The sequence below is a fragment of the Sparus aurata genome, chromosome 8, assembly GCF_900880675.1.
Source record: "Sparus aurata chromosome 8, fSpaAur1.1, whole genome shotgun sequence".
Lineage (NCBI taxonomy): Eukaryota > Metazoa > Chordata > Actinopteri > Spariformes > Sparidae > Sparus > Sparus aurata.
In genome coordinates this window covers 14,630,372-14,702,460 of record NC_044194.1, presented here as the reverse complement: position 1 = coordinate 14,702,460, position 72,089 = coordinate 14,630,372, and the positions used below count along the sequence as shown (strand labels likewise).

The following is a 72,089-nucleotide window of genomic DNA, read 5'->3' as shown; positions in this document are numbered from 1 at the left end:
GTGTGCTTTTATCTGCAGGATCTGGTGTGACTCTTAGGTGTCATTTTGTTTATTGCCAACAATCACACCATTTGACCATGTGGAGTTAAAAACAGAAGCACAAAGGGATGCTGAACTGTCAGTGATAACTGACCCATTTACAGAGCCTATTTAAGGCGGGAATGTCATTATTCCATCTCTTCAAGGTCCGAACATGGGATTAGGAGGCATTTATGTTCCACCTTTAAGCAAAGGTGGTAAGAGACTGTAAACATTTGTGTGCCCACCAGCGGAGAACTTAAAAAGCAGCAGGGATGATAAATTATTGTTATTGCTATGTTACGCCATTGTTTTAATTGTTTTGAAAGCCTAGTTGCCAGGATAAAATGTAAATATGTACATACCCAAGGCTACATGCCATGTTGACATTGCATGTTCATTACCTGACTTTCATGTCAGGAGGTAGAGGGGATGGTTTTGGAGTTAGAGGCGACAAGAAAGCCATGCCAGTGACCGCTGTTCGAGATTCCAACATTGTAAATGCAACATGGCTGGATATTTGTAAGGAGCCCTCTGGACAATTTTGTAGTCGTGTTAATGGCAACAATAATCAGATATAAACTTATCTGCAGATTTGCAGAAACATACATTGCCAACATTTATTCTTGTGATTGGGTCGCAATTACATCATGACGTCTAAAATCACACACTGATGCAGCATTATGTTGCTTGGTTCAGAGGTAAAATGCAAAGCTAGTGAAATGAATGGTCTTCATTGCAGCAGTATGGAGGGTTCTCGCTACAAACAGGGCTACTGTAGCTTTAAAGCCACTTCAGGTCATTGAAGTGACCCGGAGCGGTATGCATGAAGACGCAGTGATGGTTCTTGGACGACTTCCCTTCGTGCTCCTTACGGTGATGAATTTCCTTGTCTGAAACAGCCTCCACATGTCTGACTGAAAAATAGCCTTCGCCTTTTAACAGCAGATCAAATGTACATGTTGTAGACATTTATTTTTACTCCTCAGAGGGGAGAACAATTAGACAGCAAAGACTGAGCGCCTCGCTGCTTCATGATTTTTTGATGGTGCTTTATGAAATTTTTAGCCCACCGCCACTTTAAAAGCGCGCTACTCGAGACAGCATTCATGGGTCACTGAACTAAAACACGGCCTCTGTCCTTTGGGCAAACAGCCGGTCAATGCCAGCCAATGTGTTACGGCCACAAGCGAACCACACTGCCATTACTATGGAGGGGAATGTGCTGCATTTTATAATCTCAGTGGATCGACTTCAGTGCTTAAGAAGCCATGGTTTTCTAAGAAGAAAGGAGCAAAAATAGATATGAGGTGGTATTTTCTTTGCTGTAAAATTTCTTTGCTAATAGTTATTAGGGTAAACACATGCACACCATGAAGCATAATTCCCCTTTTCCTTAATCCTTACCTCGCTGCGTCTTCTTTTCTTTGAAGCTTTGGGGGAAAAAAGGAGAATCCACTGCAGAGGAAAGCTCGCCACTGTTTAGCCATTTGAAGTGTATTAAAGGAGTTTGATATTTTCATGAAAATGTATTTCTGTCCCACCATTTCTGAATCCAAGGATCACCTTCACATGTGTTTGTCAGAGATAGCACAGGCACGGCAGGTGTCTCCAGTATGTGAAATTAAATTGGCTGCAGTGTTCATTGATTTAAGCATTCAAAAGAAAAAAAAAAAAAAAGGAGTACAGATGCTCTTTTCTTTCAGTCGAACATCAGATGATCTTGGACGGCTTCCTGCTGATTTTTCACCTGTCCCACGTCTGGATGACAGGCCAGCACTAAAGTCATCCAAGCTGATCTTGACCACCTGGGTGTGACGCTCAACACTGTGGAGTGTTTTGAGGAGAAAAAGTAGACAGCTCAGGCGTTTGTCCAAGAGCTTGTGCCCTGGAGAAACTTGCACAGATCATGTTTCACGATAACACTTGGCAAGAGTCGGATCCCATGTGAAATGCCTTAGCACCAAATGTTGAAGCCAAAGTAATTTTGTGGGTGTCTCTGAAAAACCCCTGGAAGTGTAGAAATTATTCTGGCTTTATCTGTCGAGCCATACAGTGAAAAAAAAGAAATCTGTCCACTTAACTGGTGGCTCAGCAGCTGGTGGCTGCAAACTGCCGCTTTAATTGGACAGATGACAAAACAGGATTGTGCACAGACGATAAAATGGATTTATGACTACTTTCTTTAATACTTAAATAAAATTTAGTCTCAGTCAATAACCGGATATGATCTCATATTAACTCACCACATTAAAATGATGCACAAAAGAAACAATGAAGGAGGAGGAAGCCAATGTTGTGAGCAATTACCAAAACCACTTTCGTTTATCTCTGCAGGCAGTTTGGAAATGGACAAGCTGCTTTTTTTTATGTAATAAGGAACAGATGGCCAACCTTTTCTTATTCTCAAAACATCTCTGGATGAGCTTTCCATACATTTGCCACATCTAGAGCAAGTCCCCCACCTCCCCCCTTTATAATCCACCCTGCTCTCAAAACACCCTCATCAAATACTTGGCCGGCTCTTCTTGTGTATATATTTATTCTGTTGTGTTTGGCCCGTACCTAAGGTCTGTTGATTTTCCAAGAAGCTGGAGACTTTGTAGACAGTTTTTTTTTCTTTCTGCAAACTTAAAAGAAACAAAACAATTTCTTATCTCCTACTGTAACGCCACAGTTCATTATAATGGATATCATCTATAATCTCCCCCTGCTTTGTTCACATCACCATCATTTGGCGGCTGGTATCAACGCGAGCCTCATGTCGTGAGAGTTAATGAGTTGCAGTTTTTCTTTTGTTGTCGGCTCATACGTTGTTTCTGCACTATATGACATTTGCACAAGATTTTATTTTTTAACAACATTCATCATGTTCATCTGCAGCAATTTGACGAATGCAGCTTTCTCCACAGGTGACTGTCACTGTAGTCACGCCGTCGTTTGTCTTCAGCCCACCTGCTGTGCATGATAAACGGAAGAGAAGAGCAGGTTTTTGCTTTTTTTTAAAAAATCAAGTCACATGCAAATGTTTGAGTAAGCAGAAGAGCAGTAATGTGTTTCACCCGAAACATCCCAGCTGTGGTCACTCCCGTGGTCTTGTTACAGTAGCAGAGAGCTCTAAACGGGCTGTTTATTTAAAACTGTTAGGTTGCAGTGGGCTGATGGAAGTTATGCTTCCCCGCGTTAACACTGCAGTGCATGCTCGGGCACATTACTCAAAATTTCATCACTACACCCCAATTAATACCCAGCACAGCATCAGCAGCATCTGCTCGAGCAAGACTGTGTTATCAGCTCCCCAGAGTTGAGAGAATTTAAAATGTTTTTACTATTCTGAACTTGTTTGTGCTCCATGAGCAGGTTCATCAAGAAGCTTCTGTGCTACCATTATGGCTGTTTTCTGAGTTTTGTGTTGCCATCATTTCTTGATAGGTTTGACCTCACCGTTCTCTGACCACATTCATCCCTACACAATTGTCTCAGATCCATCATGTTTTGTGGTGTAAACCTATTGACTTGTGTTTCTTCAGGGACCTAATCTTGGACTGCCTCCAAGCAGCTCAGTTTCCATCCTCTCCCCATCTTTCCTCTGTCTCCCATAAATCAATGTGATGTAATTGCATAAACTCCCTTTCCCACAGCTCGGGCCTGCAGGCAGAGTGTTCTCAGAGTGAAAGAGTTTCACTGTGGCCAGTTAACCTTAACCCACTGATTCCCACAACTGCCATTTTGCTTGCTTGTGAAAGTTTTATTTTGGCCCTTAAATATCTCTGTTTGCCGAGTTTCTTTCATTGCTGATGTTTGATGTTTCTTGCATTGTTTTTTCAAGCTGCTGGGTCGTGGAAGTTATCTCTCTCACAGCTGGTACTGACTGTTTACATCTGGCTTATACACTCTAAGCTCAGCAGATTAAATCTCATTTCTCTGAGTGCTTTTTGTGTTGAGCCAAGCATGATTTCTCCTGACGTCTCGCCCCGCTTGTGGCTCCCTCAGCCTCAGCGAAGGAATGTCTCTTAAAGCACTCCTGCTTTTTCACAAGATTGCACCATGGAAAATGTCCAACCTGCTTTTTCCACATCGCAGTCCCTCCTGGCTTTCTCTTGGGGCTCAATGGCAGGATATCTCCTCAAAGGATATCTTTCAACCCCTTGAAGTATCAAGCTTAAAGTGAACCTATGTGGAAAGGAGTGGATCTTAAGGTTCTGGAAGTAGGCAAACGTCTCGCTCACACGGTTCAGAGTTCTTCTTTATCCTAGTTTCATCTTCGGCTGCTCCAGTAATCCTGCTGCCATCAGTCTCACCCTGCTCTACCGAAGAACTCGAGTGATAAAACCATTTTTTGCCTCCCAGTGCAGAAACACATTTTCAGGCTATGTGGCCGTTAGTGTGAGCACATCTGACAGTGTGATAGACAAAAAGCATGAGTCATTTTCGCTGCTCCCTCTCTGTGATGTTGTGAGTTTGTCACAGCTTGTTACCTGCTATCAGCACAGCCACCACATACAGGCTGACATGGATGGAGGATTCAGAGGGATTCAGGGTTCTTTGGCACATGTGCAGCTTTATGGGGAGGTCGCAGTGTGGAGCCCCTCTGGGCCGAGGAAATGATCCAGATGCAAAGCTTCTGGCTCTCGTAACCCAGTGGGACACCTGCCCTGCTGCTCCCGTACAGCCCCCTGCAAAATCCACTGACACGCAGACTGCCGTCTCTCTGTTTGCAGTAACTTTGTTATTGAGCGCTGTTGCATACTGATTTTCTGTGCAGCCTTTATGATACGTGTGTATTGGCTTTCAATCTTGTAATGGAGCGCTGCTTTGTGCGTTTTAAATGGAGAACAATTATTGCTGAGTTGGAGTCAAACAGTGTTTGCACTCCAACAGTCTGTTGCCTGAGTTACTCCTAAGTACGCCTGAAAATAAACTCTTAAGTCTAATGGTGGGCATCACTGAAGTTTGAAAAGTTTCACCCAAGTTAATTTTTCTTAAATTGGCATAATTTACAACACAGGGCCTTAACCTTTCTCTGGGAAAAACCTGCTGGAAAGACTGAAACAAATGAATACAATATAAAGGCCCCAACAAACCAGGCTGTCTGTCAGCTGCTGGGCATTGTCAGGGCCATTAGTGAGTGTCCGACTCTAGTCGATGCAGTGTGTCCCGACGCTTATTTGATATACAGCATTTGTTGTGAAAATCAAGCTGAATTCTAGATATTTTTTACCTGTGAATTGTTGTAGTTTTGTCGGCCAGCCTCTGCTATAAAATATTGTAGGAACTAAAAGTAGTGCATCTTCAAATTCAAATTCTCTGGTGTTTTGTCCAAACAAAGCAACAGGTTGCTTCCTGTCTCCTTCTGCGCTTACCTCAGCTTGGTTTTTGAGAGAGATTTTGGCTGTATTCCTGCAACAAATAATTTTGCCAGCACAGAGTTGTGAAATCCAAAATACCACCAAGACTTGGATATAAACAGAGTAGCTGTGCTGCCATTTTCCTCCATGTTTGTTTACACATTTGTTTAGTAATGTGACCCACATGTTTGTGCTCATAAACAAAGGAAGTTGTTTAGGTTTTTCTCTTTACGGTGTTGTTTTATCTCCTCCAAACATGGTTGAAAACAACAATTCCATGCCTCAAATATGCCACCGGAAAATATTTGTTCTGGAATCAATCAATCAATAACACATACTTACCACTATTATCTGATCTTTAGAATTGTGTGTGAATGCAGTAGTGCTGCTTTCGCTTTGGTGGGTGTGCTCATTGAGGTCTGTAGTGAAAACCACCAGCAATGGGAACCAGACCCACTGGGCCTCCGATTTTGGGCTGAACTGATGTTGTAATACCAGGCAGCAATCCAAGTGTCCCACGGCCTATTTCATGGGCTGTCCGTACTGTGATTGATATTTTACACTAATCCTAGTTTTGTCAAAGTTTTTGGTCATGGGGAAAAATTCGGAATAACAAAACCAAAACATCACTGCTTTGGCCTAGCTTTTTATGCACATGAGCAATAAAGCTGTTTCAGAGAAGGAGTTGTGCTCGTGAAGGAGGCCAAACTCAAATGCCCTCCACTGGTTTTGATTATGAAAATACGCTGCATCTGGTCCCATTGAGCAAAGAATCTGTTTCTACATCTTGTGTATCTTCTGCATTGCGATGTTTACCGCATTGTTTGTCAGCACACTAAATAGCTTTATGAGTCTTAGGCAGGCAGAAGGATCGTGGCGGGGGCATATGAAGGACAAATGTTCAGAATTACAGGTAATATTACAGGTATGGGACAGTTCCCTGACAAAGTGATCTTCTCTACAGAATCCAGTTGGAACAGATAAGCAGAATCATTTTCTCTATAGTATTTTTGGTGAATATACACGAGGCCTAGAAATGGTTACCAGATGTGTCCATAACATGTGTACTGTACGTGGCTGGCTTGACTTATAGGACAACAGTGGCCACATATTTCTGCATAAGATGTCTGGTGGAAAATATAGCACCATATGTTTTAGTGCAAAATACCATCAATTTCCACTGGAAGTCTTTCAAGTGTCAGAATACTGTTGAATATACCAATATGCCTGAAAATCTCTGGTTCCATCTTGAGATTTCAGGATTTGCTGCTTTTATTTTATGTGAAACTAAATTTAAAGTTTTGCAATTGAAGGTCAGGTAAAAAAAAACACTTCACCACCTTTGGCTTTGTGACATTTTATAGACTGAATGAAATATCTAGTAATTGACCAAATAATCGATACGATTAGTAATAATAACAATTATTTATTGGACCTCTAGTCACTTCTTTACAAAAAACATTTCCTTGCCCCGTCCTTTCTGATATGACTCGACAAAAGATCTGTTGTGTTGTCTTTTGTTCACTCGTAATTTTTTAGCTGAGGAAAACATCCTAAGGGATGACTAACTTCCTCTTTGTGCAGGCAGCCTGGATCTTCATCTCAATTCCTCTCTAGGTTGGCAGCTCTATGAGTTGTAAGCTGCGTGATTCTCAAGCTTTACCGGATTTAACTGGGATGGAAATGGTTATCATGCGGCTGTTTCGTCAGCTTGTGGGTGGGGAGAGTCGGTGCACAAACTGGCGAGATTTTAACAGCCCCAGCCCCTTCAATGTATGTAGTAATGAACTCTTACCTTGGCTCGGAAGGCTGCACTGCTGGTATCCTTGCTGTGTTTTTGTAACCCTCTCTAAAAAAGCCTTGCTCTTAATTGTATCCCACGGGGCCCCATGCTTTCAGTATTCACAGCCTTTCCTGTCCCTCGAACTGATCCTCCCCCTCTTCCAACCTTAGCCCCATCATCCCAATTCGACAGGTCTTTCCTCTTTAATCGTTCGACTTCAAAGCGCCGTTGTGATGCCCCCCAGGCCCCTGGCTCCTCAGAGACAGGGGGGCTAGCCATTGGGGCCTGGGAAGTAGAGTGAAAGTGTGGTGGTGTACGAGGTGGATAGTTAAGTTAGACACGCACGGGTTAAAGAAAATAACAACAAGTAGTTCAGCTGCCGCTCTTTACCATCATGGAGTTGGTGATGTGTAATTATAGAAGCAGGTTGCAGATGTTGAATAGGGTTTGTGTGCGCCACTTCACGCTGTTCATTGATGATCTTTGTAGAGGTGAAAGATACGGGCTTCTGCCTGAGGAACCTGCTATGCAAGAGAACAGGCCTGGTTAATGTTTGCTGTTGACTTGCAGAAGAGGTGGACACAGTGTCAGCTTTCATCAGCATCAAAATAGCACCCAGCAAACACATTTCCAGGAGCTGCATTCTTATCTGGTTTTCATTTAGCTCGAAACAATTAAAAGCGCAAAAATAGATGACTGTGTAATGAGCTCAATCTGCATCTTTAGCCGCAATAATTGTGTACTCCAAATGAGTGAAAACATTCTTACCTTGAGTGTAAAACACGAGAGCACCTACTGTAGTGCGGAGAACAAAGAAAACAGTGGGTTAGCTGTGGTCAGAGAGGAGAGTGATTAATGGAGCGATGGCCTCTGATCAGAGTGGGGATTGTTTCTCCATCTTGGTGGTTTATCTTTATCTCTGGTGGTTGACTCACACTGTTTGATCAATAAATCCCGATGGGGTAAGGCGATAATTCTGCCCCAGTATTACCCTCATTAAAGCAGCCATTCAGGAGATATATGACCGCCAGCGATTGCCCTCTTTCTCATTGCTATAATATTATAGGATGATGTATATGTCGTCTATCAGAGTTTGCTCGGTGATCACCAGGGAGAGTCGACATCCACAGCTGTAGATTTTTCCTTTATTAACTGTGTTTATACAGGTTGATTCAGAGCGTAAAAGGCCCCATAGGTCGTTATCTCTAAATTTGGAGTTGCCGCTACAGCCCAGAGGTTTGCTTTTGTCAACACTGGTGAGAAATTGAGGTCAAACCCAGCTGTGAGTTGTAGATGGAAGAATTGTCACTTCCTCTCTTGTTTTCCTGCCGACTTCCTGTCCCCAGAGGAAGTGTCGCTGATCACACTCCCCTGCTGTTCTCTGACCTCTGACATCTCAGTCAAGGTTTCCCGCCTTATTTGCAGGATGAGGTGACTTATGGGGAAACAGAAAACACATATGATGAGTCCCTTGCCAATGGCGCATATACTGTGTTTGCTAAGTTTGTGCAACTAGTCAGTGTGTTTAGGGCTCTGGTCAACCATAAAGACAGTCAGAAGAATCATAGTGCACACTTGTTGATGGTCTCTCTTCATCGTGTTGCACTTGGATGTCGCACAGAAAGTGTAACTGAAGTAGTTGTGTGAAAAAAGACAAATGCTAGCAGACAGAGAAAACCTGCCTACTTCTTCTTGACCACTGCTCTGGAGATTTTAACTTGCGAGGCAGCTGGATCTTCTGAATCCATCTTGGGTTTTAAGCTATGCTTTTAAGGCCGGACAACAGTGGTTCAGACAAATCAGTTTCCTATGAGGGGCTACTAACAGCTACGTGCATGGTTAAGGTGTGATGATGACGACAATGGCTGCTTCTAAAGAGGTTACTGTAGACACTGCTGTAGTTGTATACCTGCCCTTTTCCATCCATTTTCTAAGGACAGCTGCCCAGATGGTTCTGTGTAACGAACCAGCTGGCATGTGTGGTTGCAAGAGGTCTTCAGGGGTCCAAAATATTGGACTCAATCCAAAATGGACCAGTTAAACCTAGCCAATCTCTACAGGAATAAATCAATTTCTAGAAAGAAATATCCTATCCTGAGGGGACCCAAACAAACTAAGACCTGGAGGATGATTAGAAAAAAAATCCAAAATGCGAATGAACTGAGCAGAGCTTTATATATGGAGAAACACCACCACTGCAGTAGCATGAAGTCCTGTGCTGTCCTACACTGCAACCGGAGCCCCATGGCAGTGAAGTAAGACACAACCAAACCTGATTAGACTATCACAGTTTGTATAATTTACACCTGGTCCAACTTGGACTTCTGGTCGTGTTTCTGATCCCCCAGAAACGAGTATACACATGAGAGCCTCTACTCTGCACATCCACTGCTGTGTTAAGTGGATGTCAGATTGTCTGTTATGGAGCAGTGGTCTGCAGCCCCCTGACACTGAGGTCGGACTCTGTTTGATGATCTGAGGAGCCTTTAATTCCTCTTATTCCTTCATGGCCCCAACTGTTTCCTCTGATATCTCTATATTGGACCGTTGAGGCTAAAAACAGTACATACTGTATTTAGAAATGCATGCTTTATAATGGGATACTGTCTTGCATGCAGCATAGATGTTGGTGATGCAACAATATTGTCAGAGCCTGAAATATCAGCAGAGGCTAATCAATTAGTGGCTGCCTTGATGTTTAAATTGCCCACAGTGCTCGTGAGCTTAAATGTCAATGACTGGTTGGCGAGGCAGATTTATTTAAAAGGAGAGCCATTGAGAGGATGTAGATGAAACCTTTTCTCTAGTGTCGAGTCGTTCCCCGCTTTGTTGGACCCTCAGTGGCCTGGCCTTTATAGTCTCCCTCGAGGGTTCGTCCTATTGTTGTGCTTTCTCAGCCGTCTGCGCTGATCTCTCTTCTCACCCCCATAACTGATTCAATGAGGCTCTGCGATCCTATTGGTGCTCCACTTTCCCGTGAAAGGGTTTCCATGGAAACCAAAAAATAATGCATACCCTCACCACTGTTGCTCTCCACCGGCTAATAGCTCTCTAAACAGGGGTTTGGGAGAGACTACCTCTGCAACAGGCTTCAGGACAAATTTTGACCACTCTGCTGCTCAGTACCAGATAACAGACAGGAGGATGGTGATTATGAACCTATCTGCTGCAGTTGTAATAGACTGAAACAAAATGGAAAGGGATTACAGGGTTGTATTGCTTGGGGATACATTCGCTAAGCCATATGGTGAATAATTTGTAGATGACTCCTTGAAATGAGCCCCATCCTTTTGGCTCTGCGTGCATGTGTAGCCGCTGTGGAGATGTTATTGATTCCCCGAGCATGTGCTTTGTAGTGTCTGAATTTAAAGCGGTGTGATAAGGGAGTGTGTCATTCCAGTGCATTTCCCCACTTCTTAGATTTGTCCGTTTCCTAACTCAGGCTTTGATTGCCTTTTTTCTAGATGTAATCAGAGCCCAGTATTCTGTATGGGGGAGGGTGTGTGTTGCTGTCACTGTCAGTTGGGTTTTGCGTCCTGGTGAATCTGATGTCTGCTGGCAATATGGTGTGTCGGCGGGATGATGTGGCTGGCTCTATCAGCAAGAATACTCTTGGGATATTCTCCATCCCCAGTCCTGTCAGAATAAGAATACCCAGCCTGTATTTCACCAGCTAATGTGGCAAGAGCTGCATGCTGTTCATGCCTCCGTAGGCAGCTCTCGCCATATTTGATTCTGTAGTTGTCAGTGCCAGTGCTTTGAAACCAGCTCCAAAGTATTGTCAGTCAAAAAACGGTGCTGCAGACTATTTTTAAGCATCGAGGCTGGAATACCAGCGGTTTAATTGGCTCTCATTGCTGTATCGTTATTTTCAGCTGGGAGACACTTGTTGCAAAGCAGTTAAGAAACGGGAGAAAGTTTAAAGCGTTTATGGTCATTAGACGCACTTGGTTGGAGACGTGCCGCACGTTGGCAGTTAAAGGTTTCTGGTTAGAAAGCAAGGTATTCTTCTTTCTTTGAATATTCCATGAGTTCGGATGCTTGGTCACGTCAGTGGCTGGATGGGAAAACTGTGGTGTGTGAGGTCCTCTAATAACCTTTGCCTGCCCAGAACACAAGGCCTGGACTTCTACTATTAGAGAACTTTTATTAGTTATTCTTTCCTTTTTAATTTTCGCCTTCAAGCTGAGAAGTGAAATATTCACACAGATAAAACACTGTTGCCGTCTTAAATTAGCTCAGTGCTGGGAGCGAGCGCTTCATACATAATAAATGCAAACTCTGTCATTTTAAGTGTCCTAGAATTTTATTTTCTCTTTTTCAAGCTCACAGTCTTATCCCACTTAAATAAATTACGCACGCCAAGACAAATTGTGCCACTTTTCTGTTGTGTCTCCTTGCCGATGCTTCACTGTTTATTCATCTCATTAGCTGAGTCCTGACCTCTGCTTCTTCCCTTGTGCTTCCATCCAACAGCCCATGAAAACAGGAGAGGAGAGAGAACTGAGAGAAGTCGTCAGCTTCACCTGAACAAAGAAGAGGCACAGGCAGATACACATGGTATGATGGTATTTTATCTACAAATGAAGCACACATGGTCTTGAAGAAAACCCACAACATTTATCCTGAGCGCATATTCCCACGTGAAACACATTTCTGCCTTAGGTTTTCCCCTACCTCCGGTAATGTGGGGGTGTTGCCATGAAAGATTTCCACCAGATCTTGCAGACACATGTTAAATCAGTGAGAGAAACAGCAGAAAGAGCTTGCTGACAGACTCTTTTCAGTAAGATGCTGACAGCACAGGCGCAAAGCCATTGTCACCGTCAACAGGAGGCACAGTGCTGGCGAGAGCCGGTGCGTGAAGCCGGTCCTGCAGACAAGAGCTTTTGTCCTTTTACCATCACAGCAGGCCAGAACCCTTTCTTTGTTAGCCTCTGATTTGCATTGGCATTTGTAACATTAGTATTCCAGTCACGGCCGAGCGGCAGACACGTATAGATTGAGAGGTTAAAGGGGAGTTTAGACCCAGACACATCAGCTGTAATCAGTCATAGCACATAACCATGAAGACAGCCAACCAGACAAATAAATGTGTGTGTTACATTTGCAACTGACATGTAAGATTATAACCACATTCTTGAGCCAGTTCTAATTTTATGAAAAGTGACATGAAAGTTAATTCTGGTTCATTACAGTGTGAGTCCTTTGTCTGAGTTTTGAAAATAATTTCTGTTGGTGGTAATGTGATCGTATTCACTTTATTAGTTACTGAGACCTTGAACACAGCAGCGTTGCTAAAAAGAAAAAAAAAGAAGTCTTGTTCGAAACAAATCAAACTTTGGAGGAGAGAGGCAACATTTTAAATTTACTACGCAGAATGACAGGTATAAACATCTAGTACGGTTTACAGACCTACTTCATGGTGCAACTACTTACCATAGTGCATTTTTCATATGCATTGAGGGATTTTACCTACGCTTTGGAAGCCCACTTACAGTTTTACCTCCAAATAAAGTGGATTAGATAATCTGGAATCTGGACACTTAAGCTGTTCGTTGCCCGATCATAGTATGTTCTTACAATTTCCTGAAAATAGGTAAAGAACATTAAGAGTCATCGATTTTCTTTAACTTGGAAACCGTAGTGATCAAAACAAAGGAGTCATTGAGTCACTGTTCCTGAGCTTTTTATTACTCATGGAGTTTGCAGTAGCTTTTTTTAATAGCTTAAAAGTTGAGATTTGAAGTTCATTCCTCGCCTCAGAAACATGAGTTGACAAAACAAACTCGTCATAGGAAAATTGATATTTTAACATCCTTGATTGTGGCTATGTAAAATTCCGTCTGCTGTTCGACTATGTGATATGATTAAAAACCCCAAAACAGCCATTAAAGGGATATTCCGGTGTAAATTTAATCCATGTTCTACCGAGTGCAGTAGAGTTCCGCAGCTCAATGATGATCATTACTGCGGGACTCTACTGCACTCGGTAATCGACTCACAGGGCTTCCCCGCAACAAGGAAGGCTTCTCGGGTGGTGAGTTTTGTTTATCTTTTCAGACAAATCCGGCAACGATATCAAATGTTTGATGCCTCGAAATATGTGCTGAGAGCCTGTTTCTAATGTTGCTGAAGTTTGGTGCTGTTCTGAGCATTATTTGTGGCTTTTTGATGGCAGTTTTATACTTGGACCCATCTACCGCAATGTATTGTTGTCGTGCGGTCATTTCTGAGGATGCTAAAACTACGTAAGCTAGCGGTCCACAAACTTTATCTCTCGAGGGGGGGTCCTACTCGGTGTCACGGTGTGTTAGAACATGGATTAAACTTACACTGGAATATCCCTTTAAACAGAGTTTCTGGTGAGACTGTGCTGTCAAATTTTAATGAAAAAGGGGTGCAATAAAGCAAAATGATCCTTGAATTTCTCAACCGATGGCTTCAAAATCACCCGGATTCTCTCATACTGATATACAGCACAAATTGCTGTCTTTTGCAGGGAAAAGGCACGATAAAAGCATCATGAATCTTCTCTGCTTCACTGTTCATGCAAAGACATTAACTCACTTCTGATGTATTTCTATGAAGTTATTATTTTCAATGGGGCGTCCAATACATGTGGATATCTCTTTCATCTGAGGCTCCCAGAAAAACACAAACATTCACGCGCTCTATCCTCAAGGCTCTGTTTTAATCTTTGCATTGCGTTGAAAAACCCCAGCCTGTTCAAAAAGTAGGTTACACTGTTCCTCGTGCTGTTTTTCTTTTTCTTTCGTTGAACTTTAGCTAAGTGTATGAATGTTGAGATGTGTGTGTGTTAGGCCGTCTGTGCGAGGGGCTCTAGGTGTGTTCAAACCAACATATGGCCTTGCAACAGGGTGTGAGTGATCACTCATCAGACAAATGGCTGGCCAAGCTGTCCCCCTGTCGTAAAGTGCCCGACCCTGCCCCCCTTTGTTTTCTAACAGGAACTAGTGCTAAGTGGAGATGCCAAACACAGCTCTGCAGACAAAGGCCACTCTCACCCCATATCCGGGTTGCCGTGGAGACCGGTGTCCTTATTTGAGGGCTGGAAAGATTCCAACATGTGCTAAAAGCAACTACAACTGGTTTCACAAAGCTCTGAATCTGAACAATAAGAAAATCACATCTCTGAGAACTTAATTCATCATAGTGCTACTTTACTGTTCTTTGTCCAGATTTCTCGACGTAAAAGCATCTTCGTGTGTGAGTTCCTGGGTATTTTGTTCTCCAGCGCATGTTTACATTCCAAAGTGTGAGGTGTAAAACGTTGTCTTTCCTTACATCTCTCATTGTCTATTTCTGCCAAGGCCATCTGCGATGTAAACTCCCTTTATATGGAGATTTGATGAAGACAACAACCTCGACGTGAACAGTATTTTTAAACAAGGTCCAGCGAGAACATCTCGAGCGTTTTAATTATCTCTTGCCAGAGGGTCAAACACTGGTCAGTTTAGAGTTGGAGAGATTATTGATTGGATTAAGTTTGCGGGAATTCGCAGAAAACCCCAGTAAAGAAAAAAAAAAGGAAGGCAAAGCAGAAGAAGGACTACGAGGAAATAAGTCCCTCTTTTGTCGTCACAGTGATTATTAAGCATTTAGTTTTTAATTGAGTTATAACTCATTTTTGTGGAAAGCCCCAATGGCAATGTGTCATCCTCCAAAAGCGCCCTGTGGGAAAATGCCTGAGCTGAGTCCTAACAGGCGACGGCGCAGAAGTGTTTATGTGTTCATTGTGTGCTGCTACCACATGCCCTCACTGCCAGACAACCAGCCGACTAAGAGCTGGAACTCCTGGGATCAATGCATCATTGACCATGTGCCTGGGCCTTGTATTGATCCAGCCGCCGCGTAGCCAGTTTGTATCTTCACTCAGCCAGATAGAGGTGCCGACACAATTAAGTGAGAATCTCTGCTTTGTGAGTGCGAGGATCACACACACACACACGCTACTGTTCAATACAAGCTGAAATCTGCTCATCTCAATCACATGCCTGCTGCGAATTAACCAAGAACCTATCACTGCTCTTCCTCCTTCCAATCTTTCTTATCTAAGGAGCTCGAGAATTGATTTCACTGTAGGAGTTCGAGCGCCTGTTAGTCCTGACCCAACAGCTGGATGTGTGCCCGGTTGGGATGTCAAGAATGTAGCCTGCAGTGCTGTTGACAACACATGTCCACTCGGTTTCTGACTGCGCATTTGTTCATTCAGGGAGTCTTCTCTAGTTAATCAGCCTGTTGTTCAGGAGTGTGTCAGCTGCCTGGTCAGAGGACGTGTGCCCTCGGGGATCCACACAATCTCATTTCCAAAGTGAATGGGTGAGGAGAGCGCCACTCACAGGCCCAGATAAGAACTGCTTTGGATTCACAACACGTAGGGGAACAATGGGCTGAAATGATAAATTGCTTTGCAAGGCAGAGCAAATTCATCAGAGTGGCTTCTTTTTTTTTTTGTGGTGAACTAGCAATGCCCATGATGTGCAGACGTAGATAATGTTCACCAAACACGTACATGTGTTATGAAAAACTCATTAAGCTAAGCCTGCCTGAGGGGTAGAGTATTTGTACATTTCCACCTGAGCATCTATCCAACATTAGGACCTCTGCTGCAGGCCTCGCAGTTTCTCGAACTTCCTAACCCAGCTGAGCTTCTGCGCTCTGCTCTCTGTGTGAGCTACACCCACACACACTGTGTGCTCGGCTGCCTTTGAGCTACTTTCGTGCACTTTTCTCTCTGTGGTTGTTCCCTGTTGTCTGCATGCCGTATGCCCTCTAAAGAAGCATATAGTGCTATAGCTGCTTAGCATTCAGTACACTTCAAAGCTCCGCAGTGTGACAGCACAGCCCAGGGCTCATTCTCTCCTAATTGGAGGTTCATTAAGGGACATGGTGCGCCTCAGGGGAGCCCTGCTCACTGCCAGAGGAGCCTGTCTTTATTCGTTTTTTTGGGTGTTTACTTGCTGCGGCTGATTTAGGAAGTCATAGAGAATTATGAAAATGGGTTTTTAATTGAGATAAAGGCTGATGTGGCATGTGTGTGGTCCCTCAGTGTCATTATCAGAGGGTATTAGTGCACTCCGGTGAGAGCTTTAGAGCTGTAGAGTGGCATACAGTGGATGGATCAACACACCTGCTCCAGCTGTATCAGGGGAACCAGAGGAGGGAAATGTGCCCTCCCCCGAGTCCAACTACAGGTGATCATTTAGAGGGTCAATGACATTTAAAAGGGTCAAGCCCCAACCCTTGTGATCTCAACAGGGTTTCAGCATTAATGATTATTTTCTCTGCAGGCTAATGCTCAAGATGAAGTGGTACCGGCTGATGATCAGGGGGGTGGAGCGTGGTAACGGTTTGTTGAGGAACAGACACAGTGTCCTTGTCATGCTGATCCATTTGTCCTGGGCGTTGGCCACTGGAGCAGGGGGAATATGGAGTCACTTCATTAATCGTGCCGAAAGTGTCAAGTTCAAGGAGAACCACCCAAGGGTGTGCTATTTATACATGGAGCACTCTAAATGCGGGACAATGTCTTCCTTATCTTTTAATTACAATTAGAGTTGACATGACCATCATGGTCGATTGTGTAGATGCCCGCGAAAACAGACCTCATGGTTTTCTGAGTTCTCCATGAAAAAAGGCCCGTAGCTATGTTTGAGAGAATCCCTCTTCTTCATACTGAGAAGAATTTAGGTCAGATGGGTTTGCCCTCATTACCGAGCTCTAGCTTCTGACGGTACTGTGAACTTGATTTAGGATCACTTCTCATTAATCCACTATCAAACTCAACCGTGCTGAGCTCCACAGCCCAAACTGTCTGCGGATCAGCCTTGTCTGAGAGTAAACAATGGGATCTGAGTGCCGTGTGGCATTTCATGATGTCAGTAACGGGAGACGCTGCAGACGTGCAGTTGGCATTTACTGGATACCTCAGGGCAAAGACTGCCACTGAGATTGTCAGATTGAGGACAAACATACAGTATTTTCAGCTAACAAACACAGTTTTTCCTACTGCTGTATGAGTCATGTTTGTTTATAATGGCTCTTTTTTTGTTGCCAGTGTACACAAACACAATGCCACACAACTCCTTTTCTTGACACATTGCTCAGCACAGCAGCACACCTGAGGAAGATCTGCCTCTAATCTCGCAGTAATTTGTCGATGTTGTTGTAAAGCTGCATCTCCTGGGGTGTGCACCACGTTTCCCTTGTCTACATAATGCACTCTGCAGAATATTCAGAGAGACTTAGTGGTCTGATCTCTACGGCTGGGCCGTGATCGATGAGGACCTGCGATCCCTTGGGAGTCATGGGAAAGACCAGTTTGTTTACTCTGCACTTTCTCCAGGGTCTCTGTGGCAGTTTGATTTATTTTATGCTGTTTTGCACCATGGGCTTGTTATTTGGAGCCTGGCTTGGCCTGTATGGTCCACTCCATTCTTAAGCATCCAATGCATTTTAATGCAGAAAAAGAAAATTGGCTCCAGATCTGACAGTCCGTGTGACCCAGAGATGGGAACGAGGAGCAAAAGGGTGAGGCTGGAAGAGAAATCAGACATTTTGTTTGGAGAATGAGATGTGAGCTGAGCCCTGAGAGTTTTTCCAGCCGACTCCATCCTCCCCCTGCTCACTCCACCTCCTTATCCCCTGCTCCAATAAGTTCAGTTTGCACTCTACATAGGGGCTGAGGACTAACAGTGGAGGGCAGGAGGGATGAGAAAGTGTCTTTTTTTTTCTTCGGTGAGATTGTAATGTATGTAAATCTCAATTAAGACCTCCTGCGTCCTCATTAGGCCCTTCAGTAGGGCTTAGGAAAGGGAAGGGTTAATTAAAACCCATCTCGGGCAATGAGGCTCTCAGAGTACCACTAGGAGGGTGATCAATACCTAAGCATATCATTATGATTTAGAGGAGCTGTTTAACCGTAGCTCTAAATCAATTTCCCTGGGTCTGGGGAGGAAATGAGAGGAAAAATAATAAGCCCTCAGGCTGGTGAGGGGAGGAAACACTCTCGATCTGTGTTAACACGCTCCCACCGCAGACAAAGACTGCCTTCACATCTTTAGTATTGTTCAATTTTATTGTCACGGCAACTTACACAAGCCTACAATGAGAATGTTTTTTTCTTGAGCTCACAGCACATTGAAATTAGAAGCAGGGGGAAGGTGTAGTACAAGAAACAATGGAAGAATAACAGACTAAAAAAAGATCTAGGTTATGACTTTTCTGTTCACAAAATTGGCACACTTGCATGTAAAATAATTGCAGGAACCAGTAGAGTCGCTATTCATAAGAGCATTTTTGGGAGACTGTAGTTTATTTCACCTGAAAATTTTCCCAGGTGAAGGGGTGAAACGGTTGAGGCGGAATCACATTTGAGCAATAGCAGAGCCCCTTTAAAGACGGACAGATATCAAAGACGGAGTCGATCATAACCTGAGTTTCACCGCTGCCTCAGAGAAGCAGAGACATCACCCAGAGGAGTCATCTGTCAGCCCATCAGACCCTGGAAAGACTGCCTGAAGATTATGAGATTACAGCTGACGGACGAGCTGCGGGTTCAGAAAAAAGGAGCAGAAAGACGGCATTTAAATGTTTTCTTTTTTGTTTTCAATTAGCGGTGGCGTGTTGCTGCCTAGTTGTGTAAACCTATTTACAATTCCTCAGAGCAATCGCTTTTTAATCCACTTGTTACCCAGACTCAATCCTGGCTATCACTATGGGAGAGCAAATTAATAATCACAACTACAAAGCAAAGTGTGCCAGTTCATTTCTGCCAAATAATTAATTTTTCTTCTTTGACTGAGACTGCAATTATAGCTACCCCACAGATTGTTTCCATTTCAGTTTTTGCAGAATATGTTCAGACGATTCCTTAGACAATTCCTATCCTCCCTGAGGGTGAAGTCTTGTTCATTTGCAGCTTGGTAGGTTAAACAAATGCTTCAGTGAAGACCCCGTGGTGCATCATCTATATATATATATATATATATATATATATATATATATAGTTAGATAGATATGTATACAGGGTCATGGACATTGAGAGACCCATGTTGTCTCCTCACACAGGAGAGGCTTTCTTCATTAACCAGGAGTGCTTCCAGGACAGGCCCTCATCAGGTAAAGTGTGTCAGATAGAGCATTGGCCGATGGGCGCACGGGGCTCCTGCCTCTCATTACATTAAAAAGACAGAGACACTCCGTAGGAAAGGCCACACGTCGTTGGTTAATGCACATGGAGCCAAAATCAGAACTCATATCTTTAAAATGCTCAGTGATAGACAGCCCCTGGAGTTGCACTGAACCCAGGGAACCCATCTGTCCCTAGATAAGAAGTGCTGATAAGACCATCTGAGTGTGGAAGCGCTCTTTAAAATTACATAAGTTGTCAAGGAGTGTGGTGAGATGAGTTGTGTCAGGTTTGGGTTGACATTGTGTAGCCCAAACTTGTAGTTACTTAGGGATTGCTGAGAAAACTATGTCTGGGGCAGTGAGCCTAAGGGGATAATACAAGGATTTTCAGCTGGAATTGGACCAAATGAACTGACAGGCCTGAGTGTGTGTGTGTGTGTGTGTGTGTGTGTGTGTGTGTGTGTGTGTGTGTGTGTTGTATGTATGAGTGGCAGAACTCATTAAAAATGTGTGCAGGTTTTTGCAGAGTATTATTTTCTTGGCAGTTTCGTCTGAATGCCTATCCAAAGTGCAGAAGAATGGGAATTTCTGCAAGCGTTTGGCAGGACTCATTAAGTCGCACGTTTTTATGTTGTGTTATGTGTTGTTTTTTTCTCTCAGGGGCAGGGAGAGGCTTCAGCACGGGGGACGACCATGGAGGGGGACTGTCTCAGCTGCATCAAGTACCTCATGTTTGTCTTCAATTTCCTCATCTTTGTAAGTATTTTTCATCTCTCTCTCTCAAAGACACTTAATCTGGCTATCTGCGAAGTTAGTGTCAATGCAATGATTTAAGATGGGCTTCTGGCTGCCCCCTGCCCGTCTGACTAATGGAGCCGCATTTGCATTTCATTAGATGGAGGCAATCTTGATTCTATCAAATTCTCTTTTGATTAGATTTTAGTGTGCTGACACACATCTGAGGCACACTGTGCCAGGAAGACTTGGTGACTGGCACCTGAGTTTATCAGTCTTGATCAGACAATCAAGAGTAATCCTGTTAGTCTGAGCCTGTAGAGGGAGGGGGGAGGGTCAGAGTAAGAGGGTTTGTCTCTTTTCCTGCTTTATTAAGCGCAACCAAAGCGTTTAGAGACTCCACTCAGATGTGGTTGGTCAAGGCTGGTGTAATAATGCAACCGGCAGCGCAAAGGCTGTCAGCATCACTCGATAGCAACTACTGTTTTACACCCTTTGCCACCCCTTTTGTTTCTGTCCATGGCCATTTCACTCTCAGGTAACATAACCGCTTTTTCAAGCCCAATAATCTCTCAAAATGGCTACCTCCTGTCCTCGTCCCACAACCTCTGCCTCTGAGATGAAGTGGCGTTCACTTGCAGAAGTCCAGGGTTGCGTCTGAAAATCCATACTATACACTACATACTCAATATGTGTACTATCGTTCAACATACTTTTGAGTGAATAACAGCAGATTGCATCTTTTCAGACGCACTGCTTAGCGCGGAAGTGACGCAATTCCCGAGAGCCTGTTGCCGGTTGGATTGGAGATGCGTAACCGTGGTAACCCGTGTCAGCCTTACCTCTACTGGCAATCTGCAATAATACTTATGTAAAACATGTTTTATGTGGCTTTTACTTAAGTATAAGGTTTTACTTATGATGACACACTGTTGTGGTTGTAATGTTAACTGAGTTAACTAAGGAGCTAATGTTAATTAAACGGCTACCGTTAGAAACTTAAATTGAAGCGTTATAGCGTTAGACGTTACACCAGAGCTGCATTTGTTGCTGTCCGCCGTTGTCTGTTGTGTTGTTGTTGTCGTCACCGCTGCATTGCATTGTGGGATATCTATGCCGGCGTAGTATCCAGTGCTTGCATACTGTAATATTTACGGGAAATATTATGCACCTCACGTACTATTAGGTTCATACTAAGGTTTCGGACATACTTAAACATTTCACATACTGTTTTAGCATACTCAGTAGCATGTTAGTATGGAATTTCGGACGCAGCCCAGGTCTCTCCCTATGACAGGAGGAATGGGGGTAGTGGGAGGAGTGTGTAAGGCTCAGATCCCCCCCCCCCCACTACCTCAATACCGTCTTTTCTTAATCAGTCACCCCACAGTGGCTGCAGATATGGCTTTAGTGAAAGAGAGGATGGGAGAGGATGGCGGCTGCAGTGCTGTGCATTTCTAAAGCAGGTTGGGGGGTTAGTTGAAGCAGCGTAGATATCTCCACCCGCCCCCCACTGAGGCATTATGGTTCTATTGATATCAAGCCTTTTATCTGCCCTCAACTCTCACCCCAACCTTTCAGAGATTTGTATTAAGAGCATGTTTTCCTGGAAAAAGCACAAATTTATTTTCCATTATATGACATCTTGTTGAATGTTTTCGTGTGCCACTGGGGATACACAGCTTCCCTCTGAGTTCCCATTAATTTTTCAAATGCAGCTAATATCTGTTTCGTCTAACTCCAGTCTTCTGTTCTGTTTTCTCCATCAGCTGGGGGGCTCTTTTCTCCTGGGAGTCGGAGTGTGGGTGCTGGTGGACCCCACGGGGTTCAGGGAAATTGTAGCAGCCAATCCCCTATTATTCACTGGTGTCTACATCATCTTGGGCATGGGAGGCATGCTCTTCCTTCTGGGCTTCCTGGGCTGCTGTGGAGCCATCCGCGAAAACAAGTGTCTGCTCCTCTTTGTGAGTCTCCTGACAAATTCAAAATGTAGTTCTGTTACTGATCTTATTTTTGTGCATGTGTGTTGATTATTCTGTCTGTCAGTTTTTTGGGACTGTCATGCTTGAAACAGAAAGCCAAACGAGTAAAATGCTCTTCTATTTGCCTCTGTGCCTCAAGTCTCATGCATAGTTAATGCTGAGTGAAGTGGGCATAGCCAGAAAGTGATTTTCATGACCGATGTGCACTTTTTCTGACACTCATCCACCTTGTCCTCCTCTCTCTCTCACTCTTTGCCTTTTTTCTTTTGTCTTATTGCAGTTCTTCATGCTCATCCTTCTAATCTTCCTAGCAGAGCTGGCTGCTGCCATCCTGGCCTTTATATTCCGGGAGCATGTAAGTATTCATGTCACTGTTGATCACCACTGTCAAAGGACCGAGTATCAAAGCACCAAAAGCTGGCACTTACAGCCTGCTCAGATTCTCTTCTTTTGCTATTTTTTTTACCAGATATTTTCTTATTTATGTATCACAGGGTTCAAACAGGTGCTTGAAATCCTTGTTGGGTAATACGTTGGGTGACCACATCACTTGTTACTTAATTGCCTTACATTGACTCAGCCAGGTTATATAGGATGCCAAGTCAACTAACAGACAGGTGATACATTTTGAGACATGAAACTTTTTTGTGCTTTCCTTAATTTGTCAACCTTCTGTCACCACCTCTTCTGATTGAATGTGATGATATACGTGTAATAGCCTGGAATAGCTTGAAAATTTGCTCTGGATATACTTGAAAAGTGCTTGAATTAAAAAAGTGTAAGAACCCTGATTAGTTTTGGCCATTTCTACCATAGATCATTTAGGCAGCCATCTTCTATGATTGTTTTTTGCTTAAGAGTCCTCATGAAACATAGTGTAACGTCTTTGGCCTGTAAAAACAATCAGGTATGGAGGGACTGGTTGAGGAAATTGATTGGCTATAGGAGCCAATAGCATTAGCGCTGAATGTGAATTACACCCCCCGACCTTGCAGCTACACGTCAAAGTAGCCGACCAGGAGCTCCCATTGAAACCAGCCGATTAAGTGATAAGGGCACGCCAAACATGGCCACACACGGCAGCATCCGAGACTAATGGCTGCCAATTTAATAACAGGGAATGGAGTACCAAGGTGGTTTTCTTGCTGGGTTCGTCTCCTGGCAATGCAGGGCCTAATGTTAGTCAGCTAATAGGACCTAACCTTAGCTGCATGAATAAACAAGCAAGCAGTACCTGTCTAATAGCAGCTAAACTCCCTTAACTCCATGGTGCTGGATTCCCCGTCATAAACTGGCCGTAGTTATTCTCAGAATTTCTGTTTATTTGGAGCCTGGTACAGTCAGCCACTGTTAGCAGTTACTTAAGCAACATCAGGAGACTACATAAATCATCAAGGGTTCAGGCAGAGCAGCTGGATGACATTGGAGGGAAAATCAGAAACCATTTTCTCCATAAAATATGATCCAGTTCTGCCTAAATCAGTGAAAAAGGTTATAGATCCTTGTTTTTGTACAGTAATCATTGAAACACTCACTACATTAAATCTGAGCTCTGTGCCACTCACTCACCACTTATAGTTGAATTGATTGATTGATAAGTGGAAGACATATTATTGGTTGAAAATGGTTCGTTTAAGATAATGTTAGCACACGTGACATTTTGTTTTCCAGGAAGAAGACATGACTGGATTCTGATAAAGAAATATAATGAAATTGATTTTTGTGCTTTTTCCTTGGCATATATTGTTGAACAACGTGACTGTGGATGTGATCTAAAAACGGTTTAGATTAAAAAGAGTTCTCCACCATTTGAACTCCTAATTCTATTCAGACTCATAATGAACAGTAGCTAAAGGTTCCCAATCTATGCAGCAGAACAAAGAAATATTGTCATTCTTTATTCTACACATTGCTACATTACCCACAATGCAACTCAACTGCTGCCAGTTGAGTCAGATATTACTCTAGGTGTGGTAGGCTAGCAGCAGCTAAGGTAGCCCCATAGCCACGAGCTACTAGCCTCACGCAGTCATAAGGAATGGGCAGTAGAGGTCTGGTAATCTCACTACAACCCCACATTTTTTTTATTTTCATTTTCTTCTTCGGGGCCAGCTGACTGACTTGTTTCAAGTTGTGACACTCAAGGACATTTATCAGACTTTGTTCAGCTCCTTCTGGAGTCACAAAAGGCTTTATACGACTTTTTCCACATATGTAGTAGTCCTCCCCAAACCTGTAAACACACTTTAATGTGTAAAACTGGTGCTCTTCCCCTTTGGAAAGAGACTCAGCCTTCGTGTCCAGTGATTTTCTCTAATGTGAAAGACACAGGTATTATTCCTGTGGTGACACTAACCTGTCCTCTCCCCCCTCTTTCTTTTTTAGCTGACCAGAGAGTACTTCACCAAGGAGCTGAAGAGACATTATCAGGGCTACAACAACACTGACGTCTTCACCTCCACATGGAATGCCATCATGACTACAGTAAGGCCACAGCACACATGGCAAAGAGCTTTACGCTCTGCAGCTTTTACCAACTGTCTGTGGAAACAGGATGGTTCCAGCCTGGCATCAGGGGCCTATATTTTATAGATAAAAATCCTCGACATTTAGGTCAATATTCATGCTGGATTGGTGGAACACAGGCCAGTGCACAAATAGGCACTCAGCAATAAGGGCTTCTTCTCCCATTCTCTCCTCTCCTCCCATCAGTTCGACTGCTGTGGGGTGAACAGCCCAGAGGATTTTAAGGACAGCCTGTTCAGGCTGATCAACCAAAATCATGTGGTGCCAGAAGCCTGCTGCCAGCGTGCCAGTCAGAACGGAGAGCTGGCCTATATCAGCCAGCAGTGCTTAACAGGCAATATGATGTTCCGCAATAACAAGGTAACTTCTGACATCTTCCACACTGACATCCTCTCTCTCCCTGTCTCTTTCTCCCTCCTTCCAAACCACCTCCAGGCCTAATTAGAACAGGAGACAGTTGTGGGGTGACATCCAGGGGCGTACTGACTCCTCTATGGCTGATTAGTGCTTTTCCATGTTTTGCGTGTCATGGGAGGCCATCTTACTACCAGTGTATGTATGCGTAAGAGCAAGTGTGTGTGTGTTTGTGTGGATACAGTGGTAAATTGGAATTTTTGTGGAGCATACATCTGTGCAAAAATAGAGGATAATGAGTATCTGAATATGTGAAAATGAGGTGTGCTTCACAGTTACACACACGTACACCCACGTCCCTGCTTCCATGTGAATGCAGAGCACCTTGGAGTGAAATGTAATTACAGTGAAAACTGATAGGAAGAGGTTTTTTACCACGCTCTCCACCTGTTGTTTTTCGAGCCACAGGAACAATGCGAGATGTCCGCATTGTGTGTGTCTCCCTCTGTTCATTCACACAAAGAGCCTCATTAAAAGGCAGTGAGGCTGGAGGCCCTGCTTCCCACTCATTCAACCAGGCCTTTGTTCCAAGCCCCACTCGATTAAAGCTGTGATGTTACTTTAATTGTCTCTGTAATTGTGTGAGTTTATAGCCTATTGATTCTCTGCTGAGCGTCACGTCTTTGTGTTTCCACAGGGCTGTTACTCTGCAGTAGTCGACTACTTTGAACTGTACATCTATGTGGCTGGAGCGCTGGCCATTGTGGTGCTGACCATTGAGGTAGGAGGGGTTTTCATTCCTCACATATGCAGTATTTTTCTTTGCCTCTCCAGTGATATAGTGAATATTTATCTCAGAAATGGGGAATTCGGCATTAAGCTGAAGATGTTTGCCTAAATATGTGCAGTGTTATTTGAAAGCTCTCTGTAGGGCAACATCTCCACCTAGTGGTGAGACTTTTTGCTACAGAAATGCAGATTTCATCAAGCCGCCTTGTTGCAGCTTTTTACATTACATGTCTCTTCAATGAGATCACTTTTTCTTAACATAGTTCTCTTTGCCAACGCAACTCATTACATCAGCGAAAGGATAAGTTCAACCAAAAATTTAAATGTAATCATTATCCACTCACCCTCATGCTGCTTGAAAGTTCGGGGAAATTTTGTAGTCCACAAAACATTTATGGAGATTCAAAGCAAAATGGTGTTGCAACGTTCTCCTAATTTGACCCTGATGGAGACAGGGGCTTGGTTTAAAATGTAAACAAACAACCTAAAAATGAATTAATAAACTGGCTCCATGCAGCGCCCAACCTACCTCCGCCATCTTGTGCAATTATCCTGTGCAATAATACTATTTTACTATTTTTATATTTTGTATATATACATATTCATACTAATACACTGAGTCTTTTATTTGTAAACACTGTATTTAAACACTGTTTATTTATGCACCCATCCTCAACAAAGCAATACTTTGACACTTTATTTAAATGTATATAATGCACATTTTGCCTCCTGTATATACAATGCACATAACGTATTATCCTTTCTATATTTTATTTTATTTTATTTTATCTTATCCTTCCTCTCTTATTCAAATCTTTTTTAGTATTTTCCTTAGTATTCTAAGTCCTGTACTTATTGTATGTCTGTATGTCTGTCCACCTGCTATTGTGACAAGTAAATTTCCCCGATGTGGGATAAATAAATGTCTAAAGTCTAAAGTCTAACCAAAGTCTCTGGAAAGCCCCGAGATCCCAAATTGATTTGAAAGATGTTGTTTTCAGAGGTTTGCTTTAGCTCAAGCAACCACTTCATGCTTATAGCTTAGCAGCTGCACTGAAGAATTGGGCTTTAGAAAGGTAAATAATGTCCTTTCAAAAGATTTTGGATCTTGGGGTAGGTGAGCTTTATAGAGCCATTTTCCGTTTATTTAGCCATTTTTAATGTTTTTCAGTTGTTTTTTATGTTTTAAACAAGTCCCCATCCTCTGCAGTTGTTTAGTAGAATGCAGCGCTGCAGCGCTTTGCTGCAAAGCTTCAGAAATGTTTGTGAGCTACGAAGCTTCACCTGACTTCCCATCAACATAAAAAATGATAATTTAATTTCCAATTTTGGCAATTTGGCAAATGTGTCCTTTAATCTTACATCCATGATAAATTGATGCAACTAGAACACTTCATACACGTGTCAGGATAAACTCCTGTACTCTGGCAACATGAGTACGTTAGCTACAGATGTAGATAGAAAGTTTCACAAGTTCTAATCCACATCAAGCCCAATTTGTTTGTAAAATAGAATGGAATGGAAACCTACTGATTGTGAATACACTGAGACTTGGTGGCGATTGAGTTTGAGTCAGAAATCAATTCATGAAATCTGAAAAAATGTGGTAACTGAAATGCATTTTGTGCCATAGCAATGAAAAATTATCCAGTTTAGTCCAAACTGACTGCTGTTGTGTGAAGAGTTTTGAAAAAGGGACCTCAGTATTGAGAAGTGCATGTAACCAATTGTTAAAGTAGAGTGGAAGCAGTACACATGTTTGTTATAAGTTTGTCAAAACAACATCTTCTTCTGTGTGCTGATCATTTCTTTTTTCTTGCTGTCCTCAGCTCTTCGCCATGGTCTTTGCAATGTGTCTCTTCAGGGGAATCCAGTAGAGCTGCTCCGTCTGTGAACTTCTGTATTTTTGTTTTGTTTTTTTTGAAAAGAAAAGGGAATTCAGGAGAAAAGAACAAAATGGACACTTGTAAATTTGTTGATCTCTTTTTCTAAAGGCTAATTGGTAGAAAAACAAACTCTCAAACTCCTGTACTTCACAGCTGGACTTTTGAGGTACTGGGTGGTAAAAAAAAACAAAAACAACAACACGTATACACACACACACATACATAGAGAAAAAAATGGGAGATCAGAGACAAAACTGATGTAAAAAAGATTTGTGTGTAAAGCGGAAACAGTAATCTTTGGACCAGGTCTAGCACAGACTGGGCGTAACGTGGACCAGGCATGAGGACCAGGTGAAGCCTGAGCAGAAGGCACTGCACTGACTTTTGGATGAAGAATATTTATATTAAGTAAAGTTGGCTTAACTGTAAAAAACAAAAACAAAATGTGTTTCATGTACACTTTGGCTGTTACCCTTTCCCCTTTCATACTGTATACTGTAACACACTCCCTCCCTACATATGCCTTTTTTACAGCCACTCTTCTTTAATGCTGTATTATATAAGCTGTGTGTGTGTGTGTGTGTGTGTGTGTGTGTGTGTGTGTGTGTGTGTGTGTGTGTGCGTGTGTGTGTACATACTTGATGCTCTTTTTGAATGTGTATGTGAGCATGTGAGCTCGTTGCTCTTCATGAACCCTCCCAAGCTTGAAAGCCGACCTTCTTTTTCTATCTGTATGGTGATGTTAATTGCAGTAGTGGTCATATGTGGTTTTAGATGGTGAAATGTATGTGCCTGCATTTGTATTAGATTCTTGAAAAGTCAATGACATAAACGGCATTCTAAATGACTGTTCCTGCGTTTTGTTTTTTGTGTTTTTTTTACAGATGATGTTTTATTCATGGAATTAACCCCACATGTAGCGTAGCTGCAAATAATCCTCAATGGTAAAGATAACACATCCTACCATGATGGAAACATACACGGTGCATGAAGGTTTTTTGCAAGAATTAACGTTTATCCGGCTTGATCTGCTGGGAACAGCTTCAATTTACATTCATTTTTTACAGTTAGAGTTTGACAAGAGAGACAAAAACTGAGCTTATTTTGTGGAAAAGCAAGCTTTAAGGTTTTTTATTTTATTTTGGCATCAGGCCCCATGGTGTATTAGATTTTCCAGTTAAACTGCAAAACCGATGAATTTGTCAGAATAGACATTTGTGGGCTTCTGGCAATAATAATTCCTCTCTTTTTATATGAGAAACAAATCATTTATCCCTGCTACACTATAGGTATTGAAACATAGAAGATGCAGGATGTTTCATTTATTGATGACCCAAAGCATAATAAAATACGGTTAGGCTCCACGTACTGTAATGGCTCTTGGCTCTTGTTGCGATTTCATCCCGAATACATCACTGTATTGATTTTTTTTTTTTTTTGGTCCTGCAAGAAAATCCATGATAACTATGAACAACAAACAGAAAGAACACATCAGGTAACTGAGCCATTCAGCAGGTGCAGCAAATGGCTAAAGGATTTAATGAAAAAGAAAAATGTAAAGTGAGTAAGACGCAATAAGAAGTATTAAACATGACACAACAGTAAGTAAAGCTGAGCATCAGTTGTATCATTTGTTCAATTTGTGTCAAGCATAGAGTGGCAAAAACAATTGAAAAACACAAAACAGCTGGAGATATGAAGAACAGTGGAATAATAAATCTACACTATCACACAATACTTCTAAATATTAAACCTCTTCTCTTTTGTTTCCAGATCTTATTAGTGTGAGGCAACATGCTGCTTATTTTAATCGATATCTTAACCCTCATCAATGCCAAACAAATCTACCATCAAGATCAACCTAAAGACTGTAGAGATGATAGCTTTAAAAATGTGCTAAATGAGAAAAAATGCTTAAAAAGATTCAGAAAAATCGCACTTTCACTGTGGCTCAGATCCAACAAAGAAGACTATGGATAGACATTTCAGATTGGTGGTTGTACAAACCTGTCTAGTTCATGAATATTTTAAATTGCGCGAAGTAATACTGATTTAAGCGCAAGCTCCAGTTTTGTTCACGGGGAATGACAGGAGGAAAGTTAAATAAAAGTCTTTGCTGTGAGGCTAACGACTCTTTTCCAACTTCAGTTTCTGCACAACATTGAGGTTTATTAATTTTTTTTTAATCAACAATGACTCTGATTGTCAGGTGTGACTGATAACTCACTGATAAACTCTAGAGAGCAGTCCAAAAAAATCCACATCTTTATTTACAGCTGATGGATTTTTGGCCAGAGGGGGGCAGAAGATCATTTGGATGAATGATTGATAGTGAACACAGACATCACCCGATGGCCTTGTTGTTGAATGTTATTCACATTCAGTGGACATTTATCAACGTTAACATTCAGTCGGAGTCGTGTTCACGGCCACCTGAATGAATGCAAGTTCAGTGTGTTCACATTTATGTTATATTAGCTCTGTTTTGGTTAATATACAGTTTCTGTGTGTGTAGGCCTGCTAACAGCCCTGCCTGAGGTCATGATGAGGCTAGCTGTTCAACTAATCTAACTACTTGGTCACTTAGAAGGCTAACAACAGGTTAATATGAGCTTCATTATGCTGGGAATGGCTGTCTACTGCTATTCAGCTCATCCACGTGGCGGTTATGCCTGCCATTGACCAAAACAGGGAGCTAAAAGCGGCTACAAAGCTCCATAAAACGGATTTACTACATGAAACCTCTTTCACCTGACAAACAAATGGACAGGGGTGAAAGAAATAACCTCCTTGGCAAAGATAACGCTCAGCCATGAACAAATGTTCCTATCACATGGCAGTGAGCTTGCCTGGTGGTGCAGATCAAATGACAGCATTAAGAGCTCAACGATAAATCAATTAGTCAGTCGGTGCAGTGATTACCTCCAATAACCAAGGGTTATGTTTTCATCCTTGTCCCTTTGTTTATTGGTTGGTTTGTCAGCATGAATATACGAAAAAATACAGAATGTATTTCCAAGAGAATTGGATGGAGGATGGGTCATGGCACAGAACAGACCTCAGTACCTTTTGTTGACCTGGATAATTAGAGGGTCTCATGATTTTCTTCTCACTTTCTTAAGCAATGGGATCCGCCAAATTGCGATGGCCACTTTCCCCATTTCTGTTTCTTGATAGCCCACATGTCTGATGATCTATTTCCACACCTAACAGACAGACTCATCCTTAATTAAAAGAAGTATCTCGTGTTAATTGCTGATGTTCAATCTGTGAGGGATGTCTGAGGTCTTTCAGATGGGATTTATGCAACCATGTCACCTTTACAATGTACCGTATCCCTTCCACTGGCATATACACAAACACAGAACATAAAGGCCTCCATGTTGGCTTGAAGGTACGAACTTTCAGCACTCAACAAGGCTCACTTCTCAGCCTCCTCTGCTCTCTTCTCACCTCACAGATCCACACTTTTGGCTGTGTAGAGCGGCTGGAATGTGACCACACAACAGCGAGAGTGAAGCGCAGTATTAGGCCGACCTGAGCTGAGCTGGGAGGTGGACATATCTGAACTGAAGTGCCCCAGTCAAGCAGGAAAACAGGTGTTACTCATTCGCTCTTTCCTGGTTGCCCTCCATCATCTGTCCTGGCTGCTCGCAGGCCGAGATGTTTGCCATCCTTCTCCACACCTCCGTCACGCCGCTCTGCTGGGGCTTGTTTTCACTCATCTCTCTGTTGGTGTTCTTTCCATCTTGAAATGTATTCAGCTCCCCTCGGGTTGGGTTTATCAAAGGCACGCATTGAGTCTGGCTTAGATCTTAAAAAATGGTAAGTATTCAGATAGACGTCTTAAGTTCCACAGTTGCAAAAAGCTGTCTGATTCTTGGATATCTCTGAGAGGACTTGTTTGCGATGCCTTCCGGGCGAATTTGGGGCTCTTTCAAACCAAAAAACACGGCAGACAGATTCAAGCTGCTAAACGCTGCAGATGAGCAAAGGAATGATCAGAACAAAAAGTTTTAATTGCCTTCTAGGTCTTTGTAATTCCTTCCCCTCTCATTGTTTGACTCGACATCAAACCACACGTTAGCTATGTTTTTATGTTTTTGCCAGCTGTTGACTGGTTTATTGGAAATACTGCTATTATTTCTGGGAAAGCCTGGCACGAGGGTAGCTATGATTTTAGCAGGGATGCACTCATTTTATCAGCCAAACAGCGACGTCGGCCAGTATTTGCCTTGTTGACTGCCTGTGAGCCAAAAGGATGACATTCACCAGTGGCAATGCCTGACGTTAATCTGTTGTGTTGCATCAACTTGGAGCTTGAGCAGTATGAGCTTCTGCTCGTGACATCCCTGCAACCAGTTTGTAAGGCTATGTAAGAACTGAAAAATTGACCATTGACCATTGAGTAGGTAGTTTTATTGCAGGCAGAAAAGACTTTTGATGCTCTTTTTTTCTTGTTTCATAAATTTGTATGATTGAATTTCAATGATTATTTTGACAGATAACACTGTTGCAGTATGCTTCAGCATTTCATGATGACTTGAAATGTGTTGCAAACATGTTTTCTTGCTTCAGGAGGACAAGATTTGCAGGCCAGGTCATCTCTGTGGCACTGCAGTACTTCACTGTAACGCTGTTTTGTCACACATTTCACCTTCATCAGAACTCCTGCAATTTGGATATTGCACTTATTGCACCATATTGTGATCTTGATAATATTTTGATTAATTGTGGCCATATTTGAATTTGTGATCTTTCAGAGATGAGAATGAGCTGAATGACTTAAAACAGTTTGGTTATTTTTTCTTATAATAACGATTTCTTTGTTCCCGTGGCACAAGAAGGGGGATAAATTATAAAGAACAAAAACATTGGAATTGGCATCAGCCAAATTTTTTAACATCTGTATCTGTGTGTTCCTCCATTTTAAATATTAATGGGTTTTTTTTAAACTGTCACACTCATATTAGACTATTCTAAGAGCAACACTACCACTTTATTAATCTGTAGATGCCTCTAACATATCTTTGTGAAGCCAGACTGTGGCAGAAGGTGCTTTATGAAGTCATTCTCATCTTAATCTCTTATAAGGTATTTTGAGTCTACAAGAAATAGAATTACAGTGTTGTTAATAACCAGTGAGCTCTTATTTCCTCTTATTTTATTTTGTCTCTTTTTTTCACAAGAACCTAAACTTGTGGTTTGACGCAAACAGTGGTTTCTGGCAGAAAAGACAATATCTCACACTTTCTCTTGCAACAAACCTGTATAAAGTATTTGCATTTACTGCAATAACAGACATAAGTTACTTATTTATCTAGTAGATATGTGAGCATTCACATACTTTTACATAAAATGCAGAGATGATCAGCGTTTCTTTAATAATCAGATTTTTTTTTTTTTTACTTTTAAGTTCATTTGCTGTGCTGTAAATGAACATAAAGATATAAGTGTACTTTCAAATAGACTCATTATATCATGTTTCTCAGAGAACTAATTCATGCGCTCTTTTTTCAGTTTTATTTCTAAATAATTGGACACAATTTGGACAAAAAAGAAGATAAAACTTTAAGCCTTCCAAACGGTCTTTACCAAACCTGAACATATGATTACAATTTCCCTGACAGCCTTATTAAGAAACACACGTTTTAAACTTTAGGAATGTATGAATACTTGTTAAGCTCAAGGTGAACTGAACAACGGGCCAGCTGACTTCTCTTAGTTTCCCCTGCATCATTACCATATACTGGAGCTCATTACAGTCACCTCAAATAAAAGGAGAAATTCACAGCTCGGTTTCTGGTGCCACATACGCCGAGGGCAATCAAGAGCGGTCCCAACAACAGTAACCAGTGGTGTTAAGTGAATCGTAACCAAACTGAATCATAAAAAATTCAAAAAAGCTGCACAGCATCTCAAAGTGCTCTTTTGAACTATCCAAAAACATAGAGTAACTTTTAATGAGTATTCTCTTTGACTCTTCAGCTTGCACTTTCACAGTTGTATCTACCATCTGTTCACTGAGGATTCAGAAACATCCCCTGATATTCTTACTTCTTACAACTGGTTGCTTGAAATGTTAAGCTTATGATGCCAGATTTGAAACATGTTCAGTGATAGATGACACATCCAGCCCAGGTGGCATTTTTATGTTCAGTTGCCAACGCTGATTGCGAGCTACAATCATTTTATCCACCACATGAGGGCGGTAACATGCCTGCTACACCTCCATCCACTGTGAATGTATAGTTTCCTGTAGGAGTCAACAAGAGGAGACCTTTCTGTGTTTTGTGAGGATTTCATCAAGTATTTATTCTTCTTATTAATCTTTTTTCTGTGGTAGTTTTTAGGCAGTTTTTTTGTTTATTCAATAAGTTGATTTTCTTGGATCACAAATGCAAATTAATGTTGCTTCTTGCCACACAAATGTAACATATTACCATCGGTATGTATATGTTAAATGACGCCCTTTCACTGCCTCTGTAAACATTAACTCCAATGGCCCCCACTCTCAAGAGGGCTGAAAGTTTTATCCTACAAACTCAAACGTGTTGACTGAGGCAAATTTGACATGACTATAAGGCTGGACCCTCAAATTAAAACAGTGTGCTTTTGGTATTTTAGGCACATTTTGTGTTTGACCTGCTGATCATAAAGTAAGCACCAGTAGCAGTCAGTGTGTCAGAGCACCACCACCGCCACCACCACCACCACCACCTCCCCCTCCTTCTTATTTGAAGTGTCTGCATTGGTTCAGGTCAGGATCTCACTGAGTATCTAACAGCTGCTAAGTGTTACTGGTGGTCAGCACGAGCAGCTCCTGATCCCAGTGGTTTACTCTCTACAGCGTCAAGTAGAAGTGGTCTTAACGCAAGCCTGAAGTGTGCATCCCTCCCAGAAGTACAGCCGCGATAATTAATCGATTAGTGGTTAACGCTTACGATAATCGCCAACTATATATATATATCAATTGATCTGACCTTCTTCACCTTCACCTGTTGTCAAATTTATTGAAATATCGATTCAGACAATATGAAACAGTTTCAATACTATCAATAGTTCAATACTTTTTATCTTTAGATAAGACATTCAATAATGTATGCCTTCAGTATTGTCAATTGTAAGAGAAGGATAAGTCGAAGTGCAAAAATAGAATTATACAGAAACATAAAATAAAATTTGACTCAAAATAATAAGATAAAATAGAAAAACTTCAAATAAAACAGACACACTACCCCCATGGTATCAAACATGGTATCAGAAATCAATTTTTTCCGAGTATTGTTTGGTATAATACATGTTAAAAGGCGGCTTTCATTTTACTAAATGATACCAAAATAAAGTATTTGTCCTGCTTTGAATTTGCTTGATATGAACTGACAGTGGTTAAGCTTCTCTTGGAGCATATTTGCCTGTGTCAGCATCTTCCTTCTTAAGAGTGGCGACCAGAACTTCTTTGCAAAAGCTTTTGGATCCTCCGCAGCAACAGATCACTACGGAAGAACAGACCATCAGCATACGTTCAAGAACCCTCCTTTGTTCTGATTATGTTACCAGTTACAGGATCTGTAGTCTTCCTGCTGCCGTCAGAGGAACTTGTGTAAAAATCCCTTAAAATAATGTTTGGGTTTTTTTGTAGTTTGGGTTCACTGCAAGGGATTGATGTTGTAGTGTTTACCTCTTTGCTCCAGTGTAGTCTTGCACCGCTACATCTCTTCTTTCCTCATAAAAATTCCTCCCAGGAAGAAGGGAGAAGAGAGCGAGGGATGGAGGGAGAGGCTGGGCAAGAGGGGCTCCTTGTTGAGTTTGTTTTAGCCCCCTGTTTGGAGAGGAAACTTTCATTGCTTGATGATTTATGAGTGGTTAGACTCCCAGGGGAATTTGAGAGTCCTTTTTTCCTGCATGTAATAACCCACCCCTCTAACATAAAACTTACGTTTCTCCTTTGTGTTGTGTTTATCCAGTGTGAAAGGTGTTAGGTCCGGTGGGGAGACGAAGGGCCCCGGAGAAGCCCCTGAGGACCGTTCAACAGAAACCATACCGGGGGCAGATGATTCACATCTGCTGCGATGTGACTGCAAGAACCCATTGAATGAAAATGTGAGAATCTAAATATACTCAACAGCACAGTTTGATACCAAATAATGCTGCGGCCCACTCCGACAGCCTGGCTGTTTGTGGCACACAATGGCCGAAATGTCCCACAGAACCAGCGGCCTCGGACTCGACCCAGCAGCCTTTGTGACGCACAGTGTGGTGCCCATGACCCAGCATGAAACAGGAAGTGAACTGTAAATCAGTCTGTAGGGATGGGTTGTTTCTCAGGCCGAGCATCACCACTGTCTTGAGAGATTTTTTTTTTTATTGTGCTTTGTGACTCACTCGCTGAGCATGTGTTTCCAGTCCACAGGACTTGGATTTGGATGATGACTACAAATAGATGGGTCGAAAGCTGCCCCATGTGAGAAGACCACAAAGTGCCCTATGGTTACAAAGGAGAAGAGTGATAGTGCCTGTATGAGGCCGCTTCATTTTTCCTCATTAGTCATCTCTCTGTTTCACTTTCCCTGCTCAAACCTTTCCCTCACAGCTGGAGGCTAATGCAGCGCTTAGCTCCTCATTGCACACCAGATTTCTCTCACCCTGTGGCCTTCGCCACTGAGCCGTCATCTCTGCCTGTCAATCAGAGTCCAGAGTGACCCAGCGCGCATGAGTCCGCGAGAGGTCAACTGTTGTGTGTGTCCGACCTTTGAGCTCTGTAGCGGGGAGGGGAGGGGGGGGGGCTTCATGTGCAAATGCACCGAACACGGCTGGACTTGGGTACGCAATAAATCAGAAGGATGCCTCGCCGCCCCCATATTCACAAGATTCATAATTGGAAGCATACTGCAGAGAGGAGAGTCCAAAAATGCTGCTCTGGAGCAGAGAGGTTGAGGGGGTTAGAAACACAGCCTGATAACAAACTGTGTTAGGAGGGAATCAGTGGACAGGCTGACGTCGTACTGTGTTTCAAAGGCCTGCACACAGCTAGGGGAATCAACAGGGTGAGTCATATCACTGCTGCAGCGTGCCAGCTGACAGTTGAGGCATGTTTTATCAGTAAAATTATTTATGTTCTACCATATGTGTCTCGTAAATACAAAAAGGAAACTGCTTTAATAAACTTAACCAATATAGGCTTATGTGTAATGCTTCTGCAAATATGCACTTTTTATATTTGGCTGTTACTCCAACAGTGCCGCTGCTCTGCAACAATACACGAGTGCTGATTTAACCCACTAACCCAGTGGTTAGATCCACACCTCTTCCAGCTCGGGCCAAACATTCAGCTGTGTGTCAGTACCACTTTAAATCCTTTCCCTCCCTGTTTATGTTAGCATGTCAAAAAGCCACGCTAGACATTTCCACACGCTAATAAACTGGAGTTTTATTAGTGGGAGTCGGTGAATGATGTGAGCCATCGTGAGGCTGTTGCCATGGTTACAGACCACAGAGATGCCTGTCAGGCAGCTGGCTGTTTGGTGGCCACTGTCAGCTGATGGGAAAATGGAGGAGAGGCTGGACCACAGGCTAACAAAGCACAATCACACCTGCAAAGTGCCCGCTAAATGCAGCTTTTTGGTTGTATTTCACACCAGGGTTTCCCCAAACCTGTTTTTGCACCGTTTGCAGTTTTCATACAGACATTTTTGTTCAATAATTCTTGGTATTGGATAGAACCTTGGTGGTTTAAGAAGTGTTCAGATAATTTTCTTATGTAAAAGTTGTGACGCCACTACCACTACAAGTAAAAGTCCTGCTTTCAAAACATTACTTCAATAAAAATAATTAATCACCAAAATGTACTTAAAGTATCAAAACCAAAACTTTACCATCACCAACACATGTTACTCTGCATTGTTACATGCATACCTGTCCCCCTTGAAACGATAGCAGGTAGGAACTAAGGTCAACACGGGGGATTTACACATGTAAATACAAAAATTTAAAGATTGTTCAAGTGCTATAGATGATGATGAACTACTATACAAGTATAGCAAACTTCAGTAATAACACAATAATGATTACAAAATCATCAGCCTTTACATGCATTTATAATACTTGGGGAAATACTCAAGTACCTTGAAATTGTACTTAATTCCATTATACCACTTATTTGCTCTATATTTCTTTGTGATAACTTGCTACATGAAAAAAAATACATACGTGACTCACTGGTTATGATGGACTCTTGCCTCCTGGGGTTGTAAACGATAGCAATGAGGGAAAATGCAGCATAGACAGCTTCAAATCATTTCGCTTCCTCACAGCTTGATAGCAAATGTCCCAGAGGTCCAGCACTGTTCTGTCAGCCAGACAAACTGTTGTTTCAAATAGTTTGTCTTTATCCACCTTAAAAAGTTATCTGAGGAGGGAGATGACCACTTAGTCATCTAATCACACGCACATTTTTGATACCTCTTTATCATCTTCAGATTTAACACATGAAACTGACTTCGTTGATAGTGGAGTTGCAGATGGGTCGATAGGAGCTGCTGGCCCAGAGCCAGAGAGCACATTAGAAGTGGCTCAGGGAAGTAAGATGCTCCTCTCTCTGTGAATGTCCACTCTGAGCCCCGTCCTCCTCCTACACTTACCTCAGACACAATGACCTGTCACATCCTGTGATGCACAGACGTGGTGACACGCAAATATACATTTGAGTCTGGTTTATTTCCGTCAATCTGAGTTATGTGAAATGTGAATACAATGTCCCAGCTCAGAGACTAACATCTTGTCTCTGTTTTGCTTCTTTGCTTGATTGGCAAAGCTTGCTAAAAACAGATGTCACTACTTTTAGATCCGTGGTATATTCAGGCGCTTTGGAACTGGCTTCTTATGTGGGTCCAAAGTTTAGCTAAATGTGAGCTGTTTACTGGCATTCTTGGCTCGTAATGAGGGAGGTTTTACTGGACAAAGTGATGTATGTTGAGTTCCTTCCTCTACAGCCGCCTGCTCCTCTCCACAAAGCCGTACTGAGGGGCTGTAGTGCTGACTTATGGCCACAGCAGGAGACCGCTCTGCCTTTTATGTCCCTTAGGACAGCATCAATATATCAAGCTTCTGCTGGCTCCTTTGATTTACAACAGCATGTCACTTGAAGTTATTTGAGTGAGGTGGACTTTGGTTTCATAGTAGCAAACACGGCCTGTGTGAATTTACATGTCTGAGTCAGTTTTTTTTTTACTGGTCAGCGTTGCTTGTCATTTTCCTCTGGCTCCGGTCCTCCACAGTTCATGCGAGTCCCTTCATTGGTCCAAAAGTGAGCGGAGAGGTTTGATTTACAGTGCGAGCAGCAGCTTTATTTTCAAACCAAAGGGATCATTTAACAGTGTAAGCCAATGTGTCAGCTCTAAAATATGACCTATAAGAAATTTTTCTGCTGAAAGCTGATATAAGCGCTGATTTACAGCCGCGGCCTAGCTAACGATGGCCCTTAATGAGCGGCTCAAGCATCCACTTGTTTATGGAGCAGACTGATTGACAGGCCAACCAATGGAAAAATAAAGTAGTGAATGAGGAATTGGATCTGTCCCCTCTTTGCCATATCAGCAGGGCCCTAATGTAGTGGGGTGAACTTTGAAGTGTCCTAATGGTCTTCATGGTCCTTTAACCATGCAGGCTTCTATTAAGGGTGTCAGTGGAGCCTGGCTGGAGCAGCGTGACCCATTAGGTTTAATGAGTGCTGTTCAGGGCACAGTGGGCTGCTCTTCTTCCTCTCTGCAAGTGTTTATTTATGTCATCTACCCATGTTTCAGACAGGAGGGGAGTGTAGAGGCCGCTTTTAATGTCTCTTTAACTAGCCGCCCGTTTGGTCGTCTGGGTCGCTGATCGTATCAGTCCTGCGTCAGTAAAATGGATCCACGTCAATGGGCCGCATTGTAGTGCCACCTTAAACGTCCGCCATTACAAGGACCGTAGGCTCTGCGTTTTACTTTCAGTCAATCCGACATACACTGTGCTCTGGCCCCGAATCCACTGCTGAAAATAGTCCCAAACATATGTGCGATTTATTCATGTTAACAGAAGATTTCGGTTGTGTCCAGCTGTTTTATGGTATTATTTAGCCCTTTTAAACATTAAAGTATATATTTATGACTTCATGTCTGTAAAGATTTACAGTATGTCTTCAGTAGAAGCTAATGAGCTTAGGGTGGGGAGCTGTAGAAAGGAAGTTGGAAAGTATTGAGAGGCAGAATGACTCATTGTTGGTCTTTTCATGTTATTTGCCGACAATAAGAACAATATATAATATACGCTGTGCGCTGTGAAAGCACAGTAAAACTCTTTAATGTTGGTTTGAATAGTTCTATATGCGTTAAGTTTATTGTTATTAGCATTGTTATAGAAATATCATGAAGGCCATAAAAGAAGCATTTGCAGGTCCTGCTCCATCCGTCGCAGTCTTACTGATGATCTCTTTCTCCTCGACTGGAACTGGAGGCTTCAGCTGGTGACAACAGGCTTCTCTTGAGTTTTCCCCTTTCTCATGCGATGAGAGTGCTCCAGTTAAACTCTTGCACAACTGTGGAAAAGACAGCAATTGTTGCTGGGAGCGAGCAGCAGAAATGGGAGCGCTCCAACATTCTTTGTCGGGCAAAGACCACAGCGATGGCAAGATGTGAATTTGCAAAGGTTATCGTTATCGTTTTTTTTTTTTTCCTGGCCGTTCCTTCCCTTTGTCTTACGTGAGAGTTGTCCTAAATGGTTGTGCCTTCTGTGGATGATATGCAGCACAGAGTTTGAAATAAAGGGTGGATTGATTACACACATAGTTTTTGTTGTGTAGGAAAGAAGTTTTGAAGTGATTACGAATGTTTTTTTTCTGAGGACTGTTTTGTTACATGATTGAGCTCGTAATGCAAAAACAAAGACCATCTGTGTTAAACGACGTTGCGTATTGTGTTGCATGACAGCTTTCTCTCGCCCCCGACCGCCCCCGACCCCGAATTGGATTATATAATATAATGATGTCACTGTCATAATAATTAGCATCACAATATTGCACTCACCGGTTTCATTTTATTGGTTTCAGGTTTTTTTCTTAAAGGTCTAGTGTGTAGGATGTGAGGGAAACTATTGGCAGAGGTGGAGTCCGCCAAATTGCACCGTCATGTTTCTACAGAGGCCCAGAACCGAGAGGGGACCTTTCTCGTTTAAAGCAGCAACTGTAGGTGACAGTGAGGCGAGGGGTATGCAGTTGGTTGATCTGCAGCCTCCGATTGCCCCTGAAACCTACAAACTGGTCCTTTAAGCATTTTATTGTTATAATTTATAAAAGGAATAGTTTAATATTTTGGAAAATGATTTGCTTCCTTGTTGAGATTAGGAAATTGATTCCGCTCTCATATCTGTCTGTTAAATGTGAAACCACAACTAAACTGTGTTAACTGTGCAAAGATAATAAAATCTAGCTAACAGCACCTCTTAACCTCACTAATTAAAATGTTATTTGTCGATAGCTTTGGCTGGAGGCAGTATGTTTTCATGTTGCCTCTTTGTCCCATTCTTGTGAACATGATATCTCAAGAGGGATTTTCTTCAAATTTGGCACAAACTTCCACTTGGAGTTCAAGAATGAACTGATAAGAATTTGGTGGTCAAAGGTCAAAGGTCAAGGCCACTGACTTCACATAACACATTTTTGGTCCTTACTCAGCAATTCATATGACAACAAACTTTTACACAAAGGCCGAAAAGGGTAAAATGATGTTATGATTGTTGTATCTGAAAGGTCAACATCACATCGATGACATAATATTCTACAAAAAACTGTTCTGGTCATTATTCAATGCCGAAGCTCAGGGACAGCAATTTGACTGGTGAATGGAGGCATGCAAGCATGAGGCAGTAACTCTACTTGTATGACATGTTGTGGTCGAACTCTCTGCAAGAAAGTGAGTCAGCATTCCCAAAAATGTCCCAACTATTCCTTTTAAGGATTTCTCACTCTGTGTCCAAACTGTCCGAATAAACTATATAGTGGACTGTTTGTACTCCTTCCTTTTTATTTGAGTGTCTTATTATTAATGTAAAATTCATGCCCCATAGCAGGAGTTTCCAACCATTGGATTGGACCACGGACTGGCACCTGGTCTTGGGTTGTTCTGTACCGTTGCTGTAACTGCCATTTATTTACTGCATTGTGTTTTCTTATTCATTCTCCTGGAAAAGGCAACCTTTTACTTTATTTCCCCTGGCAATTATTTTCATTCAACATTTTCATGTGTATTTTACAGTAGTTTTGGCTGCATTATGCTCTTACTATGCCTTACGTAGTCATATATCTCAGCATGGCTCCTCATCCCATCGGGCCGCCAGAAACATTATAGCTCATGTCTGCTCTGTGTTTTCAAAAAGGTTGGGAACACCGGCTCCATGGTGCCCTAAACAAGTCATGTTCATTGCACATATTCTACCTTTTGCTTTTGTAATTACCCCAGAGTGCAATGTGTTGCCTTTTATAGATGAAAATCACAGCTGTGTGACAGTGCACTGGTTAGTGATGACACAAAATGATAATTCCACAGCACCTGAAGTATCAATTTCCTGCTCACTATGCAGTAAACTATTGAGTGTCTGTTATATAGGGAGTATCATATAACCTGCTTCACATGAATGTGTAGGCGTGGTTTGATCAGATTTGATTTACAGTGGTCTGACAACAAAAGCAGACCTTCCAACATCTGTCAGTGCCAGGAGACTTTGACTCAAATGTGGCTAAATCCTGATTTCTCTCACTTTCCTTTTTCCATCTGAACCCTGCTCACTTCAAACCAAGCGAGACGCACTGACAAACACATACATACAGTAATAACAACCACAACTCTTGGCAGACAATACTGTGATCATGCCAGACTGCATCAGGTTGGACTAAGAAAACGAAACATTTTAGGTAGGTTTTAAGAGAAACTGAAATAGGAACTCATTCAACTGTTGGAGACTCATTTATTTCAAAATCACTTCAAAATCATCATCAATATAAACTGCCAGTAACTTCTGTACAAACAAATGTCCGGCACCTTAAACAGACCTCAGTGATGCCGTTCATGGTGCTAAATATGGAGGGGACTGTTGGGACACAAAACCACACACCTCTGACTTTAGCAAAGAGACCACTGTCCCGGCAAAAGTCAAGAAAAATTACAAACTTCTCCAACACTGTAAGTGCAATAACTTATTGCAATGGCACATTATATAAAGTCAAAAATCAGAAGTAGAAATACTTGATTAATATACAAAAAGCTGCTTAAAGCCGTAAGAAAAATTAGAAAGCAATTTCAAGCTCTGTAAAAGTCCGGAGAAACTCTTCAGAATAACACACAGAACATAATTTTACATTTCATGGCAATATTACTGTAATAATACTTCTTCGGTTTATCTCTGGAGGTCCATTATTTGACAAATAAGCAAAAACAAATGTACAAGCAAAATAGAACAATATCATTTATACTGTTCACATTCAGACAATACGACATTATAACTATGGATTTCAATTGCTTTATTTCAGTAGTATCAACATGGACGGAGCTGCAGAAGAGTGGAGCACTGAGGGAAGACCAGCGAGAGGACAAGCACACAGTCAACTCAACAGAGTAGGAATTCAGCCACACATGTCATCATGCATACATTTACTTTTTACCGCATCCTGTTTTTTATCTTAAACTTTGATGATGATGTTTTTGATTTTTAGTTCAACCGAGTTTAAATCAATTCAAAATGTTTCTCTTTCATCAAATGACTTTGTCTTTTCATTCGATGCCAATAAGCCCTCGCTGCAGAATATATTAACATGTCAAAGTCATCATCATGCCGACTGCTAATTCACTTGCTGTTGACAGGAAAGACTCAAGGCAACAACAGTCAATTTTCAAAGATATGAGGAATTTTAAATGTTTTTTCATTTCCCCGATGAAAGGGGGAACGTTTTGTAATGCTTTCTACAATTTTAAAGAGGATGTGTTCAACATGCTGAACTCCCAAGTAGAGCTGCAATGATGGATTTGACTATATTCATCATGATTTAATCATTGTAAATGAGTTTTGCAGACAATACTTAATAGATTAAAAATGTTGATTTTTCACTGGCATTTTACAGAACATGGACAGGGACTAACGATTACTCAGCAGGATTATCTGCAAAAGGAACTGATACTGAAACTATTCATGTTATTTGCAGTCCTGGTCTGAAGCAGAAGAGCTGTAACGGGCACTCATATGTTAGAATGATTAACCAACTATGAGGAGCTGAAAACAGACTCTCTTGCCATCATCCTCACAGGGGAAAGAAAACAGATATGTAGCCCAGCGGGCGTCATAGAGAGATCAGCCAAAAGACTAATGAAGCCTGTCTCTGGCCTGAGCCTGCAGCCCGGCTCTGGTGACGAGCTTATTCCGGCGGGGTAACACAAAGAGACACTCCTGCAATCACTGGACACACTCACCACATTCCTGCAGTCCGGCTCTAATGTCATCACATTACCTAAACATTACAGCACGCTCCTCAGGACGATGGGGGCCACTGATTTGGCCTGTAGTCTTTGGCATGTGACGGATTCTGTGCGCGGGCTATGACTCCAATCTCTGCTGAGCCTAACGGTGAATTGATTATTTCAGTCTGTGTGTGCAGTTTGTCCTCACCATGTAGGCCGTGATGTACGACGGTGTTCACAGGGTAGCCCGGCTCACTCCGATGCTAATTATGTATGTCTATCCCTGTTTGTTTGCTGATTGAAGCTGACGTGGCTAGTTGGTGTTGAAGGCTGCTGCTGTGCGTTGCTGCGCCTTGTCTGCCCGTGGAGACGGTGTTTCCTGTAACCTGAGGCCTGGGCCTTGCATGGGGAACCTGTGGAGGCAGCCCTGGGAGAGGAAATGACACGTTGGTTTGAAACTGCTGCCAGTCCGATGCCTGCTCTCCTCCCAGACTAAATTGGCAAAGGCCATGTCTGCTCTCGCTCAGTTAGTCTCTGTTCACTTATTGCATTCGACCTCTATCCTTCTTTGCAGGGACATGAACTACCCTCCCCAGGCCTACATAATATTAATGTTCTCGCTTCTTAACCAATTATTGTTCGCATCAGCAAGTGACTAAAAAGAAACTCTCAGCACTTGGACTTGCTCTCATCGAGTGGCCTTGTTTTTGAATAGCGTTTGAATGCAAATACTGAATATTTAGATATGTACATGATCTCCATTACACAACAAAATGAGTCGGGCAGGATGGGTGATATAAAAAACAAGCTAAAGGAATTAAATAATGTTTATCAAGCTTAATTCTGTAAGTTACAATACTGAATGATATGGCTGGATTTGGCACTGAACTCCCGTTTTGTAAACCATCTTTATTATATTGTTTTTTATAATTGAAAACTATCATGAATGATACCCAGTTTATAGGGGACTACACCCCATATTTCAATGAGACCTGAGAGATTGTGGATCAAGACTGAACACAACATCTAAGTAACATCTTTTAAGTCACACCTCTGTATTTCTCTCACTTTCAGCATCTGCTGATTGTCACAGTCACAGTTGTTATCTCGGTTGCGTTGGCTGCTGAAATGGCCTCTGTTATCTTCAGAGTCTCCCCCTGTTCATTTGACCTGTGTTATCATTAGTGCTCTCAGAAAAAATTCCCTCCTCCCCCATAGCGCTCGCTGATGGCTGCTCTTGAGAAAAGGGGGCAGGGTGGAACTTGGCAGGGGCATCATGTAGCCCAAGAGATGGCTGCACTGTGTTCCTTGGCCTTCATACGCAGCGCAGCTATGCTGGAGGACTTGCGGTCTGGATCGGCATTGAGATCATAACCATTGATTCCACCGCCCATCCCAGGACCTCCAAAAAGGCTGCCCATATGCGTCTGTCCCATGTGGCTGCTTCCTGGACTGGGGACGCCCAAGAAGTCAGTGACGCCTCCTGGACCGTGAGGGTGAGGTGGCATGCAGGAAGGGACGGAGTCACAGGGCACAACGCAGCCCGGCACCGGAGATGCTCCACTGCTGCTCCCGATCCACGTCGGATTCTGGATCTGGAAAAGAGGAGCAGGAATTATCAATTAAAGCAGCCAGAAGAGTTTTTGTTTTTTTCCTACTTTAATGTGTTAAATGACAGCGTGAAAACAAGCTGTGTTTAGCAGAAAAGCTGTTAAACTCACTATGCACTACCTGCTCAGCACTATAGAGCAGCCAGACACAGTTAAGCGAAGATGTGGTGAACATTGTGGAGAATTTAGGGCTGTCAGAAATAAGGTTCCTGACACACCTGTCGGCCATCCACGATTTCACCCTTCAGCATGTTTTCTGCTCTTTTTATGCCTCCATCTCTACACCAGTGCCGCTTGCAACTTTTATTACAAATATTCTCGATTGAAAGTGGAGTAGCTAGAATAGTGTAAAAAAACTGGTGGTATGAAGACATATTTTCTCTCACATAGGTGCAGATGTACTGTAGAACCTTGCTGGCTGTGGTGTTTGCGGTGGGTTCAAACGCAGCTTTTAGCCTTCATCACCACTAGGTTTGTGATGACTGTGTATCATAACAGTATAATAAGTGTTTGGTTTTGATACATGGCCCAGCATAAATTTGCAGTGGTGGCCCTCCAACATAAAAATGTGGGGTCCCCTGATTTACCAGCAAAGGAACGAGAAATTCCCTTTGGGAGTTGGTGGAGCCCAAAAACTGAGCTTAAAGAAAATGAATATTGGACACATTCCCCAGGTGGTCTGACACAGAGCAGCACATAGCCTACTTGATAGTGTTGCTCTGTATCTGCCGGTTTTGGATTGTTAATTTGTCTTCTGCTGCAGCACGTGGCCAAAAAATCTCTGTTATTGCAGGTTGAATAAAAAACTTTAGCCTCACCCTTCATAACTATATGTGAGTCTGCTATCTGAGGTCTGTGTACACTAATATCCCCTGAACAGACCTCTACTTATTCTCTTTACCTGTGCATAGTTCTCAGGCCGAGTCAGTAGGGGCAGCTCGTATGCAGTGGAGAAGTGTGTCCGGACCTGCTGCATCTGGCCAAAACGCTCCCTCTTCCTCCACTTGGCTCTGCGATTCTGGAACCATACCTGAAAAGAAAACAATCCGTCAGTAAAACACCTAAAAAAAACAGACCAGCCGCTACTAAACAGAACTTCAAAATAATGTGGAGCACATATCTCACATCACGTGTAAACCAAAGTATTGTTTTGCAGAGGACGAGGCCGTCCGCTCTGCTGAAGAAAACTGAACCACATAAAATGAAGATTGTGAAGCGAATAAATTCTGCAGCACATGAAAGTGCGGGCCCAGGTTTTAAGACTTGACGTGTCTTTAAAGTGCCGTCCACACGGAGCTATTGATGTGAAAATGGTGAGTCTCCCCTGGTGCTGCACCTTTCAGCTCCTCCCTTTGATACACAGGCGTCTGCCTCCCTTCAGGCTGCCAGCGTCGACAGATCCACATCTGGGCCTGTAGCCATTCATAAATCACTCTGAGAGAGGTGTGCTCTCCCCCACGTGTCAGCGCAGTAGGATACAGTGGGGAATCCCTCTGTACAATCCACAAAGCGAGAGTTCAACTTTTGACCAAGAACATGCTTCTCTTTGTCCTTTATTAAGTACTGTATGCAGTATATGAAGCAGGTTCTTCTGGGTATTTTCTCCTTGTGGGATTGATAGACATGCTACTTTGCAGGAAAGCTGGACTTTCAGTACCTGCTGCTGACAGACCAAGTGCAGGCTACTTAGCCCACATCTAGCTTTGGAAGGCATTGGAGGAAAGCAGGACTGAAGGGCAAGAGACTGGTAGGAAGAAAGAGTGTAAAGAGTGAAATATGTAGCCTGAGAGAACATTAACTATGATATTCTACTGAATTATTGGTATTATTTTTCAAAGATGCACACAGTCTTCTACTCTGTACACATTATGTCTATTGTCTGTCCTGGAGGAAGGATTCCTCTTCTGTTGCAATTCTTTTCCACGTCAGAGTTTTTGGGGAGTCTTTCTTCATCCAAATCAAGAGTCTAAGTTTCGTATAAATGTTGTATGTTGTACAGATCGTGCGTGCTCTTGAGGCAAATTTGCTCTTTGCCAGAATTGACTTGGCTTCACTTGTTTAGATAAAAAAGTGCAACGATGACATTGTTGGCCTCAAGAAACAGACTGCATGTTGATTGCAGACGAGCGAATATGCATTCCTTGGCACAAGCCATTTCTTGTGTTTCAGTAATGCCTCAAGTGATACATTGCTTTATAATAGGTCAGGTTTTCAACCCTGTTCTCATCCCAGGTCGTCAAACCCTGACGCGGCTTTGTCACATCCCACGGCGTCTGTTTGCAACGTCAAGTGAAGTTTATACAGCACATTTCATACGACAGGCGCAGACTCAATGTTGCTTACACAGCCTTTTCTACCAGAAATCCATTGAAATAAGTGATGGTAAGCTGAGAGGGAAGTTTGATTACGTTCAGGCACAAAAACTACTTGATAAGGTTTTGGGACACAGACTCTGGTCTCCCATATTACGATCTGTGTGTGTCCCACCAGTCAACTTCAACAACCAACCCCCTTGAGACTTTGACGCTTTGGGTACAACATCGGCAGAGCACGAGTTCTGATAGTCTCATAGTGCATTGATTGGCCAGCACGTGTCATACAGACACTAAAAGGTACCTTCCTCCTTCCCTCAAGGTTTGTGACAAATCGTCAGTATTTGAGAGAGACTGGTTTGAAATGTCAAACATTTGATTGGGAATGTGCAGCTCGTTGTTATCATCATATTTCCCTGAACATTATTTGTGTTACTATTGTTCAGGCAAAAACAAGACATTTTCCTCTGCCTTCTGGTGTTTTATGAAACCAAAAATATTTGATTAATCAAGAAATCTATCTCCAGAATAATCAATAATGCAAATGGAATTAGTTGCAGCTGTAGCACATTAAGCATTTGATGAGGGGTTAAGTCAGACTTAATGATAATATCTATGATAATATCTGCCGTAATGAAAGTGAATTACTGCAAATGAAATCCAATAGAAGTGATCTGTTGATTTAATCTAGCGAAATAGCAAAAATTAAGACATTACTGATAGTACTGACAGTTTTCCTTTTTAATCCTCATGACATTAATTCAATGAAATGTAAATTAGTGGCAGCGATCTCATTTATTCCTTATAATGTTTCCATTTTGAATTTTTCCACATTTTTTCCCTGCAAACTTTTCTCACATCTCCATGCGAGAGAATGGAGGAGCAAAGGGGAGGCACTGGGAGTCTTCACATGTTTATCTGTGTCTATTTGTTGGTCGTCTGAATCTTATCCTCCCAAGAGGGAAAGGGAAACGTCTTCAAAGAGAAACGAGAGCGCGATCCTGCTTCGACACAGGGGTTTGAACTTGGGATTGTGGGTTGATTCCCAGCCCAATCAGCTTGTGGTTTCCAAAGTCCCTGACATGTAATTTCCCCTCAGTCAACCTCCTCAAATCCCCCCTCATGCCTCTCTCTCTCACCATCCAGTCAACCTAAACACAATCGAGTTTAGTGACAATCACCAGCAGCGTCGCACAAAGATGGGAATTTTACAAAAGAGTGTGTACCGTTATCCGAAGCTGAGTTTTTTTCTCATGCAGCAGGAGTGGAATTTTTTTTATCACATGAAATTAGATCGGCTGTAGGAGCACCAACATGCACACAAACCTGTCTTTTTTTCTGACTGGATGAAACAACCAGTTGGCTCCTTTTCAAAAAAGAGAAGACCATATATGGCCTCCAGTGGCACGTACAGCCGCTGTTTTTTGTGAGCCGCTGACGTAAAGAAATGTCGTCTGGCTCCAACATTCCTCAGGTCAGCTGGTGAGATTAGAGGACAGCTCACCCCTGCAAAGTGGTAAGCTGATATCTGAGATTGTGGCTGCAGCCCCAATGTCAAGGTGAGGGGTTGTTGCCCTTTTGAATTATATCATGTGTTTTGGAAGGGGGGTTGTAGTCGATGTTTTGTTCCCCCTGAGGATTTGGGGTCTATTAATATTATTATTATTATTGAAGGGTTGTCATGTCTTTCCTTTGGTTCTTCTTCGGTTATGTGAGCTCATAACATCGCAGGTTTCCAAAACATCATCCTCAACACAAAAGGCCCGGACTGGCGTGATGAAGCGTGAACACTCTGATTCGTCAGAGGTTAATGTTGCCGCTTATGTTTTACCATTACACACGAGCTGTAGCCTGGGGATGTATTACTTAGAATGACGAAAAATGATGATCATCGTGCGTTGGTAAATGGTTTCTTTCTGATATTTGATAAACAACGTGACAATACTTTGCTTGTGTTTTACAAAACAAATGAAGGAGATCTTTAATTCCCGGTTGCCTGACTCAGTAAATACAGCAACAACTTCATAAAGAGGTACAAATATTTTTCATTTTTGGAGCAGATGGAATAGTTTTTTGTGTTCAGATCTTTAGAGGACTCGTTCAGGGTCTTGGAAATAGGACAGCAGTTAGCGCTGTTCCGTCTTTCAAAGATGGCTGTGTATTTATTTCAAGGAAGGTTAAGGGATTAGCTCATGTAAAGCGTGAGAGGCACGACTGGGGCTGAGCTTGGTGTAGCTTAGGTTATTGTTGCACGAGGGTTTCAAAACTCCACTCTCTTCTTTAATATATGAAGTTTTATCAGTTAGCGAGCTGTCATCTTAATTGTGAAGGATCAAGATAACTTTACTTCTCCACCCTTAATCTCTTTGTCGTCCTCCCACCTCACTGTCGGAGCTCACCCCCGCCCCCTCCCCCACAACTGAGCCCTCTCTCTCCATGTCTCTCTCCTCCCTCCTCCCTTTTAAGTCAGCGAGGGGAAGTGGGGATATTGGAAAGTGAGATGGGAGAATGTTCAAACTGGAGCTTGTTTTCATTTCATGTTTAATTTCCTGACGCCTAAGCCCTTGGCTTTCCGCAGCTAACCCCTCTGACCTCTCGGAGGCGTGCAGACGAGAGCGGCGGACCGAGTGGACACACACACACACACACACAGGATGCACACGGAAAACACACACGCATTTACATAGCGTGGCGTATACAAAAATTCAAAGTCAGTCACCAACAAATGTGTTCTTTTAACTTGAATGCTGTCACACACTTTAACCTTTTTACAAACAAGCAAACAACGTCTGAGCACGTATATGCCCCTTGTCTTGGTTTCTGGGTGCTGAGTGTGTCATGTTTCACAGAGGGTTCGCTCTACGTAGCTTTGCCTTTGAACGGCAGTAGGAATGAGACCCAAGCCAAATAGTTTGGCAGGGAGATCATTCAGGGAACATTATGAAGTCAGATGTGTCCTTTGCTGCACCGTGTCTCTCATTCCCCAACTTCTAAACTTCGCCCATTGTTAGAAAGAGAAGCGGGGGGTGTTTTTCTCACAAGCAGAATTTCAATTAACACAAGGAATTTGCATTATTTCTCATAATGATCAACGACGAGCCGTCGGTTACGTGATGCCCAAAGGGATGATATTTGCCGACTGCAAACACTTACCACTCTTGTTTATTTTATCTAGACATCTGCAAGGAAGGTGGCTCAGAGCTCTTGGAGCTTAAAGTGCTTGGCGGTGATACAGTAATTGCTAAAGACGTTGACAGCAAAAGGCAGCTTACAGAGCCATTAAAGAGCTTTATTTATGCCCCAGACCCAGCAGGCAGAGAGAGAGGAAGAGGGAGAGAGGGAGGGCAGAGTGCACAACTCCAAAAGCAGCTTTGAAGTCCAGCCGTCTCACCTCATCTCTGTCATCCGGGACCACGGCGATTGATAGACTGCCTCGGCAGTCACTCACACTCGGCCTCCTCCCCCATAAAAAAGTAGGCAGCATGGTGAAGTTCAAGTCTGAGGTTGCAAGCTAATTGTTCTAAATAAACTAGTGGTAGCAGGAGTCGCAGATTTGATTATGGAAAACTGCAGCCCGGCCTTATGAAGACATTCATCATCAAACTGAGGATGAAACTGTAGGACCTTGACACTGGCATTTTGGCAGAAAACATCTGTACTCTGGGATTTCACTGGCTGTTGTTTCGGAGATGAAAAGGATTCTCCGATCGCTTGCCAAGCTCCGAGTGCCCCTTGGTATTCAACAATTGGATATCCCTGGACTTTGTCTTGATGGACCTTCAGTTGAAATTGTGGGGTTTAGTCTTGATTGCGTGCATATTTAGGGTCTGATTCTAGACGTTTGGGTCAAACCTCACAGTGACTCAACAGAGTCTGCTGTGTGCCTGTCAGATGAGGAAGTTAATTATATTCGTCTGGGGAATAGATGGGTCTGTGTGAACGCAACATGAATGTACTTATTTTACTGTACCACCACCACAAGGACCAGGCCAGGTTCTCTGTCCCTGACTATGTCTCGCACTACGCGTGGAAATTGAAGCTGGCATCTCAAAGTGTTTTTTATATCCTCGCCAAATTGCTTTGATGACTTTTCTTTTTTTTTTTCTCCATGTGTTTTCCCTCCCTGCCTGTAGAGTTGTGCGGTGAAGTAGTTTGAACATGGCAGTGCTGGGGAGAAACCCTTGGCCTCTGACCTCTCTGCAGAGCCTGCAGCATGTAAGAGCTAAGAGCAGAGTATTCCCTCAGTCCCACCCATCCCACTCTGATCTAAAACTGGCAGGCAGAAAGAGAGACGGAGAACAATAGACCTCGCTGTCTGCTCTTCCGAACAAATCTTTGTCAACATGCCAGTCTTAGCTCTCCCAGCCCTCTTCTGTCTCAGAGTGATTGTTAGCATGCAAACATGGACTGCTTCAGCTCTCGGAGACCGTCCTCTAAAGAAGGAGCGACAGCCTCCGTCGTTTCACACGTTTCAGTTCAGGTGGCAGAGCCCTCTGTAGCTGGCGGTTGTCATTTTGAAAGGAAGGAAAGGATGAAGCCAGGCGACGTTGATTTAGAAAGACCTGCAACCGACATTTACCTGCCACTTTTTTCATAATTAACTGATTCATTGCTTAGACTATAAAATGTCGAAAAATTGTAAAAAAAAAAATGAGCCCAAAGAAACATCCTCAGATTGTTTAAGCTGTCCAACCAACAGGCCAAATCTCATTTACTATCATAAATGTAAAACAATCGATTATCAGTTGGCAGCAGGTTCTTTCTTTTAATTCATCAGTTAATCGTGTGATCGTTGCAGTTGTAGTCATCAAGTGACAAAATGTGTGTAAGGTCGGCGTGGATGGATGGGTCCACTGAACACTTCACTTTAAAAGGACAGTTCACTGCAAATCAAAAATAGACATTTTTACACCGGAAACATGCACTCGTGGCCGAGAGACTAGCTAACTTAGCTTGCGAAAGTTTAAATCTCAGCTTCGCGGGGCGACATTAATGTTAACATCCTGTGTGTCACAAACATAAGCTTCTTGAATGTGAGCAGATGCACACTTCCTTCCGTGCAGTGATGCGTTTGGTTGGTGAAGTTTGGAAAGAAAAGAAAATAGCTCATGCATGAAACTGCTCCAAACACTGTCTGTGGATTATCTAGAGACCTTACTGTTGATTGCCATTTACTTCCATTATATTTGAGGGAAGGCAGACATCTCTCTAACAGATATATCCAATGCTTGGCAAGTCCCACCCAAAGAATCGAGATGGATGAACAGCACAACACATGCGAGAAAAAATATACACTTCTGATTTGGGGGTGAACTGTCCCTTTAACGTGGGAGACAAATCTCATCATCCTGCCGATCAGGAAACATTATTCATTCTATAGGCGACTGATAGAAGATACATTTTTGCCGTTCATTTTGAGGACTGGTTCGCTCATATCATTGCACAAAGGAGTTCTTCACATTAAACCTGGTAATATTCCCCTGTCCTCACCTGCACACGAGCCTCCGTCAGGTCCGTCCTCAGTGCCAGCTGCTCGCGGGCATAAACATCTGGGTAGTGTGTCTTCTGGAAAACCTTCTCCAGCTCCTCCAGCTGGTAGCTGGTGAACGTGGTGCGATTGCGTCTCTTCTTGCCCTTGTTGCTCTCAGCCTCACTCTTGTCCAGAGGGCTGGAGAGATCCGAGCCCGGCCGCTCGCTCGGCCCCTTCTCGCCGGGCGCCTTCAGGTTCAGGTAGCTGCCTTCCATCCCAGCGGGGTCTACGCTCTGGGGCAAGTCAGACTCTGTCAGGCCACTGTTGTCTTTTCCTGTGAGTGTGAGATAAAGAAAGAGGCAGAAAGAAGTGTGGACAGTTTTGATTAATGGTACACTGTTCTTTTAAATTGGCACCTCATCAGTTTGACACAGTTAATGTTTCTGCAAACAACATATATGATCAAATTTGAACGTGTCAAAGTCTATGTACCATACTGAAGTGTATCATATTACGCTCACATTACATGTTTATAACCTGACGGTGGTGGGGCGATAGGTGACAAGGATGCCAAGCCAGCATCTGCAGTTTGAAATTTTTCCCATTTCAACATTAAGTGAGTACGTAAGTGTCATACCACTGGATATTTTTAAGAAGACCTCAGGACCATTTCCAGCCGGGCTTGTGGTGACCAAAACTTATATTTTAAGCCAGATGTTTTCCTAACCCTCAGGGGGTTACTGTGCCTGAACCTAACCAGAGCATCAGCATTGCATTGTGACAAGAGAAGTGCAAAGTTTTATCTTATCTGTGGTTTTGAAAACAATTTTTCGAAAGCTTTCATTACAAACTGAAGTTGTGTGGTTTGGAAGAGAAATGCTACCCATTTGCATTTTCGGGGCTTTTGGAGCTTGACCTTTGCTAGAAATTAAAGCCATTGTATTTCGGCCTCTGGTGCATAATTTTTTACCTTTGAGTGTGTTTTTTTTAAGTATGTCTCTTTTGCCCTCTCCAACAACTACAACCCTAAACCCCCGGAGGGCCCCACACTTCCTTGATGTGGATTGACAGCGCTGCTCAAAAACCCAAAAAGCATACTGTAGATTTCAAAGTTTGGATCTTATGCTGTGGTTCTAATAAAATACATTTCAGCGATTTTGGTTTCGATTACAGTGTGCCGCTCGTATGATTTTTCAAACGAAGCATGAAAAATGAAAGAAAGCTTCACAATTTACTCAAATGTGGCTTTACGTCTAATACAAATCACATTCTGACTGCAATAATATTATTTTCAAACAAGCTATTACAACCAACTTTCTGACCATTTTTAGGGCCGGAAAAAGAGAACGGCACATGTTGTCAATAACCATCCTATAATTATTGTTACTACTCTATAATTGGAATATTCAGCAGGGCAATGCTTTATTTGAAATGTGGCTGAATCAAACCATGGTGCCAGCGAGCGCGTCTGCTCATCGTCACGTTATGACATCCACACGAAATGACGTTTACTTTAGGCTTACAGCACCTCTGCAATGTTTTATTTTGAAGGTTCAAAGGCCTTGTCTGTCCGTGAGTGGCAAGTCTAAAAGGTGCGGAGAAGAAACGTCGCTCTCTGTTTGACAGACGTGTCACTACACATCGACGTGACCTGTGACACAACCCTCTCAATCACGCCACGCGAAACCCGAGCCACGCCAAATCCCGCTCCGTCTCAAGGTGTGTGTATGGCGGGCCTTGTGTACATGGTGGGGGGGGGGACCACGCTCACCCCCGTTGCCTTGCCCCTCAGACGTAAACAACATTGTGTTTGTCACCTTCAATTTGGAGAGCGTCCATTTTGTGACAGACCTCGCTCTGTTCCTGTCAGCGCTTGGGAGCTTTTTTGTTTCCTTTTAGGAGATGAAGAAAGCTGTCCCTTCTCCTTCAATAAACAAACAGCTGTGTGAATAAATAAGCTGAAGGGCTCTGGTTGCGGGCCAGTGAGAACAGTGCGTTCTGTCAGCCTCTCTGTTTGCCTTTCCTGCAAATGGGCACGGTCCCGACTGTATTGGTCCCAAACCAGCTCATAATGGTCTCCTCCACAAGAACACGCTTGTGACTCTTACGCTACACCAGTGCGGCTTTAGTCTTAACAGCATTTGCCTTTAGGTTAGATCAAGTTTAGGATGATTAGCCTAATAGTTATTGGCTTATTTGCGAGCGTTTTACCCTGTCACTTTGCGTTTTTGTCACGAGCCGTGTCAGTAATGGCCTCCTGTCAGTCTCACACACACTGAGCAATGAGGGAAAGAGAGCTGACACCTTGTGGCACTGCTTACTCCCCGAGCCAAGTGTTTTAGTGGTTAGTGAGATGACTGAATAGTTTCAGAGTGATGAAGTTAGGCGGTGGCTGTCTGCAACATGCATGTTTGTTTTCATGGATTAGAACGCCTTTGGCTAGTGTGTCTCGCAGTGCGATTGTCAATAGTCATCCTCTCTGTGCCGCGGCAGCCCTCCTCTGCTCTCCGGCTCAGATTTGCCCCGACAGAGACACTAATGGAACAACACAGCTCGCCCAGCTGGAGTTCATGACCTCATATCGCTGTGGCCCACCTGTCAGACCCTCTTACAGTCTCCACGCAGGCAGATGTTCTGACATCACCAGCCCCAGCGCCGGCCCCTAATGCTAAAGCACCCTGCAATATTTTTATTCTACCCCTGGGCAGGAGCGTGGCCGCAATGTGAAGAAGTAAGACAGGTCAACTCCAGGTTCCTGCATGGCGTTTGCATCTGTGGAAGAAAATGCCCCTGAGCAAGGCACATATCCTGTATGGCAAAGGGTACAGCTGGGTGGACAGATGAGGGGATGGGCAGTGGGTGGAAATGTTTAAAGTCCTCAGTTGTGTACAGCCCGATATGAACAGTATTTACACTCAAATCCACAATTATTACAACCACATTAGAGACAGAAGTTTTATATTTTGGGGAAATAAGCTCATTTGCTTTCTTACAGAGCTCAAATATGAAGCTACATTTATTAGCCAGTGAGCTTAGCTTAGCACAATGACTGGAAACGTGCTAGCCCAGTCCTGTCCACTGCATTCTGTTAGATTTGGGTAATCCGAACACAAAAAACTAGTGTAAAAAATGACAATTCACAATTGTATAGATGTTTATGTGACTGTTTTTTGACCAGTGTTGGGTTATTAATACTCAGGCAGAGTAATAAGTTACTTTTTTACTTATTAGCTTGTTTGCAACAGATGACAATGTTGTAATTGTCACATTTGAGTGAGACAAACTCAAAGTAATCACATTATTTCCAACTGTTGAAAGGAAACCTGTCTTCCTCGCCTTCCATCCATCATTCAGCTTTTTCGATGGTAGCCGACATGACCTGCCTCAACCTGGCAAAGCAGTTACGCTGTCTTACTTACTACAGTACCTGATTTTGAAATGTTAATCTCTTACACGACAGTTTCTGGGGATGGGGGAAGTAATTATATTGCAGGACAATGAGTATTGCGTTACTGCCCAATACTGTTCTTGACCAGACCAGCGAGTTATTGGGACGCATTTATTAGGGAAATTCAAAGTCGCTGTTTGGAGTATGTTGTTACCTCTGCACAGAGCTCGGCTAGCCGTTTCCCCGTTTCCAATCTCTGTGCTAAGCTATGCTAACCAGCTCGTGGCGAACTGCTCCTTCACGTTTCTCAGCCCCGATACTGACTTTTATCAGCACAGCTCACATGAGGAATCTGCACTAATCAACATCTTTCTCCGCGCACAACCCCAAACTCGTCTCTTTTCTCTGTCACGCTAACCTCACAGGCTCCTTTGCCACAAACATCTTCCAGTATTCCCGCATGCTGAGCTGTCTTTTCTGCACGCTGTTCTGAGAACACAGCCATCACACACTGCTTTCTTTTGGGAGCCAAGATTCCACTGCACTGACTCCAGTTTTCTTTTTTTTCTTTCTTTTTTTTTTTTGGCATTCAGAGGAATGTGTTTTTGACTGTTGTTCTCAGCATTCATCGACGTATACATATAAACACACGGAATATCAGCGGCTGATCCTGCAATTTGCCAGAACTTACTCTGTGACAAGCTGCAGACCCCTTCAGTTAGCCGAGGTCAGATGTTTACTAGGGTCAGCAATTTAATCACTGCTGAAAACAGAGAGAAAACATCAAAGTGTAATTTAACTGGTTGTAAAGCAACAGGGCACCCTCTCAGTTTTTATGGAAAGGGACGGGGAGGGTCAAGTGAAGCCAAATAAAAGAAACACTATAAATTAGTAACCTGGGGAAGGGTTAATGACCAAACACTAAATAGGGAAGGGAATGCTTTTAAACAGAGTGCTCTAAAATGTTCTCTCAAAACACTCAAAGCTGACAGCAGTCTGCCACAATGCCTCTCCACTTATCACACCTTATATGGACCAAATAAAGTCAAATATTCCATTGGCTTTGGTGGCCATTAATTTTACGTTCATTGCTGGTTTGCAGACATGCTTGGGGCTAGATAATTTTCCCCGCAGCACAGTCTTAAGACCTGATGTTGACTGTTGTTTCCTCAGTGAAAGGGAGGCTCCCAGATGTTCCTGAGGAGAGATCTATGCCAGCGGCTCATGCAGGAATGCAGATTCCCTGGGAAACCAAAAAGTCTCTCTGTTCAGCCTCAGCTCCTGATAGATTGACACGATCATGACCTCACTACTGTCAGGATACCTCAGGCAGTGGCTGTCACTGTCTCATATCAAAGAGCACGAAAATAGTTCTGGGTTTTTATGGTTTTTTTTGGTTGGGCGGAGCAGTTAATGGCGGAGGAAGTACGAAAGATTTCGGCCAAAAAAGAAAATATTTTGAGCTGAGTTTTTTTTTTTTTTTTCTAAGTATTTGCAGTGAAATGCATTGAAATAAAAGTACACGTTGTCAAAGAAACCTCTCAAGGTCATGCTCAAGGAAACTTGTTGGCTAATCTTTTTTAATGCAGTGATTAGCTGCATTTCCATCCAAAAGTGCCCAGAACTTTTAGTCCCTGGAACCACTTTTCCACGTAATAAACGGTTCCTTCTGCCCGCAGAGATCAGGCAAATTAGTCCACTAACGTATAAAAAAAAACCTGCTGTTTTTGCATGGCATTTTGTTTGTGCGCGGCTATACGGCAATGAATGTACACCGAACAGCGAGATCCAGCAACCGTTCTGTAACTCCATGTTGTCGTGTCGAAGCCAGTGAAGAAAAAAGCAAACTGGTGTGTAGCTGCAGATTACTAAAAAAAGTGTGGCTGATAAAAAATGCTGCGATTACTCGACCAGTCACAATAATTCAGCGCTGCAAGCCCCACCCCTGAATTTCTTGAATTTTGGAAGGTACTACCCCTGAGCACAGACTTTTGGGGGGGTTAAACAAATGTCCCTAGTACTTAATTTATAGTGGTGAACGTTTCTCCAAAGCTTCCTCGTCTCTGAGGAAAAATTCCTGCGGTGTGAGTGCGACTATTGTGTTTTTTATCATCTGCGCTGCAAGTTTGGGTTCGGTGATAAACACAACGAAAAAAGAGAAGCATCAGATGAAAAAGAAATTTAAATGACAAGGAACTGGAATTAAACATGGTTATAATATGATGTAATCAATCATCTTTTAATGGTCCAGAAAACCATTCCACGATCACATTTATACTGTCATCACATCTTGACAAAGTATTTCTGCCTCATTGTAATCATAGAGGAGCATAAAGAAAGTTTGTGGTGCAGGCAACGTCGCTCAGTGATGATTTGGATTTCTTCCCTGCCTCGCTTTTATTAAAAAAATACATCAAATCAGCAGAATGAGCTGTGTGTCTCTGCTGGAAGGAGGCTGAGAAGGAACTATTGTTAATCATGGACCTGAAAGTGATCGTCATACTTCTGCTTTGCCCAGTAGTTTCCATCATTAGTCGGTCGTAGTTGGCTTTCTTGAGGTTATATTTTGTGGCTTTTCAGGCAATTAGATTATATCCCTTTTATTACCATAGCACTGCGCGGCCAAACGTTCGGAAGCCGATAGTTCATTGATAAAGATCGAGGCGGTTCAGGTAAAGATGGATCAAAACGTGCACCAGCTGGTTAAATTTTCCAAATCGTTTCTTTAATCTGGCGGCATGCAGTCCTCAGGTGGGAGCGCTAACTCCCCCCGACAAGAGAGGTGGCGGAAAGTAAAGGCCAAGTCATGCTGCACGACGCAGAGGTGAGCAGAAATCAGCATTTTTGAGTAGTGAGAGAGGAAGTTTTAATCAAGCTCATCAGACACAACACTCTGTCCTCAGAGCTGGATGTCCAATGTGTCTTTTCAGTCAGTTTCATGCTGTTTTTCACCTCCTGAGTGACACATTTATATTACCCTTCACGTTTTAACAAGTCGGTAATTTGTTGTCTTAAGCCTTCTCATTAGATATTCTAATTCATGCTGTGTCTCACACACACACACACACACACACACACACACACACACACACGCCGGCACAATCACAGGTGTCACTCTGACATTTGCTTATTGTTAACATCAGCACAATGTGTTAGTCATCAGCACATGCATATCCTGTGACATCACTTCCCCGAGCCCTTTCGCATGTACTTAGAGGTCTATATTTTGACAGGATGCCTTTTAAAACGCTGCCAAGACTTTTTTTTAGGGGGGGACCTTGTTTTGGTTTACATACACCCTAGAAAAATGTTTTACATATCACAGGATGCTTCGATATCCCGCTGAAAGGAGGAGGAGATTGTTTGAAAGATTGACAAAGCTGCATCTTATAACTTGCTCTCAGCTGTTATTTTGTGAGACGACAAAGAGGCACAAACAGCCCTCAGTGAGGAGCAGCGCTCACACAAACACCCCGATGCCATGCCGAACTCAACCACAGGCCTGTAAACACAATGACTTTTACTTTTCAGATCTAGATTTGGCTCCACTTTCATCCTCTCAGATTTATAGCGAATGTGTGAAAGTATTTTCGTCACAAGTTTGTGTTTAGAAAACTTTATGGTCTCTCTATCAATCTGCGTTCAAGGATAACAACTGGAAACCGAGATTATGAAGCAAAAATGTACAAATATTCGATGCGTCTCAGAGCCGTGGAGTTCAGCAAAATACGTGCATATAAACAGTCTTTCAAACACGGCATTCCCAGAAACCCTCTCATTTCTCCCGAGTCCCCCAAATCATTACCCAATCTCCATGTCCATTTCTGACTCACTGCTTATTTGAACAAGGTATTGTGGAGACGGGGTTATGTAAACCTGTCCCACTTTGTCATCTCAGGGACTCTCCGTAGCTTTGGAGATGTGATGTTTGGGGAGTATGAATAATAACTATAGGAGCCAGTAATGCACATCTGCCTTAGATTAATGTGGACCTCTCCTGCAGCGCTGACCTGCATTCCTCAGCACTCGATCAGCTCCGGGGTTTTTTATTTCATTCATCGCTGTGCGAGCAGGTAGACGGCTCCATCCCCGTCCTCGCTGTGGGACAGTCTCGCTGATTAACGTGCGCCCAAGGAAACAAACCCGCCAACCTGAGCCACTACTGTGCAGAAATGTGTGGGTTTTTTTTCAGGTACAACACTGTATTTGTAATGAACGTGACATGAAACATCAACGTATGATTTGAGAGATTCAACTGTGTAAACGTGTATTTTAGAGTCACTTACAGGCCACTAAATTTTTGCGTATTTTTTCAAATTTAATCAAAATTTGCGTTGGAATAAAGTGATTTCAAAGAAATCCTTTGCCAAAATCAAATCAAATCAAATCAAATCAATTTTATTTATATAGCCCAAAATCACAATCACATTGCCTCAGTGGGCTTTACAATCTGTACAGTGAACAACATCCACTGTCCTTAGACCCTCGACCCCCAAAATGTTTGGAAGTATCTGGAATTATTAGTGTGAAAATGAGGTGTGAATATCTTTCAGATTAAATTACTTTTCTCAATATATTTCAACAGAATGAACACAGTAAACCCTCTTCATCTTATCCAGTGTTTCCTCTGTACTTGTTTTGTAGCAGTGGTGTCAGGAGATGTTCTTGTGCTACATCCACGCCTGTTGATCCCTTCAGATTTGGTTCTAGTGGTGTAACGAAAGAAATCTACTCAATTACTGTCCTTAAGTACACGGTTTAAATACTTGTACATTTCCATTTTCTGCTACTTTAATTATTCCACTTCATAACATTTTGAAGGCAAATTTGTACTTTCAATCCACGTATTTGATAACTTTAGTTACTAGTTACTTTGCAGATCATCATCTGCATCGGTTTAAAGTTTAACATTTATTTAGTTTATCAGCAATCCAGATGAAAAGAAAACACTGATTGGGACAAACAGATTAATGCTGAATATCAGATCTAAAAATCGGCTGTTGACCTCTGGTTTACATTATATACATATTTCATACTCTATTCAAGTACTGTTTGTATGGGTGACGTTCACTTATACCACTTTTACTAAAGTAATTTGGTTATTTTGAGTACTTTATACAACACTGAGTGTGATTAGTGTCATATTTGGTCACTTAATCATGATTTGCATTTTTTTGTTTTGTAATCTAGATTCTAATATTTATCTCGCTGTGGTGGTCCAACACTCCTGAATGAAAGGAGAGGCAACACTGTTATCCATTGCTTTTCTTTTCTCGATGTGTCACCAAACATAAATATTAACATTATAATACATTTTAGCATATATCTGCACAGTGTTGGCACAGATAGTGAGATTTTATTTTCCTCATCGACACATGTAACGTCCCCGGGATGACACACAACGTTGGGTTACCATGTAAACAGTGTAACAGCTTCATGTGAAGTTGCCACACAGAAAAACCTCGCTTTGGATACGAGAGGACTTTTTTGTCATCGCGATGGAGATAAAGCGTCAGCGTTGAGCAATATATCTCCCATCGAGGACCACACATATGAGCACAAGCCTGTTGACGCCTGAGGTTTTGGCAGGGCCCCAAAGTATCTTCCCCAGAGCCACGATGCCTTCATCTGGCTGCAACATTTTCAATAATAACTTTGCAGAGCTTCTCCTCTGGGGAGGCATGTTGCATTTAATGATGGTGTTTTAAACGTTTCTGTCAATGCACTTGCCAAATCAATTCACTTTCAGTACAGGAGGGCCTCGGATCTGTTTGGAGGCGCTGCTCTCCAGACCCCAGCGAAAAAAAAAAAAGTGAGAGTACAGCTTAAAAATAAAGAGTGACTCCAGTTGTTTCTCAGGAAAACAGATTACTTTTGCACTTTATGGATGTGTTTTGGCAAAGCGGTGCTGGCTACTGAGCAGAAAAATGTGTTACAGTGCAGGACTAGATGTAATTGGTCCCTCTGAGCAAAATCAGGGCAGTTAAATTGTGTTAGTTAGACTTAAGGCTTAAATGTATTTACATGCGCCTGAGCACCAACTGTATATAAATGAGTAGTTTTCATGCCAGTGTTAAGCCTCTTTTCCTTAAGGTACTGAATCTAATTTCCATCCTTAATCCGCCTATTATAAATATATATTTAAAGTTTGGATTACTGCGTCAGGTACGATCGACATCAATATTTCTGTCTTGATCATGACGGATGTTTTTTTTTTTTTTCCTGTAACATCCGCATCATGATAAACATCTGGAGCTGAAACACACAGGCGCCGACGAGTCTATACACTGAATACTCACCACATTATTGTTTTTAAATCAGTTTTAATCCATATTCTACAAATTACACATGCATATATTATGTTAACCTAACTTTTACTTGTTATTTATCCTTATTTAGAGCTCTTTTCTTGTGGGTCTGCTGTCATTTCTTCTGCTCAACAAGACGCGTTCCTCTTTTTTTATTTTAAACCCTCGCGTCTCATAAAAGTGACAGTAAAATGTATTCAGTTTTCTTTAAAAGGTACAATTGTAGCGCAACGAATCGTCTGCAGAGTCTGTAAAGCTGTAAAGCTTTCGTTAGAGATGGATTTTAATCGTCATGCTGTCTCTCAGCATTTAAATTGGCCGCTGATCGCGTGTTGTGATCGAAGTCTGAGCCTACGACTGGAGATACTCTAGATAAATGTAAGATTATATAACTGTTATTTGTCATTATAGAATAAAAACTTCAATAAGCCGACCACGTGATAGAAATGGTCTTTAGAAATTGTCCACTGGAAATTAAATTCTTCATTTTGACCCCACAACGTTTTGATTTTCTGATTGTTCCGTGTGCGCGCACGTCCTGGTGACTTCAGGTTTATATCTGAAGTATTACAATAATTCACGTCACGCCTGTGTTTGTCACTGATGAAGATGATTTCACTGCGTGTGGACGATAACAGGCTGCGTCTGAAGGCCAGAGACACCAGCGAGCAGTGATGCTGCGGCGTTACCAGCGAACAAAATACAGATTTAAGTGAAGAAAAGTGGAAAAACACAAGGTCTTCATCCTTTTTTTTTCTTTTTTTTTTTTAAAGAAACGTTGTAAATAACTTAATCACCTCTCAGTCTGTGCACAACCCTCTTATGAGATAATTAAGTTGCTCTAATGCGACAATTACAGCTCATTGTGTGAGCTTAAGAGGCAGGAAATCCTGCTCCGTCTGAAATACGATATATTTAAAATTAATTCAAGGCTTTTTCGACAGTTCTTATTCTCTGCGCATTTTATGTGACTTTCTAAGGTTTAGGGAGTTTTAAGGCGTGCGACTGAAGATGTCTCCTTTTCACTCATGATGCAGGCAAAGTTGTAAATTTAGATGTTCAGTTCTCGTCATGGCGCACAGTTTAAGTTGAATTGGAAACTACCCTGACGCACTGAACAAATGGATGTCTGGTGGCAGACCCGGTGTGTTTCGAACCCCTTTCTGCTCCTCTCCGCTCCTCGCTCACACATTCCTGTATTACACAGAGCTACATATTTCCATTATTGCTTGCAAATGTCCCCTCTTGTCATGCGTTTCCGTTCAACACGAGGCCGCTGTGCTCCTCTCTCTCTCTCTCTCTCCCTCTCCCTCTCTCTCCCCCCTCTCTCTCGTGCTCACTCACCGTAGCAGGGGATGAGCGTCCCGTTGAGCCCGCTGTCCGGGTGCAGCTTGCTGCCCTCGGGCGGAGTCTTGCAGGTCGGCCGCTGCATGAAGAGCTGGTATTTGTTGAAGGTGCTCTCCTCGGCGCCATCCAATGACTGGCACTCCGGCTGGAAGGGACTCCGGGACTTCTCTCCGTAAGGCTGCCCTTTCCCCGGAATGAACGTGGGGCTGTATTTGGTCTCAGTGGTCGGGAAAGTCCTGAACGGGTTCGCCTGGTGATCCCTACCTTGCGCAGTGGACGTGCTATAATATGAATCCATCGATGTCATATCGCAGTATGAGACGCACGCTGCGTTCATACCTAAAAAAAAAAGTTATATTAAAAAAAAAAAAATCCACACGACTCTTCTTTCCCTCCCCTTCTCTCTAGACGGCAGATATTCTCCCCAAACTCTCATGCACTGACAGACTCACGCTGACGCACGCACACTCTCACACTGCCGCATCTGGGACTGCTTAAAAAATGAATCAGATGTTTTCCAGAGACTGCAGACTGAACAAATGCTAAAAGCCCCCTGAAGGTTTGTCGGGGTAAAAGAGGAAAAAAAAAATGCCTTGCTCAAGCCTGATGCCGCCTCAGTAGCCCTATACAGTGTATCTCGACGCACCCACACTCTCTCTCTCGAACACACACACGCATGCACGCACGCACATACACTCCTCCAAAGACCTTCGGGCTCCGCACGCTCGTGGAGTATAGGCCCACACCGAGTTGCAGTCCGCGCTATTATGCAGCCAGTAGAAAATGGGAGGTCAAGCTCAGGAGGGGGGGAAGAAGCCTTTTTGGTAAACACGCGGGAGACGCAACACATGACATTAATATGATTAGAGGACGGAGAGGCTCGAGACCCTTTGACTTTTATTTTTATATCAAACTTTTTTTTCTTTTTTCTTTTAAAAAAGCGCTCTTTCCATCTCCGTCAGGGGTGTTTGTGGAAAATCAGATTAGTGTTTTCTTCGCAGAAAACAAACTCGGAATGACGTGTGAACGAGAGGGATCGCGCACCAGCAACGGTGCTTCAAAGTGAGCCGACGTGGAGCTCAAATATTAGACGAATGTGTTCTGCGCGTGTGTTTTTGTTATTAAACCAAGCAGCACTGGCCAGAGAAGAGTCAGCCCCTCGTCGTGCACATCACCAGTGGACGTGTCCTCTCATAATGATGGAGAATCGCCCTTTGCTTTTTATAAAAGAAATTCGGCTACCCCTTAATATTAAATTAATTATAAAGCATTAAGCCTATGATGCTCATTGAAGTACTTGGCATTTACGCCATAACGACGCCGCGCCAGCAATTAGCCTGCTCCCGGCCCATAAAAAGTCAGAATAGATGCGCTTAAAGGAAGAGCTTTTAGGACACAACAGAGGCATTTATGTCCTCTGGTAGGCAAATTAGGCAAATTATCTCAAATTACGTCCTTATTTCTTTTTTCTCTTCAAGTCATTATCATGGCACATCAAGCCATTTGTAGATAATGGTGACACTGATTTAAAAAAACTGATGCACATCATTCTCACAGTTAGACTGCATAAATAATTGCGATAATTAATGATTCTTAATAATAGTATTATTGTCATTATTATTATTATTATTATTATTATTATTATTATTATTATTATTATTATTATTATTATTATTAAATTGCCCAGCTTGAATTTTATTTCTAAAGGGATGAAACGAAATCTTCCCTCCGTGTCGGAGTCGTCAGGCCTGCAGGAAGATTAATTCAGTATGAACAGTTTAAACCCCCTCCGCCCTCCTCTCTCTGTCTTGTTTTACCACTTTAATTGACGCATTAATTGTGACACGAGACACTACACGGCGTTCCTGTCGCCGCTACACAACGTGACGTCAGCAGTCCAGCTCAGTTCAGGGAGGATAATCGGTACATGTTATTGAAAATAAAAGATGTAAAATAATTCAAACGAAAATCAGGTGCTGTGTTTTTTTTAGTTGTTCCCCTCAAAACAGCAATAATCTTTTAGCGTCTATTAAGTGTAATTTGAAAATGTAATCGCTCAGCTATAAAAAAAAATAAATTAAAAAAAATCATTAACAAATAACATTTTCACTGCGCATGTTCACCACCGGCACCTCTCTGGCTGCGCAGGTATTCCTTAACGAGACTTCTGACTGTACTCCTCATTGGTTTATTAGTAAAAATGTCTCCTGGTTGGAAGCTGTTTCCAGTATAACGTAATGAGTTCAACTTTGGCTGCACACGAGCCAAACATTTATGTAGTCATTTTTTATAATTTCTATTTTTCTCTCTCATTTTCTTTTTTGTATTTTGTTTTAATGTTGCGGCTTTTTAATTTGTGGAGAAGTTGGAGCTATTCTCAGTGTATTCCGGTTGTGTTGCCTCAGTCGATTTAATGTGTTCAGAAAGAGCTCAGAGGACATGAATCAACAACATCACAAAGATTTTTTTTTTTCTTTTTTCTTTTAAAAGTATTTTTTGTCAGCTTTCGGACTGAATTTATACATTTCAAACCATTCTAATAGGAATTTGGTTGTTTGATATAATGGTTTGTTTGACTTACAATAATCTCTCTTGGTGTTGTGAGATCCATTCAGATTTTTTTCTTTCTTCAGTGTTGAAATGAAAGATTTGGTCTGGATGAACAGATGAGCTGGATAATTATGATTATATTATTTGCACTACACTTAGCAGCATGTAAACAAGAGATAACGTGGACACAAACAAGAGAACATTCAGCATCAAATAAAATACATAAAAGTGAGTCTAAAGTGTAAATTAGAAGATGCATATTTGGTCACATTTCTTTCTCTGAAGGAAAAAAGCTGATGCTCGCATTCAAAGGTAACAGCGTCATGATAAAGAACCCTAAAAAAAATCCCAAGTCAAAGTTTGTCACACAGCTAAACAATCAAGAGTGACAGACTCCTGCTCTGAGTGCCGTGTATGCGCAGGCCTCCCTTAATATAAACCACCCCACTGCTACAGGCTAAACTCTCAGCTGTCACAGATATACATCAGTCATGCGTGGCATTCCCTCTAAAAGGGTTTCCACCGAATGGCGACTTGTCTGTTTAACTTCCAGCAGGAACCATGTCCAGGTATTCAGGGGACGGGGTCTCTCCAGTGATGCAGCAGCTCGGAGCCTCTGGTGGTGGGGGGGGGGGGGGGGGTGGGGGGGGGGGGGGGGGGGGGGGGGAGAGGGGAAATTTATGTTGGCACAGGCCTCAAGTGCATCAGCAGCAGGGTCCCCGAAAAACTCCTCCGGCTATCGGGTTCTCGTGTGAGAGGCGTGGCGGTGCGGGTAATGGGCTGGAGAAAGAGCTCCAGGTTAGGTTCAGTTTGGCTGTGGGAAAGGCCAAGGCATGAGAGATGGGAAATACGCAGCCTATATGTTGTTTTTATGCTTTATGGGAACTTTCTTTTTAACGTACAGACATGTGAAAAATGCATTCTCAAATGATGACGATCAGAGTCTGTAGTGGTTTGATTTTAATTCACATGTCACTCAGCTGGATCGTGTCTGAAACTGGAGCCGGACTTGAACCTGTTTCCTGTGATTCTCATAGATGGGAATGTTGAATAATTAAAGGAATGTTAGCTGAGCCTCCTCAGCCGGGGCCCGTCGCATCAGATCTCACTCTGTCATATGTCCCAGAGTCTATTTTGAGGTGATGTTTCTCTCCTCTATACATGTCAGCAGTGATCCTTTCTCGTAGCAGCGTCGTCTCACTTTATTCTCTCTGTCTCATGTGGCTGCACGCTATGTTAAAGGACAGTTGAACGTTTGTTGAAGTCCGTCTCAGAAAAATGCTCACATGCCCAAATGTACACTGAAGCTGGTTTCGATCGTTGTAATTGTTCCTATGCTCCAGACTGGTTGTGAGGAGATTGCTACCTAATGCAATTTCAACTGGTGTTCAGACAGAAAACAGCTCTGTGTTAAATGTACTATTTCAGTCACAGTTCAAAACCGATGCCTCTTTATGACCAAACGCAGAACATCAGCAAGAAGATTGGCTGTTTCTGTGTAATTATAATAGTCATTCTTTATGCCTGTCAGCAGGTTTATTCTGACTTATCCGGGTTGGATTATTCATACAATTAAAACTGTTTTCCTATGGTGGAGTGCTGACCACGGATCGTATGGAGAAGCTGCTCTGTAGTCTGGCGGTACGGCACTTAAACGAAGCTGACCTTGTTTTATTAGAATAGACAAAAAAAGGTTCCTCGCAGTAGCTTTGAAACGATGCTGCGCCGGTGAGAGGGTGTTGTTTCAGCTACCACTGAGAGAAAAAGAAATATGACTCAGGAAGGCCCGTTTTAGGACTCCGTCTACAAGTTTGAGGGTTTATTAAGCTGGAATAACTGCACTGTGGTTAAAATACGAGGAGCAGAATTTTACAACTCTGGACAGTTATCACAGTGACATTCATTTTATCTTTTGTGCGGACAATCTCAGTAAAAAAATTTTTAAAAAATACAGTGTTCATGTTACCATGTGAACGTACACTCACAAGATTATTCGATTAGCTAACACAACTTCTTGCCAAATGATGCTGGATTGCTTCAGGCTGGTTTAAAGCCCAAATTTTAAGAGATTCCATTGAAATAATTTATTTGTCGTGCTGTGTCGTTGTCTGTCTGAATCAAATCAAATCAGTTTTCTGTATGTCGCCCAAAATCTCAATCACACTGCCTCAGTTGGCTTCACAATCTGTACATTGAACAACAGCCTCTATCCTTAGACGTACTTGATTTGAGTGAGGAAAAACTTGTCATGTTGAAAATAAACCGTTTTAATATAGGGGGGGAAATAAGATGAGAGAAACCTCAGGAAGAGCCACAGAGGACAGACAGACATGCAAGACATGTCGCACATACAGAACAGCACAACAAAATCACATAGCAGAGTGATGCCGCAGTCACATGGCCTCGACTTCACCATGTCGGCCTGGAAGAGGATAAACAGATGATTAGCAAAAGAAAAACCATGATCATGTAAAAAATATCAACATTTTACAGAACTACAGACATAAACGCAACCCTTAGTCCTTGGTGTGTGCAAAAACATTATTCTGGAGTTAAGTTTAAGCTAATTTGAGGCATCAGCAATCATCAGCTGGTTATCTTCCAACATTACAGTGTTTTTGATGTAAAGTTCCCTCTGTGGACAGTGTGTCTCCTCATCGTGCCACAGAGGATGGGAGTAACACGAATCATGAATTTTACACACGCTGTTTACTCTGGACTCTGACGATAAGAAGAGACTGCGTAAGTCTCATGTTAGCTTTTGGCTGAACGTGAAAATGCATTTTGCAGACAGAACGAGGGCTTCAAAATATGTCTCCCATCTCAAATTGCCTTCACAATTTCAGTTCAGTGAATCGAACATGTGGACGTCTGTGTGACTTGAACTTGAGCCTTTTGACTCGTTAGCACGCAGCTGTTGCCGCTGTTTGGTGACGGCCTTGGATTTGTTTTATTTGTGTAACTTCACACACAGAGTCAGAAGTAGGCTACATGTACAAGATCTCACGTCACCACAGTCACACCTCTCAGCTTGAGGACGGCTCGCTCCATTCACAAAACTGTTGACCCGTTGCCGTGGCAACCGCGAGACGAGCCTTTGAGATGTCGCCACAGTATTCATCAGCGTGTGGGATGAACATACAGTCCTTCAGAACCACATACATTCTGCAAACATGGGGACGACTTATGATGATTACATGTTCGATGCTGCTCTGGTGAATTCTCTCCATGTGTCTTTCTCACCTGTGGACGAAGACATCAGCCGGCGCTCCCTGCTGAGATTTATACAGGCAGATTATCTGAAGAAGAGGGCCCCTGCATCTCTGACAAATGGCGCACACAAACACACACACACACACACACCACACCCTCTGTATGCATCTGTGTGTGTGTGTGAGGGAGAGAAAGAAAAAGAGACACCAGATTTTTATGTGTAGCTTCAAATTGGTTTCACATGAGCCGGGCACACACTGCATCAGCAGATTCTCTGATCAAATTAAGCAGAGATGAGGGGAGAGAAAAAAGAGGCAGCGGTTGTACTGATGTGTAATTCAATAAACAGGACCAAGCAGGGGCAGACAGAGGGTATGCTGTCCTGCCTTCATCTCTCAGCTTCTATATCTGGTTTAGCAAAAGGACAGTTAACCCATGAGCGGCAGGCGTACACCTCCATCCATCATCAGTGCTGCTGCCGGGGTCTCTGTGCACATGTGCTGTGGATATAGATACATAAGAGGAAGGAGTTGTGATGTACTTAATCTGACCCAAGAAAACATTTATATATAATTCTTGTCAGGTATATCATATTACAGCAGAAACAATAAGACAGAAAATGGATCCCCAGATTGGTTGTTTTGTCATTTTATGAGCAGAAATGGTGAATTCTCTAGTTAAGCTTCTTAATTGTGAGGATCTTTAACCTGTTTTTTTGTGATATGTGATAATAAATGGAATTCTCAAAGGGGAAATCTGGTATTTTGAAACCTGAGCCCTATGTTTACATGTTTGGGTGTGTAAATGATTCGTACCTGACAGGAGTTTTGGAGTCTGTCCAGTAGCACGCCTCCAAAGTTACATCAAACCAACTAAGTTACATCAATTGAAAGAGCTTGTTTTTGTCACTGGCGGGCTGAGGTTGTTATTCTAAGTATCTGACAACATTACGTAAACGATTCCCACAGAGATAGACCTGTTCGTTAAAGAATGACATCCGTTTTGTTTCCGGAAAAACACGTCCGCTTCTCTCGCAGTAATCTTGTGAGATGTGAGTCGTTGAATCGTTGTCGCCTCATCTAGATTGTCAAAATCTGTCAAATATTCAGCCACAACTTGCTGTCAAATCTTCTCTCCAACTCTGTGACTGAGTTTTCCTGCAACAACTCACACCTCGCGCGGCCTGTCAGGGACAAAAACAAGCACTTGTAGTGGACGTAACTTAAACAGTCGGAATTGCCCCAAAGGATTACATTGCAGCCAGCTGAGGTGATCTACTTGAGTGATTCTCAAACTTCTGTAAGTATGAATCATTTACACATCAAAATGTGTACATTTAGGACCCAGGGTTAGTTCGAAGCCATTTGAAGATGTCACCTTGATCTTTGGGATATTTCATCCACCCATTTTCTGACATTTTATAGACCAAACAATTGAGTGCATAATCTTCAGAGTGGATGGCTAACAAGCTTAAAGTGTTAGCTGCTGAAATGTGTGACTAACCACGTGTCTAGCTTTGCTTTGCCGAGAGAAATAGGATTACGGTTAGCATTATTAATTTTTAGAGCTGAAACACTAATCAATTAATCAACCAATTAATCTGCTGACAGAAAATGCATCAATTGATTTTCCTTTCTGAAGCAAAGATGCCAGACATTCACCATGTACTGTACGGCTGATCCAGTGTGAGGATGTTATGCTGTTCTTTGTCATATGACTTAAAAGAAAATTTTATGTCCCATTTTCAGACGTGTCATTAGCAAAATGCAAACAACCAGTAGTTTAAAGTTAAACTCTCGCCAAAAAGCAACCGAGGCTTTATTTGTGATTGAATATGAG

At 42.5% G+C, this 72,089-nt stretch overlaps 2 protein-coding genes across 3 annotated transcripts in view; one reads left to right on the top strand and one right to left on the bottom strand.

Annotated features, from left to right (window-relative positions):
* The window catches only part of tspan18b (tetraspanin 18b), a 36,238-nt gene extending 7,813 nt beyond the window's left edge, over positions 1–28,425 (top strand). The window contains exons 1-9 of one of the 2 annotated variants that reach the window (XM_030426895.1): positions 10,166–10,296; positions 11,626–11,709; positions 19,966–20,061; positions 21,810–22,004; positions 22,303–22,377; positions 24,408–24,506; positions 24,735–24,908; positions 25,600–25,683; positions 27,521–28,425. In XM_030426895.1, coding sequence (XP_030282755.1) covers positions 11,707–11,709; positions 19,966–20,061; positions 21,810–22,004; positions 22,303–22,377; positions 24,408–24,506; positions 24,735–24,908; positions 25,600–25,683; positions 27,521–27,568 — 774 coding nt within the window. In that variant the 5' untranslated portion in view covers positions 10,166–10,296; positions 11,626–11,706 and the 3' untranslated portion in view covers positions 27,569–28,425. Of the gene's footprint in view, positions 1–10,165; positions 10,297–11,625; positions 11,710–19,965; positions 20,062–21,809; positions 22,005–22,302; positions 22,378–24,407; positions 24,507–24,734; positions 24,909–25,599; positions 25,684–27,520 lie in introns of those variants that run through there. The other variant, XM_030426894.1, reaches the window with a different exon arrangement.
* Positions 28,426–42,548: 14,123 nt separating this feature from the next.
* Positions 42,549–65,219, bottom strand: alx4b (ALX homeobox 4b). The gene is made up of 4 exons (XM_030424850.1): positions 64,485–65,219; positions 53,465–53,778; positions 46,564–46,692; positions 42,549–45,647 (listed from the first exon to the last, which is right to left on the bottom strand). Exons 1-4 carry the CDS (start codon positions 64,822–64,824, stop codon positions 45,327–45,329), a joined length of 1,104 nt encoding a protein of 367 aa, XP_030280710.1. The 5' UTR covers positions 64,825–65,219; the 3' UTR covers positions 42,549–45,326.
* Positions 65,220–72,089: the final 6,870 nt, after the last annotated feature.

Coding starts and splice junctions, on each gene's coding strand:
- alx4b (XM_030424850.1), bottom strand. CDS start 64,824: ATGAACGCAGCGTGCGTCTCATACTGCGATATGACATCGATGGATTCA. Junction 53,779..64,484: donor GACGCTCATCCCCTGCTACG/GTGAGTGAGCAC, acceptor TCACACTCACAG/GAAAAGACAACAGTGGCCTG. Junction 45,648..46,563: donor GGCCTGAGAACTATGCACAG/GTAAAGAGAATA, acceptor CCTCTTTTCCAG/ATCCAGAATCCGACGTGGAT.